Source organism: Garra rufa, chromosome 24 (assembly GCF_049309525.1).
Source record: "Garra rufa chromosome 24, GarRuf1.0, whole genome shotgun sequence".
Classification (NCBI taxonomy): Eukaryota; Metazoa; Chordata; class Actinopteri; order Cypriniformes; family Cyprinidae; genus Garra; species Garra rufa.
Window position 1 is genome coordinate 19,027,271 of NC_133384.1, and position 72,089 is coordinate 19,099,359.

The window sequence follows — 72,089 nt, forward strand, 5'->3', positions numbered from 1 at the left end:
TACTGGTTTGGAACAACATGAGGGTGAGTAATTGATGACAGAATTTTCATTTTTGGTGTAACCTATTCCTTTAACCTAAAGTGTCCATAATCACATACTCCCATAGCATTCCAAACCCTAATCAATGTAACTGCTGTATAATCTCATAAACACGCTAAAGGATTCTGTTCAAAAATAGGGGGGGGGGGGTCAAATGGTATTGTTTCTCATTAGGTTGAGGCAGAATTATGATTAATTCAGCACCTGTCAGAGGCCGAATGAGCTACTGCTACTGAAAGATGATGCATTATTTACAAAGGCCAGTAATGAAACAAAGTGTCTGGTAAAAGATCTAAGTGACGATGGACTTTGATCCAAAAACCTGATCTTTTATATTAAATGTCCAATCTCGTTTTAATGCACTGCACAGCCACAATGTAAAAACCTGTGAAAAAATAGAAAAGATACTGCTAATTTTCTGCCAGGACATATTCCATTAATTTTCCATAAACATATTGCCTTCATTTTTGATTAAATCCAAGAGCTTTCTAACCCTGGATAGACAGTAACGCTAAGGCTGCACGATTTGGAGAAAAAATCTAATTGCGATTTTTCTGATCAAAATTGCGATTTGCGATTTAAAATGCGATTTACTACTATTTCATAAAAGAGCTACAGGTTTGATTGGTGGTTTTAACAGCACCAAAGAAAGACCAAGCATAATCACAAAGTATGCTACACTGTTCTACTGTTTATTTAAAACCTCTTAAACATTGTTGCCTTTTTTAAAATAAAGTTGTCAGTTATCATGACAAATTAAGAAAATAACTACAGTATCTTATATAAAATAAAATTAACAATTAAAATTATATAATAAAATATTATAAAAATCTTTTATAATAAAAATAAATAAATATATATATATATATATATATATATATATATATATATATATATATATATATATATATATAATTTTAAAATAAAATATAATTAAAATCTTAAACTTTTAGGAATCCAAACACACTGTAAACAATTTTACATCAGTAAAACACTGATGATAACCTACATTAAGAGACACTTTGTTGGGAAGTTGAGCCGCTGCTCCCGCTCATCTTTTCCAAATGGCGTTAACGTTATTTGCTCAGTACAAGCAGTAGAGACCTGCACTCCTACGGGAGTATAGCGGGACCCGAGGCAACCGACTGCGGCGCGGGACAAAACTTGATGGGCGAGTGCGGCTGTTCGGGACGCGGGAAAATAAGATGATTCACGGGACCCCCGCAAAATAGAAATATCTAAAAAGCAAAATATTGTTATTCATCTATTGCACAAAAGCAGCAAGAACAACTAGTATACAACTTACAACTATGATTAGTAAGCACAAGGATAGGCAGTCATCATCAGAGGTGTTTAAGTTAGAATCCACTCACTGCTCAAACATTCTTGCACAGTGCTGAATATTGCGTGCTCGCGAATTAAAACACACGAAGTGTAGACATTGTGAAAGATTCATTGTGCATAATATTCATTGTGTTAGAGCTTTATGAGATCGCGTATGAACTGAGATGTCAACTTTAGCTTTGTCTGCTTGCATTCTGCTATGGATACACACAGTAGCTCATGCTTGCTCTTCTGTTAAGAATAACAGTGGTTTGTGAATGTTGATGCTTAGCCTATATAACAAATATTTTATCAGGAGCGTTTATGCTGGGGTTTTGTGAAATTACGAGATGTTACAAAACTGTTTCATGTAAATTCAATTGATGTACTGAAAAAAAACTATATACGTTACTTTTATGCGGGCAGGAGCGGGACAAAACATGAATGTCGAGGCGGGAACTGAACGAGATAAACATATTTCTGCGGATGCGGGACTGAAAAATCCGTCCCGTGCATGTCTCTACATGCAGTGTTAAAATGCCCCCTATTGGTTAAACTCTGCATCAAACGTAATATAAGCATGAATACGTAATATGCACATGAAGCGACCTGTCAAAAACGACTTAAATGCTTGTTACCACATTTGATAAAAAAATCGAAATAATCGCAGCTCTTGCGATTTGAAAATCGCACCCTTTCAAATCGCGATTTCGGTTTAAAAACGATTAATCGTGCAGCCCTAAGTAACGCAACTGACAAATTCAAGGCCCAGAAAGGTTGTAAGGACCTTGTTAAAATAGTCCATGTGACATTAGTGGTTCAACCATAATGTTATGAAGCTACAAGAATACTTTTTCAGCTCAAAGAAAACAAAAATAACTTTATTCAACAATTTCTTCTGTGCCGTGTCAGACAAGTTCACCAGAGTACCACAACGCATGCACTGTACATTGTGCCCTATTTTTACAGACTTTTCTTAGAGTGCAGGGCTTTGGTGGTAATTCTGGAACAGGTTTTGGGAAATAAGAACGGTCTTCTCTGGCAGGGTCTGCAACCTGTGAGATTGCATCTTAATAACAGAAATGCTCCATCTTTTGATCCTTCCTAGACACCTGCGCAAAGATGCACCCACCATCTTAACAATAAAGCCAAGGCCACAAAATTAAATTCATTCACCTCTTCCACGTGTCCGCAAAGCAACAATCCTCACCAGCACAGCAGGGATAAGCCAAACAGCCACTGCACACGCATTTAATTCCACTTTCTATACATGCAATCATGCGTAGACCACTAATAAGTTCAAAAACTCAGAAAAAACTACATTCCATTTATGTTCTCAGAAGGAACCAAAAATCTGAGGACATTTATAGTGACAAGAAACAGACAGGGGCATTAAAACACATCACATAACCACAAAAACACAGTCTGGTAGTTTTTTCTAATTCTTTACCCTAGTGAGTACTCAGAAAGCAACTCAAAAACCTATGATGTTTGTAAGTTAACTCCATTTTGAGATCTAAATTTAAACTTCCTCATTGTTTTGGGCCATTAAAAAAAAATGATGAACAGCACAGGTGCCAAAAGGACTCGAAACCGCCTGAAGTGTTAGGAGGCGTGAGTAATATACGATCAGTCTGAAAGCTAAATAATAAATGCAGACACCTGATCTTACTGGTTACTCTCAGTTTCTTCACAGGTGTCTTGAAAACAATGTGAGGATATTAATATTAATAGTCCAATGAATCACAATTAGCTTTTTTATGATGTGTTTCTGTGAGATCTGGGCCATTTTACAATGGCATTGTTGTTGTAAAGCCCTTGCTGGAAGCGACAGCCAATAAAGTCAGGACTAAAAAGGAAGTGCTTTTATATCTGTCAGTAGCAAGTGAACTGGGAAACAGTTGATATGTCACAAAAACACTAAGATGTTCTGAAAACTTGCAAAATTTTGTTTAAAATGAATATTTTGGGTCATATGTGGAAAATGCAGATGGAATCGTGGAATCAAGTCCTAAAAACAAAACTTACTGTAACGGAATTTTCCAAATTTTGGATGACTAAATCAAAAGTAGGTCAGTACACTTAAATCAAAACACGATATGGACTAGTGTCTATGAATATTAGGCCACAATATTTAAATATGAATCCTGCATGTTCTGCATGTTTCGTTTACTACGCAGCGTTTTCAGCCAATGCCTCCTTAATATATGAGAACAAACACATACAATCTCTAGAACTGATTTCAGTCACTTCATGAGCATTTCACCTTTTTTTGAGAAGAGCTATCGTCATATTATATACAAACAAAAATTTTAATGTCTTCAACAACAACCCATCAAAATAAAGGTTTAACTTGAAGAAATTGTGACAAATCTACATGATAGTACTACTATTTTTACTACTACAACTACTAATAAGTTATTTCAGCATCACCGGCATTCTTATTTTTATTTTTTTAATGAATAGCCCACCCTAATTTCATTCCAAACCTGTATGCAGTTTTGGGTCCCATTGACTTCTATAGTATTTTTGTCCATACTATGGAAATAAATAAGACCCAAAACAGTTTGCTTATAAACATTATTCAAAATTTCTTTCTTTACATTTCACAGAAGTCAGTCATATAGGTTTAAAACAACATGAGGTTGAGTAAATGATAACAGAATGTACATTTTTTGGTGGACTATCCCTTTCAATATTAATTCATTTTTACCTTTTCCATTTTTATTAAAATTTTAAGTTGAAGTCATAGAAATTGTGTTGTTTTTTTGTCAAATGTTATTAGTTTTTAATATATATATATATATTTTATTTCAGTTAACGTTTATTATATTTTGAGTAACAAAAATATATATTTTTTTAATTTTAGTTAACTGTCAGGCCCCCCCATCCCATTCTTTTTTGTTAGATTGTGTTCCCCCCCCCCCCTTTTTATTATTAAACAAAAAAACATGCCTTAGACACTTTAACAGCAATTTATTCAAAGTTTAATAAATAAAATATCCATATTTTTTTCTCAAATTCAGTTTTATTTTGACCACACTGTGTTTTCCATAAATTTTCTGGATTCCATTTATGGTTTCATTAAATTTTAATAAATTAAAAGCATCTCTAATGGATTGATTTTATAAAAATTCTGTTTTTTCCGTTTTAATTTTTCTTGATTCTGTTTTTTTTTCCTTTTGAATTTTTCGAAATTCTGTTTTATTACTGAACAAAAAGTATGTCTTACACTATTTAACAGCAAATTATTAAAATTTTAAGTTAATTTTTTAAGGCCCTATAAAGTTTTTTTTTTTTTTTTTTTTACAAAATCAGTATTAGTTAGTATTAGTTTTTTTTTTTTAGTTTTGCTTTGTTTGTTTTTTTGTTTAGTGATAGTTGCTCATGATGTTTGTCCTGAATAGTTAAACTGCTGGCTGTTCTTAAGAAAAATCCTTCAGGTCCCACAAATTCTTTTGTTTTCAGCATTTTTGTGCATTTCCAACAATGACTGTATGATTTTGAGATCCATCTTTTCACACTGAGCACAACTGATGGACTATATGCAACTATTACAGAAGGTTCAAATGCTCACTGATGCTTCAGAAGGAAAAAAAAGTCATTGTTGGAAAGGGTTCAAAAACTTTTGACGTCAACTGTATGAAACCGTGAGTCTGCACCATTCATTACCACAGAGACACACAAAACATGCAGGATTCAAAAAACATTTAAATAGTATTTTTTCAGCTTAAAATTCACAGACACTAGTCCATATCATGTTTTGATTTGTGTACTGACCTACTTTTGATTTTTTGCATCCAAAGTTTGGCAAATTCCATGACATTCCGCATTATACAGCAAATTCCATTTTCATGAATAGATTCCGCGATTCCATCTACGTTTTCCACATTGCAGAAATACTATAACAACCCTGACCCAAACAGCTACATTTTTAAAAGACAATAAAATAAAAACATAGAACAAGAGTAAAAAACAAGAACTCTCACATTGCAATTTAAACCATTTAACAACAACAACCATGCAACGTTCCTGGCAACAACAAAAAAAAAGTAAGCCAAGACATTTTATATGCACTGGAGCTTGGCAATTTGTTCATCTGGACCTTGTCAGGAGCTAAAGAGTTTTGGTACCATCTCCATTAGGCTTTAATGAACTCTTTAATGCGACTTGAAAAAATCAGGAGCATCGTGTTTGTGCCACCACATCCATCTAAATATTCAAGACCTGAATACAAGCTAGAGCATTTGCAAGTGGTTCCCTGATAGCTAAACAGTTTGGTTAAGGTCGATGTGCGGTTAGGGGAGGAAAAAAGAAAAAAAGGATCAGACTCAGCCCTGGGGTCCTGTCTATTCAGCCTGAACAGAAGTAGTCTTGCCTGAAAAAGAAAATTATGAACTCGTTTTACCTGCTCCACAAGCACTTATTGTGCTTAAGGGACAAGAAACTCTCCTTACATCTAGGATGTCATTAAGAAAATCCATCTTCACATTCAGATAATATCAACATCCATGTGTTTCAGGAGTTCTTCGGCATTCAAAACAGATATTTAAAGAGACAGTTCACCCAAAAATGAAAATTAGTAGTAGTTAAAGGAGTAGTTTCAAAACGAAAGCATTTCAGGATTTCTCTCAATATAATGGACTTCTATGGTGCCCCCGAGTTTGAACTTCCAAAATGTAGATTCAAATGGCTCTAAACGATCACAGCAGCGGAAAGAAGGGTCTTATCTAGCAAAACGATGGGTTATTTTCTAAAACAAATTACAATTTATGTACTCTTTAACCTCAAATGCTGTCTTGTCTCTGTGTGTACAGATTAAAAAGTATATAAATTGGAAATGTTTTGAGAAAATAACCGATCGTTTTGCTAGATAAGACCCTTCTTCCTTGGCTGGGATCATTTAGAGCCCTTTGAAGCTGCATTGAAACTGCATTTTGGAAGTTCAAACTCGGGGGCACCATAGAAGTCCATTATAAGGAGATAAATCCTGAAATGTTTTCCTCAAAAAACATCATTTCTTTACGACTGAAGAAAGAAAGACATGAACATCTTGGATGACAAGGGGGTGAGTACATTATCTGTAGATTTTTGTTCTGAAAGTGAACTACTCCTTTAATTACTCACCCTCATGTCATTCCAAACCCATAAAACCTTCATTTTCGGAACACAAATTAAGATACTTGGGACGAAATCTGAAAGCTTTCTGATCCTGCATAGACAACAAGGGTCCTTCCACGGTCAAGGCACAGAGATATTGTAAGGACATTGTTAAATTATTCCATGTGATATCAGTGGTTCAACCGTAATTTAATGAAGCTACGAGAATACTTTTTGTGGTAGGGCCTTTGCTGTCTATGCAGGGTCAGAAAGCTCTCGGATTTAATCAAAATGATCTTAATTTGTGTTCTAAATATGAATGAAGGTCTTACAGGTTTGGATCGACATGAGGGCGAGTAATTAATGACAGAATTTTCATTTTACTCACCCACGTGTGCTTCTAAAACGATATGATCCCTTACTGTTGTGGATCATAGAAGAACTGTTGGTAACTAATATGGTCTGGTTACACTGGTTACAACGTTGTTCAAAATATCTTCTTTTGTCTTTCCACAGAAGAAAGAAAGTCAAAGGTTAGGAACATCGTGAGCAAATGATGACAATTTTCATTTTTTGGTGAACTATGCCTTTAAACCATCTTTTATTTTCCCAAAGCACACATTTACTTTCAAAGAAACGTCATACAGCAGACTATTAAATGCTTCAAAACGCTCAGCATGAGAACAGAATGTGTGCTATATTTGCAAAGAATAATATTTCAAACACCTTACTCTCATAGCCTTTTAGTGACCCATTTTTTCAGAGTCGTTCCTGCAACACTTAGACTTTTTTTTTTTAACAGAAATATCAGTTATTTTTCAAGATATACGTAAACGTACTTTCTCAATATATATTCACAATGGAAAGTGAGGGAGTGCTAAAAATTGCACATGAAACCGAGTGCACAGCTTCAAATGAGGAGCGTGACCTCCTCCGGTGCGACAAATGAACTGTAGCTCGACAATTACGACAGGATTTCTCTAAAGTTCACTGACAGATGCTGTCATAACTCGGACATCAAAGCGAAACGCCAAATGCGACCCTAAATATGCAAAAACTGAGCATAAATCCTGTGCGGTTTAGTAGAAAAGCTATATATGTGACCCTGGAGCACAAAACCAAGGGTCAATTTTTTGAAATTGAGATTTCCATTGATGTATGGTTTGTTAGGATAGGATGAATATTTGGCCGAGATTAGGCATGTGCCGGTATCAAATTTTCATGCTGCGATTAATTGATTGAGCTTTTATCACGGTATACGGTATTATCACAATATTTTAATTGCTCAGGAGAAATGGATGGAGTGGTGGGGGAGGGAACAACTTGCATTAAAAAAAACAACTTGCATTACAATAGGTGTAATTGCGATTGTCAAAACATTTGGTAACTAAACAGAATTTTACACAATTTTCATGATTTCAATTCTTGGGATTTGATTTCAATCTTGATTCAATATTGACTCTTTGGATAAAAATTAGGTAGGCTACAGTAGATAGCCTACATATAAATTTTTCTCAAGAAAAAAAATATATATCTCACATAATGCTGTAAACATACAGAGAGCCCTGTTAGCTGGTATTATTAAAGGTTAAAAATTAACAAATTAAATTAAATACAATTTGGTTTTCATTATAATAACAATTATGACAAGTAAAAATATAATACAAATGTAATATAGTGCATATATTTAGCAAAATACTCCTCTCTATAGCTATTTTTTTCTAGTCAACTAAGGTAAATGTAACGTTCTGTGACATAATTGTTCACCTGCAGTTTTATTGACCTCTTTCCGTGGTTGAAAAACACTGATCGAAATTATGTAGGCATATCTTTCAGTAAGTTGTGCTGTATCTTTAAATAAAAAGTAACAGATGATCGGTTTACTTGAACTGAAGCGCTACAGCGATCGGTCACGTCACATTTACAAGCACCAAAACGGTATTTATTGTCTGAATTTCGGAATAAAATGGACAGAAACTGAGAGCTGAGAATTTTTTTAATATCAAAAGTAACCTGCTCTGTTCTAGTAGTATGTCGGTCTCCATGTTCTCTTTGCTCCGTGATTTTTCTCTGTGTGAGAAAATGGATGCGTGGCGCGAGAGTGTGTGAGAAGTGTAAATTGCGTGAGTCTCACGCTGAATGCGTAGAGTTGGCAGCCCTGCTTTTAGAAGGCAGTGTTCCTCTTTCCGCCATGCTTCTTCTCCATGTGAGGACTGTTTACATTAGACTAGAGTGCACACTGCGCCGCATGCACACAGTGCTTCTACATGTGGGGATTGTTTACATTCAGAGTGCGCACGTGTTTCGCGCAGCATATACACCGTGTTTGTTTAAGCGGTTGACGGAAAATAAGCTAATGCGCGTTCTATAAATATAAATTCTGATCTATTATTTTCACGGTATTTTGAAGTGCCCACGATAACAATATCGTGCATATTCATTACCGCGATTTATTGCATTACCGAATACCGGCACATGTCTAGCCGAGATACAACTATTTGAAAATCTGGAATCTGAGGGTGCAAAAAAAATCTAAATAATGTGAAAATCACCTTTAAAGCTGTCCAAATAAACTTCTTAGCAATGCATATTACCAATCAAAAAGTACATTTTGATATATTTATGGTTGAAATCCAAGATGTTCATGTCTTTCTTTCTTCAGTCGTAAGGAAATTATGCTTTTTGAGAAAAACATTTCAGGATTTCTCTCCATATAATGGACTTCTATGGTGCCCCCGAGTTTGAACTTCCAAAATGAAGCTTTAAAGGGCTCTAAATGATCACAGCCAAGGAAAGCAGTGTCTTATCTAGCAAAACGATTGGTTATTTTCTAAAAAAAATTACAATTTATATACTTTTTAACCCTAAATGCTTGTCTTGTCTAGCTCTGTGTAGAGATTAAAAAGCATATAAATTGTAAATGTTTTTAGAAAATAACCGATCGTTTCGCTAGACAAGACCCTTCTTCTGGCTGGGATCATTTAGAGCCCTTTGAAGCTGCGTTTAAACTCCATTTTGGAAGTTCAAACTCAGGGGCACCATAGAAGTCCATTATATGGAGAGAAATCCTGAAATGTTTTCCTCAAAAATCATCATTTATTTACAACTGAAGAAAGAAAGACATGAACATCTTGGATGACAAGGGGGTGAGTACATTATCTGTAACTTTTTGTTCTGAAAGTGAACTACTCCTTTAACATCCTAATGATTTTTGGCATAAAAGAAATATTTTGACCCATACAAATGTATTTTGGGCTATTTGTGGCTTATGAAAATGCCTTTTCATAAGAGATATGAACATAAATAAACAAATGAACCGAGTCGGTTAACTAATAATATTCTTTAACCACTCCATTTATTATCCACATGTCCATTTACAATTTTGCATCAGTCCTTTGTAATCAGAGTAAGCCTGTCTCATCTTTTAAGTAGCCAGAGAGCAGATTTGCCAGGATAAGGCCTGCACTGGGAACTTTAGTGGTGTAAAAAACACAGCTCACTAGATATGATCTAAATTATTCACTAACCAGCACAGAGAGAAAGGGTTGACAGTTGTCTCTATGTTTGCCAAGCGGCATGAAATAGATTAAACTTTCTATCACACTATTTGACTCTGGCTGTCCTTTATGTCTTCATATCTTCTTGTGCGTGAATTGAATCACAGCCTAAATATATAGGAAAGATGCTCCCATGTATTTCAAAGCAACCAAAGTATTCAATTTCTAATAAAATCACAATGTTTCAGTACCTTTAGTGTAAAAATCACATGTTTGCAATGCAGTAAATCAGGCTGAATCAACAACTCTGCATGCACAATGCACAGTGCATGTGATTTCATTTCAGTCAAGAGGCTAGAACTGGAACTGGAAGCCATTGCTTTCTTTCCCCTTTAATAATGCACTGTAATTCAACGTCCACCGTGCATGCATTATTGACCACTGATAATGAGAAATGCATGACCGAGGTAGAGACATTCACCTTATCCAAACAAGCCCTTACAAACTAGCACAGCCTCTATCCTGCACACAACACTTCCGTTACGCCCATCGCAAACTAGTCTGAATCATTTGATTCTTTCGATCTGTGTTCTAGGGAGTCGATTCACTAACTCGTTTTGACTAGTCACTAATAATTATGCACTAATTTTACATAATTAATCACAAAATATAGCTGTTTGTCCATTAAGCTTAAAGAATAAGCGTACAGCAAAGTGATTTCAACGCTTTCTAAATCGGTTCAGGTGAATCGTTTAAAGGAGCCGTTTGGAATGAACAATTCGACGGAGCCTGTGACTGCAAGGCACGATAAATGCCTATCGTTTCTAGACATTTTTATAAAGTTTAATTAGTGTAGCCATATATACTCGTTTTATCTAAAGACAATTAATAATTCTGCGACAACCCAATGCAAATAAGCACCCCGCCTGCGTTTCTCCCCATCTTGCCCAGTCATTGTTGTTACTGAGGGAAATAATGATAATGATAATAGTGCAAAGAGATTTCCGCGAATTAAAACGACATGACAGTTTGTTTGGGAAGCTGTATTCTAGTGTAAAACGCTTAATTACGTAACGTAAGATTTAAATGCCATTGTTATTGTAATATGACAGGTGGGGTCTAACATTTAACGATGGAAAAACATGGTCGGTGACAGGCGAATGAACCAAAAGCAATCACTTTGAACGCTTTTAAAGGGTGTAAAATGATTCTGTACGTTAATTGAACATGAATAGTTTATTCTGTGCACAGCCCGTGTGATGAAGCGGCTCCTGTCAAAGAGGACAAACTCGCCCTGTCAGTTCCTGCTTTCCTTTACCTGTTTCCTCATTCGTACGTGCACTACATATGATTTATAAAAGCCCAGAACGCATAATTATCGACATTTCATGCTAAAGAAGCAGGTACAGGTTTAGATCGAATCGTTTTTCAGGTAGAATGAGAATAACTTCCGCAATGCTGCTGGATTCATGCAGCTGATCTGGAGCTCCGTTTAATTACCGGTAGGTTTAAAGCCACACATGCAGATCTTAAACATCTAAAACAGCACGATCGTCGTATCGAAATCATACTGACCTAGTGCCACCTCACAAGCTTTGCGCAGCTGCGAGTGATGAGCCTTTTTCACCTCCTTGTCGGCCAAGATCTTTTCCAAAGCTCTGGTTAAAAACATGTTTTTCGTCTTTTTGCCTTCATACATGACGCGCTGCGACGGGGCGAGGAGAACCTGTCCCAATGGAGGCTGGATCCGCGATTTTTAGATATTCCCGTATGTTTGAGTTTTTCTCCGGCGGATGGTGCCCTCAATAGAGAAACATAAATAAAGCCAGAAGGTGGGGTAAATCCCTCAGTTTTCCATCAGCGACCTGCTGCCTGCGCCATGTTGGAAGGAAATGACGTCACGCACGTAAAAACGGCCGCAGTGAGGCAGAGTCAGAAGTGAGAGAGACGGTATTTATAATATAGTAAAGTATAACTAATAAACATTAATGTACATAGGTTAGATATAAATACACAACGAAATTAATACAATGCATAAATAAAAGAGTAAAAATATATATATTAATAAACTGCGGTTTAACACGTCAGACCAGTAAACTCACTTCCTTGTGGTAGTTGAGGTTATAGATATAGTCATAGATATCTGTGGTTATGTTGCTTATAAGTTATATAGCAATTTGTTAGCAATTTGTTTTTGAATAAAAGTGAAAAGGGAAGAAAAAATGTAACAACATTTACTTCTAATTAAAAGACATATAAAAGACATATAAAAGTCTTTTTTTAGACTCATATGTTGGAGAAGAGCAAATATCAAGTGGGTAAAAATGTTTTTGTTCAGTGAAAAAATTTCAGGTCTAAAGGGGTTAAATGTTTTGGTAATAAGGAGTAAACTGTATATATATATATGAGTATATTAATATGTTGTGATACTATTTATTTATTATTAATTATTTTGAAATTTCTTGTGGACCATGTGGGGTTGTTGCTGCCATGATTCAGCTATTAGAAAGTCATTAGAAAATAAAATAATAATATACATATTTTACTAAAACATTTACTAAATGACTACTAAAATACATTTCTAACTGAAAACAGTTCTTGCATACACTAACAGTCAAAAGTGTTTGAACAGTAAGGTTTTTAACGTGTTTTAAGTGTTTTTGCTCATAAAGTCTGCATTTATTTGATCCAAGGTACAGCAAAAACAGTACATTTTTGAACTATTTTTACTATTTAAAACAACTGTTTCTATTTGAATATATTTTAAAATGTAATTCATTTCTTTGATTTCAAAGCTGATCATTACTTTAGTCACAAGATCCTTCAGAAATCATTTTAATATTCTGATTAGCTGTTAAAAAACATTTATTATTATTATTACTATGTTGAAAACAGGTGAATAGAATTCATTCAGCTTTTTTTTGAAGAATAGAAAGTTCAGAAGCACAGCATGTATTTGATCCAAAGTACAGTAAAAACTGTAATATTTTTACTATTTAAAGAAAAACTGTTTTGTTTTATGATATTTTAAAATGTAATTTATTTCTTTGATTTCAAAGCTGATTTTTTTAGCCTCATTAATCCAGTCACAAGATCCTCCAGAAACCATTCTAATATTCTGATTAGCTGTTAAAAAACATTTATTGTTATTATTATGTTGAAAATAGGTGACTAGAATTTATTCAGCTTTCTTTGAAAAATAGAAAGTCAGAAGAACAGCATTTATTTGATCCAAAGTACCGTAAAAACGAATATTTCACTATTTAAAAAAACTGTTTTGTTTTATTATATTTTAAAATGTAATTTATTTCTTTGGTTTCAAAGCTGATTTTTAGCCTCATTACTCCAGTAACACGATCCTTCAAAAATCATTCTAATATGCTAATTTGCTGCTCAAAAATACATTTATTATTATTATTATGTTAAAAACAGCTGAATAGAATTTATTCAGCTTTCTTTGAAGAATAGAAAGTTCAGAAGAACAGCATTTATTTGAATAGAAATAGAAATCATTATACATGCCTTTATCATCACTTTTGAACAATTTAAAGCGTCCTTGCAAAATAAAACTATTAATTTCTATATTTTTTTCACCACAAAAATTCAGACTCCAAAGCTTTTGAATGGTATAGTGTATAATGTTACAAAAAAAAAAAAAAAAAAAAAAAATTTCAGATAAATGCTGATCTTTGGATATTTCTATTCATCAAATAATCCTAAAAAAAGTACTAAACTGTTTTAAATATTGATAATAATATTAATTATTAATGTTTCTTGGACAGCAAATCAGCATATTAGAATGATTTCTGAAGGATCATGTGACACTGAAGACTGGAGTAAATATTCAAATAAATAGGTATTTTAAAAAGTAAAAATATCTCACAATATTACTGCTTTTGCTGTATTTTAGATCAAATAAATGCAGGCTTGGTGAGCAGAAGAGACTTCTTAAAAAACATTAAAAATTTTACTGTTTAAAAACTTTTGACTCGTAGTGTGTGTGTGTGTGTGTGTGTGTGTGTGTGTGTGTGTGTGTGTGTGTTACCATAGTTTGTTAGATCCTGCTTGCTGGGCCTCAGAAAAATAACTGACCTACATATCCTTTGACAACAAATTAATTTTTTGACACTAAAGCCATTTGAATGAAGAACTCTTCATCTCTTAAGACTTATTATTTATGATTTTCTTTTCTACTCTGCTTTTATGTTTTATAGGAGATTAATGAGTCAGCCCTCTCTGTAACGACAAACACTGCTCTTCATCAAGCGAAGCCACAGTTTGTTTTTGGCACTCCAGGATGAGTAGTTCTCAGGTTGTATTCACAAGATGCCTGAAATGCTATTGCACTATACACAAAGAAAGAAGCTGACATCAAATGCGGAGGATGAGTCAAGGCCACACGATTTCAAGCTGTCTCTTCCCTACGATTGTATATCAAAAGTCAGACCATACAATATATGAATATACTCAACCACTTATTTGAGGGGTCATTTATAAAGAGGGTAAAAGCCATATACAGCTGAGGTCAAAAGTTTACATTCACCTTTGAGAATCATTAAAAATGTTTATTCTTTTACCAAAATTAGAGGAATCATACAAAATGCATGTACTGACCTGAATGAGATATTTCATGTAAAAGATGTTTACATATAGACCACAATGTAAATAATAGTTGAACTTATAAAAATGACCCTGTTCAAAAGTTTACATACACTTGATTCTTAATACTGTTTTGTTACCTGAATGGTCCACTACTGTTTTTTTTTTTGGTTTAATGATAGTTGTGGATGAGTCCCTTGTTTGTCCTGAACAGTTAAACTGCCTGGTGTTCTTCAGAAAAATCCTTTAGATCCCACAAAATCTTTGGTTTTCCAGCATTTTTGTGTATTTGAACCCTTTCCAACAATGACTGTATGCTTTTGAGATCTATCTTTTCACACTGAGGACAACTGAGAAACTCATATGCAACTATTACACAAGGTTCAAATGCTCACTGATGCTCCAGAAGGAAGAAACATGCATTAAGAGCCGGGGGTGAAAACTTTTGAACCGAATGGAGATGTGTACATTTTTCTTATTTAGCCCAAATATCAGATTTTTTTCATTTAGTACTGCCCTTCAGAGGCTACAGAAAATAGTTACATGTTTCCCAGAAGACAAAATAAGTTCAATTTACCCTGATATTCAAATTCCAAAAGCTCTTAATGCATCGTGTTTTCTTCTGGAGCATCATGTTTTTTCTGTGGTTTAGACAGCATAAATTATCAGGGCCTTGACATTTGTTTTTTCAGATTCACAAACTTTCAAGGATTTCAAGGAACCATGTATTTAAAAAGATAGTTCATCCAAAAATGAAAATTCTGTCATTATTACTCACCCTCATGTTGTTCTGAACATCTTTAGAACACAAATTAAGATATTTTTTGATGAAATCCGAGAGCTTTCTGACCCTGCATAGACAGCAAAGCAACTATGTTCAGGGCCCAGAAAGGTAGTAAGGAACTTTATTTTTTCATATTTGCAAAGTATTTTTTTAATTATTTGGATAGTAGGGCTTATATCTTCCATTTTCAACAAATAAGAATCCATTTTTGGATGATCGATGCAGCCTGTGGGCGATTGTGTTATATTTTTATATATGCTTTTACAGCATTCTAATCTAAATCAAATACAAATCATAATCGGAAACAAATCTTAAATGCAAACTTGCAAGACACTTTATATATACCAAAGTATTGTATGTTTTCATTGAAATAAATACTGACGTCTTACAAATTAAACTCCACAACTTGATAGTACGTGAGAGTACAAATGTAAACATTGCCCTTGCGAGTACAATTATTATACAAGGTAAAGTTACTTTGATTTTGAAGCTTTTCTTCAAAACAAAACAAAACAAAAACAGCAATGTTATGTATTCCTGTCTGGCTCATTTTAGAGGTTGAGTTCCCAGGTGACCTTTTCCGTTTCATTTCAAAACTAAATCAAAGCTGTCTGTTAGCTCCACACAGCATCTATACTAAAACAAAACCCATCTTAAGCTAACAGTATTCATTATTTACATTCTTTGGGCATTACTGTTCGTTTGAAGCTTTTGAAGCTCACTCTATATTTGCCTCATAAGAAAAATCCACTAAAATCAAGTGCTTCCATTTCTTCACCGTTTACATTTATACCATTTTGTTTTATGTATCGCTTCCTTAAAGTAGTTTAAAATAAAATAAATAAATCTTAGTTACTAACTTAATTATAAAAATATAAAACGCAGGCACATTTGTACATATAGTCAAGCCCGAAATTATTCATACGCCTGGCAGTTCTGACTTAAAGTTTCTTTTATTCAACCAGCAAGTTTTTTTTTGACCAGAAATCACACAGGCTTCTCCCAAAAGAGTATAAGACGATGTACAAAAGGCATCATTGTGGAAAAAAATATTTCCCATCTTTTATTTACATTTGAACAAAAAGTGGCATGTCCAAAATTATTCATACCCTTCTCAATAATCAATAGAAAAGCCTTTATTGGCTATTACAGCAATCAAATGCTTTCTATAATTGCTGACCAGCTACAGATCTGGCCATTAAAAATGCGTCTATTTTCACGCGGCAGCCTGCAATTCGGCACGCGTGGGCACGCGTCCTGCCGCAGCGGCTTTTTTAGATTTTTTTACAACGTTGTTGCACTTCATATAATATCCACCAGGTGGCGCAAGGAACAACATTCTGTAGCCAAACACCATGGCCAGCTCTAGGGGGCGTTGGTCACAAATACCAGTACAATAGTTCAATGATTCCTCTTTCCTGAAATTATGGTTCAAACCAATAGCAAAAAGATAGCCTATTCATAAGCAGGTGCAGTTGTATTGTTATTTTGTTTTATTTCTTTGTTTTCCTGACGAACATTTATTAGACTGCATCGGAAACAGAAATGTTAATTTCGGTTATTTTATTTCACCAACCGACAACTGACGTAAACCGCTAAATTCGTTTTCAGGGATTAATTATACACAAGCAAGAAGCAGCATAAACATCAGAACCTCACGTGCAGAGTTTATGCACAGAGAAAAACCCAATAAACCTATATATAATAATAAATAAAATAGGCCCACATAAGAAATATATGTTTTTCTTTTCTGAATGAATAATAATTTAACAAATTAATAAGTAGCAAGCCTATATGCAGAATTTTAGGAAATTTCTGTGATGCGCCCTTAAACCAGCATCTTGTTTCCATTTTTTTTTTTTTTTTTACAAATAGCCTACGCGTTTTTTTAAAGTTTTTTTTTATTTTTATTGTGATTGTACACAAATAACAGAAATATGTAAAATATCATAGTTTTAAGCAATGCCGTACTCTTGAACGAGTATTGTAAGCTGTATCCACTTTATTAAGGGGGCAAAAATCAAGTGATCCTGACGGCGCCGCGGGCAGTTAAATTACTCGACAACTTTCACCTTCAGAATAAAATACATTAGGCTATATATTTCAGCGTTTTAAAGCAACATCAAATTAAGATATGCATGTTTAAGAGGTAGTTCGTCTTTTTCTTTTTCTAAGATACACAATTTTAGATACACTGACAATTAATTTGAGTATAGACAGATAGAAATGGGAAGGATAAATATAAACTACAGTATTTTTGCGATTTTGGTGCTTAGAAATTTATTCTAAGCGGCCCGCGGGCGAATAATATAGTTAATATAGCGCGGAGCGGGTGGATGCGGAATAAAACCTCGTGGAAGCGGGACTGGAAAAGCACTTTGTTATATCCTATAGAATAGACTATTTAGATACTTCATCATCAAGCAAAAATTTATTCATAAGCAGGAGCAGTTTTATTATTATTTTCTTTCATTGTTTTCCTGTTGAACTTTTATTAGACTGCATTGAAAATAGAAATGTTAATTTCTGTTTTTTTTTTCCAAACGACAACCGACGCGTTTAGTTATTATTAACGACAAGATTGTGTTAAATTACATTTAAATTGAAACGTGGCTGTTACACATTAATAACAGTTAAATTCGTTTTGAGGGGTTAATTGTACACAAGCAAAAAGCAGCATAAACATCAGAACATCACGCGCAGATCTTATGCACAGAGAAAACCCAAAAAAGCTGTATGTAAAATAAATAAAAATGCCCATATGCGAAATATAAATTTCTTAATGAATAATAATTTAACAAAACGAAATAAAATAAAATTAATAAGTAGCAAGCCTATATGCAGAATTGTAGGCAATTTCTGTGACGCGCCCTTGAACCAGCATCTTGTTTACATTTTTTTTTTTTTTTTTACAAATAGCATACACATCTGTTTTTTCATTGTGATTGTACACAAGTAACAGAAATATGTAAAATAGCATAGTTTTGAGCAATCCCTTACTCTTGAACGAGTATTGTAAGCTGTATCCACTTAATTAAAGGGGGAAAAAAGGTGATCCTGACGGCGCCGCAGGCAGTTACATAACTGGATCACTTTCACCTTCAGAATAAAATACATTATATATTTCAGCGTTTTAAAGCAAAATCAAATTAAGATATGCATGTTTAAGAGGTAGTTCCTCTTTTTCTTTTTCTAAGATACACAATTTTAGATACACTGACAATTAATTTGAGTAGAGAGGAATAGAAATGGAGAGGTTAAATATAAACTACTGTTTAGAGTTAAAAATTAATTAATTTATTTATTAGTATTATTACTATTATTATTTTGATTTGTTTTTGCGATTTTGGTGCTTAGAAATTTATTCTAAGCGGGCAGCGGGCGAATAATATAGTTAATATAGCGGGAGCGGGTGGATGCGGAATAAAACCTTGTGGAATCGAGATTGGAAAAGCACTTTATTGTTATATCCTATGTAGACTATACTTCATCATCAAGCATGGGCGTCGGAAGCAAAATAAATGTGGGTGGGTCCTCCCCCAGAAAAATAAATACTTTAGTATATGCCATTTTCTGTAGCCTGGTGCCTTTTATTTAATGTTTTACACAATGCAAATACTCCATATTTACAAATATTACAAAAGACGGCTGTTCTGCAACATTTTCAGTGGCGTAAGTGATAATACGAGTAACATATCGTTTTTGACGCGGGAGAGCCGAGTTCGCATCCGCCTTATGGTGAAATCATTTTCGAAATCGTCTCCCTTTTCACTTATATCACATCGGAAAGGCATTTGTTTATTTGTTAATTAATGAAATAATTGAAAAGTTGAAATAAAGTATCAACTAGGGTTAGGTCACCTACCGTTAGTGTATCTGAGCACTATACTGTACTTTTAGGAGTGTTAATAATTAATTTTATTATTATTATTATTATTATTGTCTTTAGATTTGTTCTTACATTTTGATGCCGTACATTATTATGACGCACTGTCCATGCAGTTTTTTTTTTTTTTTTTTCTTAAAAACTAACTGAAGTGAAAGGGAAGAAACCCATGTAGATTTGGCCTAATGTCCATAAATACTATAGCCTAGTATTATATCCTAATATAGAAAATAATTTAGACAAATAAACAGAAGGCTCACTTTTGAAAACAATAAAGCTTAGCCATATGGCTGACAACGAATACAACAATTGTTAAGTATCAAAAGTGCTCCAGTGAGTTATGCAATTTTTTTCCACCTTTTTTTCTTTTTCTTTTTTTTTAAAGTGGAAAAGTAGTTCTTCTATTTCGGAGAAGTTCATTAAGTCTGTCTCTTAACAGCTTCCAGTCACGAACTGCGGGTTGAATCTCCGACCAACGATCAGTAAAAGTTTTTTTTTATTTTTTTTATTTTTTTTATTCATCTTTAAACAGCTCCGATTTACATCATTTTAGCCTGGAACTAGGCTTAAGTCTGTTCTGGGAAACCAAAGGGAAGTGTATTTTTTTATCAGTTTTCTGAAAAGTAGCCGTTAATGAGGCATCAGAGTTAAGCGGCATGCAGTAAAAGAGCGAAATGTTTATGAATGGCAGAGTGGGGGTGGGGTGGGGTGTTGAATGCTGTCTGTTGCCTTGTTGTAATCAACATTTGGAGACTTGGGGGTGCTGGGGGCGGATTCCGACTGCATTCAGTTGCATTTCGAATTCAGCATTCAAATGCATGCCAGGGAGAAGGGGAAAGCTTTCCTAACACGCTCCACTTTTTTCAAAACATTAGTGTCCAACCTTACACGCGGGTCAGTGGATATAAACAACCCGAACCCGACCGTTTTCAAATAACCCACCCGCAACTCGGACCGCAGAATAAAAAAAATAAATATTGTACCCGACCCGCCTCCTGACCCGTATGTTTAATACTAAAGTGATTAAGCTGTGGAGATGCAGTCTGAAATATCCCGACATCAGAAATCCATTGGTGTACAAGCTAAAAAATAAAATTAAAATAAAACAATGTGTCCTGTTGTAAAGTCGTTGCCGTATTGTTGTGTATGAAGTTCAGATGTTATTATTTTAAGAAATAGATATGTTTTAGGATTCTCCTTATTTTTGTTTTAGACATCCATCAATTACGGTGAATAAAAAAAATTCCGCGCTGGTGGAAACAAGACTTTCGCTTCTACTTTTGAGACCGGTGTTCTGACGTTTTTCTAAAAAAAATAAATAAATAAGAATTCAAAATTCAAAATTTATTGTCATAAAAACAGAAGGTGAATATAATTCAAAAATGTTAAGTATTTGCTGATTAAAGAAAACATGAAGGATGCCGCTTAATATTTGGCTTTTACGTGAACTTTAAAGCATATCCCTCATTCCATTTGTTTTCATTGTTTTGTAATCTTTATATTATTTTCGTGAAATGTATTTTTGCTCAACATGCATTTCTCGTGGCCACGAGTTTAATGAATAAACCAACCTGCGTGACATTAGTAACGCAGAATTATTTGAGATATTTCGTTTTGAGTTAAGAAATTGTTTGCCTATATTAATTGTTATAGAAATTAATACAATATTAAATAATTATACAGGCGATGCTGTATATGCTAATGCTGTCTGTGCGCAATGTAGACAGCTTTCACAAGTGTTTACATGTATTACATGTTGGCCTACTTCAAATTAAATAGCCCTGCAAGAAACATTTCATGTATCCCACAATCTTGTCCATTGACTGACCTTCTTTTTTTCCCATTATATTTGTATTATTCGTTTGTATTCGTTATTTTTTCCTTCATTTTGATCTCGTTACATAACATTCTGAATGTAAATGATACTGTAAAGGTGCTATGACTGGGGTTTTAACTGGAATGCAGTTTAAAGGTTAAATTTAACATATATTGTATTTTATTTAGTCTAACTAATAGACAAATAACTGAAGAGTGAATCATTCACATAGTTTCATTTGGAAATAATTTATCGTCACACAGTAAAATAGGCCTACATTCCTTCTCTTAACTAAAGAATTGAACATATAAAATATGAATTGAACATTTTATTTTGTTTAGTCCAATTAACAGACTAGACTATATAAATATTAAACTGTTTTACTGAGAAATGAATCATTCACGTAGTTTCATTTGTAAATGAAAACATCATGTATCGTCACACAAGGGGATAAATACAATCAAAAAGTCAAAACGTAATTGGCATAATTGTCAGGCGTTAAAAATAAATAGCCCTAACCAGGTATTGAAATAATAATAACCTATAATAAGAATAAATAATAAGTGATTTAGAGCTATCTACTTTTTTCTTTATTGTGAATCGCTTAACCTAAATAACTTTATATATGCTATTTGGCATATATTTAGCAAATATTGTGAACTACAATTATGCCAATAAAGTTTTGACTTTATGATTGTATTAATGCCCGTGTGTGACCATACGATTTACAAATGGAACGTGAATGATTCACTCGACAATGAAACACTATATAGGTTATAATTAGACTAAAAATGAATATATGCCATATAGTATAATCAAAGCTTTCATGGCATGTCAGCATTTATCATTTAGATTCGGAATGTTAAGAGATCGAAATTAAGGGGGACATACTGAATATAAACGAATAATACATTTATTACAGAAAAAAAGGATCAATTAATGGATAAGACTTAAGGATGCATAAAATGTTTCTTGCAGGGCTATTTAATTTGAAGTACTTGTATGTAATAAATTCTTGATAAACTTTTGAATGCTGTCTACATCGCGCACAGACATTCGCATATACAGCATTGCCTATTGTTAATATATAACTTAATATTGCATTAATTTCTATAACAATTAATAAAAACATTTCTTAACTCAAAATAAAAAATATTAATAAACCTATCTCTGATAATCCTGGGTTATGGTTACGCAGGTTTATTTATGCATTAAACATAAGGATGTCGTTACCTCGACAAAATAATCTTGTGGCCACGACATAATATGACATTCCCAGGAATTAATATCTCGTGGCAATGACAAAAAGTAATATGACGTTCCTACGAATTCATTTGTGTGGCCACGACAAACATAAGTGAACCGAAGGTGTCCCCTCCAGGTTACCGTACCTTTTAGTTTGCAGCAATGTTTTCAGCCTGCTCCAGTCCAGTGCGTTACATGACTGCCCCCTACTGATCATGTCTTTCCTATGTCATTGTATTTTCCGTGTTCCTTTGGAATACACCGGCGTCACGCGAGACCACTTTACTTCCCGCGCGCATTTTAAATGGCCAGATCTGTATTTGCACATCTCCACTGGTATTTTTGCCCATTCATCTTTAGCCATGAGCTCCAACTCTTTCAGGTTGGAGGGTCTCCTTGCCATCACCCTGATCTTTAGCTCCCTCCACAGATTCTCAATTGAATTTAAGTCAGGACTCTGGCTGGACCACTGCAAAACGTTGATGTTTTTGTCTGCTAACCATTTCTTCACCACTTTTGCTGTGTGTTTTGGATTGTTGTTGTGCTGAAATGTCCACTGGTCCGTGGAACCCAGCGGTGTGCAGTGTCCGTTGGACTGTCTGCCTTGAGATGTTGCCACCAGCAGAGCCCAGATTCATCAGGATGGCCTTGGTGGTGATCCTTGGATTCTGTTTTACCTCTCTCACTGTCCTCCTGGCCAGCACAGGTGTCACTTTTGGCTTCCGACCACGTCCTCTGAGATTTTTCCCAGTGTGGAACATCTTTTACATTTTAATAATACTTTGCACTGTAGCCACTGGAACTTCAAATCATTTAGATATGGTCTTATAGCCCTTTCCTGACTTGTGAGCAGCCACAATGAACAGCCGCAGGTGCTCAGTGAGCTCCTTTGTTAGCCATGACTGTCCACAAACCAACAGCAGAACGCTTTTGTATTCTCCTGTTGAGTTAATTAAAACAGCTGTTCCCAATGAATCAGGGTAATTAGGATGCTTTAGAACACCTTGGACTATTTGGAATGGTATAGAACTTTGGATTTTCCCATAGAGTGTGACAGTTTGCAAAGGGTAAGAATTATTTTGGACATGCCACTTTTTTTTTCAAATGTAAATAAAAGTTGAGAAATATTTTGCCACAATGATGCCTCTTGTACATCGTCGTATTATCTTTTGGGAGAAGCCTGTGTCATTTCCGGTCAAAAAAACTTGCTGGTTGAATAAAAGTAACTTTAAGTCAGAATTTGCCAGGGGTATGAATAATTTCGGGCTTGACTGTAGCTAGTGGACATTGCTATGGCTTATGGGTTGAGGGAAGACCGAGAAGGAAAAGTTTCATTTGGTACATTTCTTTAGCAGGCCTGAAGCGATGGTCTTTACTGCTCTCATGGTCTCTGTGCAAGTTGGATTAATCAGGGCTTCTGGCAACAGGAAGCCGAAGTAGCCCGTATCACGCAGCTCGAAGGCAAAGGCATATGGGATCCCGTTCTTGTAGGCCCAGTCTATTGAGCTTCCAGAACTCACATCTGCAATTGAAAGTAACACATTACATCACATCTGAACATCTCACTTTTGTTGATATAAAGGAAAGGAAAGGAGGTGACATGAGTGGTATTGAGGGTGAGGAGAGTGCTGGTAATTCACTCCCCCCACCTACAATCCCTGCCGGACCTGAGACTCGAACCTGCAACCTTTGGGTCACAAGTCCAACTCTCTAACCATTAGGCCACGGCTGCCCATATATAGAAGTAGTCATGACTCATGAGTCAGACTGAGAGGGCATACAGAGAGCTGATGACTCATACATGCAGTAGCTATATGTCATTGATTGAAGAAAAGGCAGAATGCCTGACTTACAAAGAGTGGTGGAGGCAGGGCCGTATCTGTATCTCACTCCATAAGCTGAGTACAGAGCGCTCACTGCATTCTGGGCTGCTGATTCCTGAGGGGGAAGAGCAGAGGTTCAAATCTGCTTCAAGTATTGGTCCAGTAGATCATTAAAGAAGCTCAGAGATAAGTGTAGTCAAAAGATTGTGCGCGCTAACAGCCATCCAGTCGATATATGAGGAAGCTGCACTGAGGCAAGCCTGAAAAATCACATGTCAGCCATTCCATAATCTTAATGAGGAGTTTAATGTTTTGCCCTCTGGTAAATGATATTGAGTTCTATATTTTTAAAGACCGAATCACTTTAGAATCTCCAGGGTGCAAATTATGGTTTTGCAGTGTTTACTACAGGATCATATATAAAGGAATGTGAAGATATTATACTAAATATAGTATTTGTGTATTTTATATGGACTCTCGTCTATGGAAGCCAATTTCCGCCATGTAAGAAAAAAAAATCATGCCTTACAAAAAAAAAATCGAAATAATTATGAGATAAAAAGACAAAATGATTTGCTAAATAAAAATGACTTCAAAAAGTCATAATTATGAGATAAAATTCAAAATTATGATCTTAATTTAGACTTTTTATCTCATAACTTCTACTTTTTAAGTCATAATTTTGACTTTTTTTTATCTTGTAATTATGACTTAAGTCATAATTTCAACTTTTTAATGTTTAAGTCATGATTATGACATTTTATCTCATAATTTTAACTTAAGTCATGATTTAAATTTTTTGTGTTATAATTTTCCATTTTTTAAGTCATGATTTCAACTTTTTATCTCATAGTTGTGACTTAAGTAAGCCATGATTTTGACTTTTTATCTCATAATTTTGACTTTTTGTCATAATTTCAACTTTTTATCTCATAATTTAAACTTACTTCATGATTTCAACTTTTTAACTCATAATTAATGACTTAAGTCATAACTTTTATCTCATAGTTGTGACTTAAGTAAGTCATGATTTTGACTTTTTATCTCATAATTTAAATTTATGTCATGATTTCAACTTATCTCATTATTTTAACCTTTTAAGTCATAATTTCTACTTTTTAACTCATAATTTTAATTTAAGTCATGGTTTGTAATTAAGTCATAATTTTGACTTTTTAAGTCATGATTTCAACATTTTATCTCATAATTTCGACTTTTTAAGTCATGATTTCAACGTTTTATCTCATAATTTTGACTTTTTATCTCATAATTGTGGCTTAAAGGAGTAGTTCACTTTCAGAACAACAATTTACAGATAATTTACTGACCCCCTTGTCATCCAAGATATTTATGTCTTTTTTTCTTCAGTCATCAAGAAATTATATTTTTTTAGATAAACATATCTGGAAATTTCTCCATATAATGGACTTAAATGGTGCCCCGATTTTTCAATGTTCAAAATGCTGTTTAAATGCAGTTTAAATGTGGCTTCAAATGGCTGTAAACAATCCCAGCCGACGAAGGGTCTTGTCTACCGAAACGTTCGGTCATTTTCTTAGAAAATATATTTTTATATACCTTTTACGCACTGAAACTCGTCCAGCACAAGGGCTTGTAGTGCGCGTTCCCGACTCCACGTACTCACGTCGAAAGGTCACGCGTGACGTAAGCGAAACTACAGACCCAGTGTTTACAAAGCGAACTTGACTTGAGAAGAGAGAAGTGCAACGCAATCAAATACTCTTTAGCAACAAGGTACAACATAAAGTACAACGATGTCGGACGACTTTGAAGCTGGAGGAGCACATGAGATGGAGTTTTTCACCGTTTCCTACCTTTTTGAGCCGGAATACACAGATGATGAACTCTGTCAGAGAAAGAATACTACAGTGGCGGCGGCGGCGGCGACACAAGCCTCGGGCAGACCGCGTTCAAACAAGACGAGATGGTGGTGCAAGTGTGGAAAATGCCAGCCATTTCCAACAGAGCAGGAATCTCAGTGCTGTCACGACTGGACCACATCTGTTCCACTGTTACAAACAATCGACGAGTCAGGTGATGGGACTGCTTCAAGCATTCACTGCGTTATGGAGCACAGTGGACGTAGTAACTTACGTGGAGTCGAGAACGCGCACTAGAAGCCCTAGTGCTGGACGAGTTTCAGTGCTTAAAAGGTATGTAAAAATATATTTTTATAAACGTATGAGGTGCTTGTAATTATATTTCAGTACATCACAGAAACAACTGAAACAAAGATCTAAAAGCAGTTGAGCAGCAAACTTTGTGAAAACTAATATTTGTGTCATTCTCATGTTTTGTTTTGTTTTTAAGGGGGGGTGGGGGTGGGGGCGCCGGGAGGGAGTCTCGCCCGGGGAGCAATTCAATGTAGAACCGCCACTGATTTCGCTAAACAAGATCCTTATTTCTGAGCTGGGGTCATATAGAGCCCATGGAAGCTGCATTGAAACTGCAATTTGGACCTTCAACCCATTGATCCTCATTGAAGTCCACTATATGGAAAAAAAATCCTGGAATGTTTTCCTCAAAAACCTTAATTTCTTTTCAAATGAAGAAAGAAAGACACTTCCTGGACGACATAGGGGTGAGTAAAGTATCAGAAAATTTTGATTCAGGACTGAACTAATCCTATAAATAATTACAGAATGATCCCCACCCAAATGAACTATCTGAGGCATAAAACACTCACCACACAGTTGAAATTTGGTATAGTGGCGTATTTGTAGGAATACGGATAGAGGAGCATCTGAGCATAGGCGTGAATAGAGATGTAGGCTTTGACCCGTTTCCTGTGTTTGCGTAGAAACTTGGCAACAGCTTTAACCTCAGGCTCTGACTCAGGGAAGGGACCGCAGTATGTGTCGTCACAGGGGTGCAGGGATGCTCCCTCATCTAGCAGAGACAGCAAAAACAGGAGGTGTAAAAAATACTTTATAGGTTTCATTGTAATCATTTCATCTTTGCCTTTTCTGCTCCAAGTCTGTGGCTGGAGACGACTAATGCTTTCCTCCCTTGGCATTTTGCTGACTCATGGCCATTCTATATGTATTTTCTATCACAGTGTCAGGTATTATCTACCAGAGCATTAAGAGTGAACATTTTTAGAAAGGCATTATTCCAGTGTCCTTCAGAAGCATAAAAGAACTAGACTCTACATCCTTAAAGTTTGAGAAAAATAAATCAAGTAATTTTCTTCATAAGCAAACCCAACCCTGCTGAACTCATACCACTTTGGAAGCTGGTTAGTTCTAGTAAAGATATGCTGTTTGACAGCAAATCTTTGAATATTTGGTTGATTTACTCACCCTCAAGCCATCCTAGGTGCATATGACTTTCTTTTTTCAGACAAATTCAATCAGAGTTATGTTACTTTTTTTTTTTTTTTTGCTCTTTCAAGCTTTATAATGGCAGTGAATGGGTGTTTAGATTTTGAAGCCCAAAAAAGTGCATCCATCCATCATAAAAAGTACTCCACACAGCTCTGGAGAGCTAATAAAGGCCTTCTGAAGTGAAGCGATGTGTTTGTGTAAGAAAAATATCCATATTTAAAACTTTTTTACTTTTATGATGATGGATGCACTTTTTTGGACTTCAAAATCTCGACCCCCATTCATTGCCATTGCGAAAGAATAAAATAATTTGAAAGATGAAAGTCAGATACACCTAGGATGGCTTGAGGGTGAGTAAATCATAGGGTAATTTATATTTTTGGGTGATCCCATTAATATTTGATTTTAATATCTGGTTTTAATATTTTCGATGCCATTAGATAAACTTTGATGTCATATTAGAGTGAAATTGACAAAAGCGAATGAATATAACATAATTTAAGGGATGTTTTGTACCATATTAATAAATGCATTTAACCACAGCTTTAGAGTTTATCTGCAATGCGAGAGGCCCATCGTTAAAAATTTAGCTATGCACACAAACATAAATTCTAACATCTTAATTACCTTATGTATTACATAAGCAAATTCAAATACAAGATTGTGCTTGTAAATATTTCATTCTGTTGATTAATTTTTAATCTGTGTCAGGCATCTTCATTGGCTTGTTGGTTGTTTATGTTCTACAGTATATGAACACCAGAGCTCTTCATTTTGAAAGAGGAGCTATTTGATGTTTCTGAATCACAACTTACCGCACCATTTGACTTTCCAATTTCGGTTGGCATCCACTCCCCGACAATGATACTTTGGAATCTTTGACCGAGTTTTCCGCCAAAAGCGATCCTAGGTGAGAGAGATACCTCAGATATTTTCCTTCATTATGCCTGGCGGCCTTATATACCTTACAGAAAGGCAAGATATACTGCGTGTTTAGCAGCACAGAGCTGCAAACAATTAAATTCAGTGAGCTCTAGGCATGTGATAAACAGATAGAAGTTACCGTCTTCCAGCTGTAATGGTAACCATCCACATTGAAGACAGGCATAATGTAGAAATCGAGCTGATTCATCAGTCGCCTCATGCTGGAGTCGTGTTGATAGGAGTTCAGCGCCTGCATTCACAACGAACAAAATTGTGACAGGCTTCAAGAGATGCAGGAAATGTGTGTCTCGTTTTCCCCAAAGATAAACTTCAATAGCGCAAAAACACTCTACAAGGGCACAACAGTGTGTGTTCAGTTCCTCTAATCAACTAAGAATAAATAGGCAATTTTCTATTAAATAGATACAAAAGTGTACCTACACTTTGCAGAATCTGCATAATGTTAATTATTTTACCAAAATAAGAGAGATTATACTGACCTGAATAAGATATTTCACATAAAAGATGTTTACATATAGTCCACAAGAGAAAATAATAGTTGAATTTATAAAAATTACCCCGTTCAAAAGTTTACACACACTTGATTCAAATTACTGTGTTGTTACACGAATGATCCACAGCTGTTTTTTGTTTAGTGATAGTTGTTCATGAGTCCCTTGATTGTCCTAAACCGTTAAACTGACCGTTTTCCTTCTGAAAAATCTATCAGGTCCCACAAATTCTTTGCTTTTACGGCATTTTTGTGTATTTGAACCCTTTCCAACAATGATTGTATGATCTTTTCACACTGAGGACAACTGAGGGACTCATGTGCAACTATTACAGAAGGTTCATGATGCTTCAGAAGGAAATTGATGCATTAAGGGGTGCAAACTTTTGAACAGAATGAACAATATTTTTTCATTTAGTACTGCCCTTCAGAAGCTACAGAAGGTGCTTACATGTTTCCCAAAAGACAAATTAGTTAAATTTACCCTGATCTTCAAATTCCAAAAGTTTACCCCCCGGCACTTAATGCAGCGTTTTTTTCTTCTGGAGCATCAGTGAGCTTTTGAACCTTCTATAATAGTTGCATATAAGTCCCTCAGTTGTCATCAGTGTGAAAAGATGGATCTCAAAATCATACAGTCATTGTTGGAAAGGGTTCAAATAATCAAAAATGCTGAAAAAACAAAGAATTTGTGGGACCTGAAGGATTTTTCTGAAGAACAGCGGGCAGTTTAACTGTTCAGGACAAACAAGGGATTCATGAATAACTATCACTAAACAAACAAACAGCTGTGGATCATTCAGGCAACAACAGAGTAATAAGAATCAAGTGTATGTAAACTTTTGAACGGGGTGATTTTTATCAATTCATCTTTTATTTTCACTTGTGGACTATATGTGAGCGTATTTTATGTGAAATATTTTATTCAGGTCAGTATTAAATAAAAAAATAACATGCATTTTGTATGATTCCTCTTATTTTGGTAAAATAATGAACATTTTAGCAGATTCTGCAAGGTGTATGTAAACTTTTGACCTCAACTGCATACACACACACACATAAGAAAGATGCAGGGTTACTGCATGTAATGTCTAATTGATTACAGCAGAAAGCAAAAACATCCTGAGTGATGGTGGTTTGAGGGTAATAATAGAGCTGTAAAAGCGTTCATGGCAAGGTCAGTCTTCTTTATGTCTGTGTCATACTGTATGTCTGCCTCATAGTGGTGCGCTGAAAGTATTGCAACAGACCTGGTACTTAAGTATCTCTCTCCTTTGATCTCTATCTAATTCTATATTTGTCTCACTCAGCTGCTGATCTGAGAGCAGTTCATTTGTGTTTTGAAAACTACACCCAGATGAGCAAAAAGTATGTCACTTAACTAAAGGCACTCTTTGATATTTTTTTATGAGCTGATGTATTATTCAGATTACTTTTGGAGGAATTTAGAGACTCGCTGTGTGAAACAGTCCTAGAATACATTGGTTTACTAACAAAAAAACACAACACTAAAATATTAAATGTTATAAAAAATGTTGAATGTTATGAGACTGTTGTCTTTTATCAAGATAAATTATTTAAAATGATAATATTAAGAATGATCTGATTCTTGTTCAAAAGTCTGAGACCATACTGAAAATTTGGGATTCAAAATTAAATCTAAACCTGAAAGAGAGATTTTCTCTCTTTTGTTGTTTGATTAAAATGAAAGAACAAAAATTTACAGATAATGTGTAGGGTAAGTTATTTAACATACCCTAACTATCTTGAACTGGAAAAAGGTTCAGGTAGTTCAGGCAGAGAATGAGCTGAGGTTAAAAAGTATATAAATTGTATTTTTTTTTTAAATAACCGATCGTTTCGCTAGATAAGACCCTTTTTACTCGGCTGGGATCGTTTACAACCACATTTGGGATCGTTTGAAGCCGCATTTAAACTGCATTTTAGAAGTTCAAACTTCCATAGAGGTCCACTATATGGAGAAAAATCCTGAAATGTTTTCCTCAAAAAACATAATTTCTTTACAACTGAAGAAAGAAAGACATTAACATCTTGAATCGTACATAATCTGTAAATTTTTGCTTCGGAAGTGAACTTCTCCTTTAATGACAGACAACAGGAATATTAGACTGCTGTCACTTTAAGACCTGCCCAAATCCTATATACTGTTACATGTTTGTTTTCTTTCTCAGCTGTTTGCTTTCACTTAAGACCTGAATGTATCTGTTTTTACAAGGATACTTGCAAAGACAGGCATTTTGACACATACAAGTGTGTGTATTTAACTGTTCAAGGCCTATTAAGTGGCAAAAATAACCTGCTGCGCTCTACAAACTCTGTCTTTATGTGCACACATTTCTCAGACAGCGCATGCATATAGCGAAGTGAGTTCTCTTTTACTGCTTATTGCGCTTCAATGGCTTAAAATCACTTTTTTTAAACTGGACTGCTTAAAAATTCATGCAAACGATAAGTTTTTATCATATAGCACAGCAACGTCTTGTGACCGTGTAACCGAGATAGAGATGATAGTCTCTAATAATAATATGTGACCCTGGACCACAAAATTTAAGTCTTAAGTCGCTGGGGTATATTTGTAGCAATAGCCAAAATTACATGGTATGGGTCAAAATTATTGATTTTTCTTTTATGTCAAAAATCATTTAGAAATTAAGTAAAGATCATGTTCCATGAAGATTTTTTGTAAAATTCCTACTATAAATATATCAAAATGTAATTTTTGATTAGTAATATGCAGTGTTAAGAACTTAATTTGGAAAACTTTAAAGGTGATTTTCTCAGTATTTAGATTTTTTTGCAACCTCAGATTCCAGATTTTCAAATAGATGTATCTCGGCCAAATATTGTCCTATCCTAACAAACCATATATCAATAAAAAGCTTACTTATTTATAGCTTTCATATTATGTATACATCTCAGTTTTGTAAAATTTAACCTTATGACTGGTTTTGTGGTCCAGGGTCACATATAATAATAACACAGCACATACCTCCTTCACAAACCATTGGCAGAAAGCTGGACCAATCCATTCTCTTGCATGCACTCCACAGTCTATCCACACTGCCTTCTTAAAGGGACGTGTTCTCTTTCCTAACTGACAGGAGAGGGGAAAGAACACCGTCTGGTAAGTCCATATGTGTGAGTGTTTGTGTTCTCATAAATTTAGCCATTTCTTCCATCAGCCTTTACCTGGAGCACATAAAGGGGCCGTCCTTCATAGGACTGACCAATAGAAAACAGGTCCACCAGGTGTGGGTGTGTCCGGTTCATCTCAAACATCCAACTCTGGATCTGTGGATAAGGATGAAAAAATGTTCATCCACATTCTTATTAACATGCAGCTTGTATTTATTAAAACTTTGTAGCAGACAGTCAAAAATCAATTTTCATACACATTTAATTTTGCAGGTCTGGCCTACTTTTGACCACAACTGTATGTGCACAAAACTTGTAGTATCAGAGTTTTTCTTTTAGAGAATGTTTGACTTGTCTTAATATGTTAAAGCTAAGCTCAAGATATGAAATATTAATTGGTGCATGCTTTATAGATGTTTTCTTTACAAGAGTACTAGAGGAATTACATCCATAAAACTGAATGTAATCCAGCCCTCGTCTACTTGGAAGGTTTTCCCATTTATCATCTTGTCATGGAACTAAATCACAGAGCTGGAGTATATCTGCTCGTTCATTTGAAGTTGGCACTCTGTCTGAGGGAGAAGACCTGTGAGTAAAGGTTTAATGATGGGTTCGGGCTGCACTGACGAAAACCTCCCGAGGATCTGTTTTTCTTGTGTTCACGAACCACAACTGAATGCAAATGCATTTCTCAATCAAAGGCTGATAGTTAGCCTGCGAAAAACCAAGCTTCTTTTGAAAAAGATGGCAGACAGAGAGAAAAAAAACTATTTGATCTCTGTCTTCTTCATTAATTTTCATCCATGCATTCACCTCTTCCAAAGGATGGTACACTTCATAGTCATACTGGAATTCTGATCTGCGCTTCCTGGAGGACCGGTAGCCGATCTGTCTTTCAATTTCAGTTTGGAGATTGGAAATGAGCACCCTGTGGAGACAGTCAAGGAAGGAATGTTGAAAGCATATGCACTGTGTATCTAACCATTTAATGGCAATTTTCAGGGTTACTCAGATGCATGCATATATATATCAGGGGCGTTTCCTCAGAGGAGGCAAGGGAGGCAGTGTCTCATCAAAATATTAGATGAGAAAAAAGTGTGTAGTGCAAAAAAACAACAACACTAATATTAGTGTATAAATCAATCGTTTTTTTTTCTAAATAAACATTGTCCAACAGTGACACCAGCAGGTAAGAGAAGTCAACGCCTACATTGTGATTTGATTGGATATGACTGTGATTGGTTCATGCGATAAATCCTGCCTCTTGTGTTCATGCAAATTCTGCGTTCGTGAATCAGTCTGATTGAACAATATAATGGCGTTAAAGCAAAGACTCATTTTAAAAAGTAAGTAAAGAACTCACACACTTAGACAAAACCACTTTGTTACTTAAAAATAAGAACTAAATGGCATGAAAACATCATATGTGGTAGTCATAGTTTTTATTGAGTAATCAAAGTAAATCTTTTCGTCTGTGTGTGTTACCAAGCTTTGATGACTGTTGATCTGAAAAATTCAAAAATAGTTAAAAGTTAGCTATTAAAAAGAATAGATGACATAAGTTCACAAATAAAATATATTGTTAGTGGCCAAGCACCGAAGGCTATGTATCTGTTTGCATTCTTATTTTTATTCTTCTTCCTTTCTTTTGAGTCTCCAACTCTTTAGCACCACCACTTGTCAAGTTTCACGCATGTTTATGCTAATGACTTTTAAACCATAAGGTCTAGAAGGAAAATTCTAGACCTTACCTTTAGTTTTTCCTTCGAATCCTTGGCTAATGCAGAGTCGAAAGAACACCAAAATTGAAAATAATTATCAATTTTCTTTTTCGCAATTTTTAATAGTTTGAAAAACCTACTTTTTCAAACTTGGCCTAGATGGTTTATCTGATTTTCAACTAAATTTGCTCAGATTATCTTTAGACCATGCTGGCAAAAACATTTTGGAATTCAAGTTGATTAGTCAAACCGTTATTGAATAATGCGCAAACGAATTTTGACGAAGAGCACGCAAAAATGGATGTGAGGCTATACCTCCACAATGGTTTGGCGTACTGAGATCAAACTTGGTGTGTGTTATAACAATTGGTGTGTGCTTATAACTTCTGAATGGTTTGCCCAAAAATCAAAAATTAGATTCGGTGCAGCATGCTGAGGCAAACCATACCCATTTTTCCCATGTAAGCCATTTTGGGTGTCAGCCATTTTGAATTTTGCCATAAAATGCTAGATTTTACCAACGCATTGGCATGTTGTTACGAAAACATATGTCGAAAACATAGATATCAATTTTGCCATACTCACTTGAACTTCCTTTTATTTATGTTGAAATAAAACCTTTTTAAGCTCCTCCTAGACAGTTTGTCCAATTTTCACCAAATTTTGCTTGCAAAAGTTATGGATTTTGTGTTGATATACAAAATGGTTATCGTTGATGGTTAACGAATCTTTGAATTTGCTGGAATGATGCCAAACTGCATCTGAGACTGCATCTCTGCAAAGCTTTGACATATTGACACGAAACTTTGTATGTGCCATTATCACCTCACACTGACCACACCACATCGATTTGGTAACAGTGCCATCTATTGGTCAAAACTGATAAACCATTCATTAACCATTAGTAATGAAGTTTTCAAAAATGCTTTTTAACTTTTCAATACATTAGCCTATTTGTTACACAACATTCCTTGGGTCAAGCCGAAAACATAGATACCAATTTTGCTATTGTTGTCTGCATTTCCTGTCGGCAATTTTGATTTGTTGCAAACTTACTTTTTCGTACTCCTCCTAGACCATTGGTCCGATTTTCACCAAACTGGACTCAACCATGCTGCCAAAATGTTGGACCGCTTTTGTGTAGCGCCGCTACAGATTTGAGGCGTAATGCCAAAATGACTATGAGGCTGTATCTCTGCAAAGCTTTTACATATTGACACCAAATTTTGTGTGTCATTGTCACCTCACACGGAAGACACCACATAGATTTGATAATAGCCACCTATTGGTCAAAAGTGATAAGCCAATAAATCATATTATTAGTGGTTGTATTTGTGATTTTTCAGCCATTTTGACCAAAATCATCTTAAAATGGTTTTAATTACTTATTGCTACAGTTGGTCTGATGCTCTGTGTAATGCACAACTCCTAATTTAGTCTCTGTTGTGTTTGGCCCTTTAATTGCAGCTGTATTATAAATTGTTACTGCCTTGAGTTTTGAGGACTTTGCCTCCTCATTTCAGAACACTAGAGAAAAATGTAAGGATTTTAATTAAGGTTAAAAGGCAGACCCAATATCACCAACATTAATAATCGAATCACACACTTAATTAAACCTCAATTTTGCTTGTTGTTGTTTTTGCTAAGAGTTTGGAGGAAGCAATGATAATGCCACAATTTATCTATCTGACCTGTCAAAACTAAAGCAAACAAAGATGGAACGTTTTAAACTATAGTAAACAGAGCACTAGATCCATTCATTTCTCTCTCTCTCAACCTATCCCATTACCCAGAATCCTCTGAGGTATCACTTCTGCGTGTAAATATGCTCAAATACATCAGCCATGAGAAGGAGAGGAGATATAGAAGAAAAAGCCTCCTTGGGGAAAGGAATGACAATGAAAGTGCTTCTGGCTGCAGCGCGTGAGATAAGCTTCATTGTTGCTGTTGATCTGGATGATTGATGGAGCGAGTGGTGGAAAGACTACTCTGAATCGAGCTTTCATTTCTGGGTCCTTCGGCACATGCAAATCAAAGTCAGACGAATCCGAGTAGATAATTCAAATGCGTGTCCCTCAGAAACCGATATTTCTCCCAGAGGAGTATGAGAGAGGAGTTTGCTTTAATATGAGTCCTAGAGAAGGAAGAGAAGACTTACTCATAGTGGATGTGCACTAGGTGAAGATGTCTTCTCAGCCATTGCGTCTTGTTCCGTCCCACATGAACATCTACAGGGCTTTTCTCTTGAATCATAGATGCACTGTTGGGCTGCCAAAGGTCTACCTGCAGAACATCATAGAAGTCAATCAAGCAGAAATGTTCCTAATTGCTAATTATATATATATATTAGGGCTGTCAAATGATTAAAATTTTTAATCAGATTAATCAGACTTTTCAGTGGATTAATCATGATTAATCACTATTTGCAAGGACACCTGAATCCTAACCATTTTTTTTTCTGAAATGCATACCAAAATATAAATAACAGGACACAGATACATAATTTTCACATTTTCATATTATGCCAGGGCCCGCATCGGGCCTGTTTTAGGCTACTCCTTATTTTTTATATTTTAGACATCCATCAATTATGTCGCGCTGGTGGAAACAACACGAGACTTTCGCTTTTACTTTCGACAACGGCTCGGATGGCGCAACTGGAAGAGATCCGCGTTCAATCGCACGCAGTAGGCTGAAACTTGACACAAAATACCGCCAAAAATAAATAATAAATGTGTCGGGGAAAGAGTAAAGGCATATCTGAATTATTTATTAATAAAGTGTATGTGAGTCAATGTGAGTCAATGTCGCAAAGATCCTGCAATCTCATTTTTGGACGCGCCTTGAGAGAGAAATTTATCGTTAAGGATTACATATTAAGCAAGTTTTTGTTTTCGATTTGTTTTATTTCGTTAAGTAATAATTTAAAACTTTCTATAGATATGTTTATCATGTCTGTGAGGCATGCATTTAGCTTTATTTTTGTTAAGCACTCCTGTTCAAGAACGAGACGACAGAAAGCGCATCATTTTTGTTTTCTTTATTTTATAAAAACACTGCAACGTTTTTTGGTGTATTACTTTTTCCTTTGTGAGCAAAAATGACGGATAATTTCAAATTGCTTCCACTGAAAAAATGCAAATGATTGAGCTGGTGCCTCGATGACCTGCAAAGCGGCTTCATATCTCTTCCACTCTCCACTCTGTCACTGTGTCAGTCACCGCTCTTTCGAGAATGAACCCAGCATAACTATGCAGATTTAATTCCCAAAACATAAGAAAAACGAAAGTTTCATACAAATTCTGAATGGATTATGGCATGGAAAGTGCAAAGCGCGCTCCCTTTATTATCACTAAAAGCGTCACAAATCTTAGTTCATAGAGATCTCACAACGTTCCGTTATAATCAATAAAGCTTTCTAAACTACACAATGAATCTTTTATTTACATCGCGTCTACACTTAGTCAGGAGATGAACAACGCTGGATTGTTTGCCAGATCTTCAATTGGTTTGCTTTCGTTTGAGGGTATATAGCACCGTCTACCCCAGTAGAACCGGGCCTAAGCTTGGCTAACCACTCCAGTTGCAGAGGGGCTGTCGCCCAGGCTTGTACTTGTTAACTGTACCATCATCATTCTTTTTATATTTGAATCCGTCCATAGGCTCACCTTGCTCCATCTCGCCTCTAGCTCCCCAACCACTTTCCTGACAAATAATTCGTCACTCTGCGCATGAGTGAAATGCGTTAAAAAATTTGACGTAATTAACAACAACAAAATAATTAACGCCGTTAACGCATTATTTTTGACAGCCCTAATATATATATATATATATATATATATATATATATATATAAGTCTGAGAAGAATTAAAGAAAAGGGGAAATGTCTCGGGTTATGTATGTAACCATGGTTGGCACTGGCATCAAATAACAAATTAAATCCAAAAACAACGAGAAATTAACAAATAAAGCAATCTTTGCAAAGAAATCAGGTCATTGAAATTCAAGCAGTTTATCACACACTGTAAGATCTATGAACCAGAGAGGAGATTACAGATAAAGCTTTTCCCAGTGCTGTGTGATCTGTAGATCAGAGACCTGCTGACTCAGCCCATTCACAGAGAGTTTGAACCAGAGCTGTCATGATCACAGCGCTTGACTGAAATTATCTATTTCTGTGTGTGGATCCACAAAACCACTTTAGATTGCCAGCATATGCCGGAGCCTTTGTAGCAGCCCAGATACCAGTCCCTGAAGCATAACCTCAGATTTGCATCATCAGCCTCCTCTGTATGCCTGCCAAGTCACTATGCTGTTGACTTTGGCTACAACAACAGGCCCATTTAATAAGACGACAAAGAGTAGAGCTATTCAAAATGGCCCATCTTAACACCAGCAACAGAGTAGATCAGGGGCTAGATTTATTTCTAGACATGAAATGGTGCACTGCATTATATATATACATATATTTGTATTTGCATTTAAAATTATATGCCTTGTGTTAAATACAACCCTTCAATTTGTGAGTCTTGGTTAAAAGCAGGGATAACAGTCATGCAATCTGTCCACTCTGCATGCAGAAAAATCACTGCATTCCTAACAGATGCTCACAAACCTGGCAGCTGAAACAGATTTGACATGTTTGTGTTGATGGTGTGTGACTGGTGTGTTCTTGGAACAGATTTTGCATGCACAAGAAAAAACATGAGATTGAGATGATGAACATGTCTTCTACATAAAGCAGGTGATTATAAAAGAAAACACCCGACTATATAAGCGTTAGAAATGTTAGTGATAGTGATTGTCAGGCAGTTTCTGTTCTGTAATTTGAGGGGAAAATCAGTGGAAAAGATTAAATATGGTAAAATGTTTTAAATGAAGCTAAGAGTACTGCTCATCAGGGATAGGAACTTAAATGATGGGCATTTAAATTCTGAGGATGCAGATATATATATTTTCATTTAAGACCCATTCATGCTGTGAAAACAGTACTGTATAAATGTATGATATTATTACTAAATCGGGTTTGTACATTCACGTATATCTGCACTGTATATCAGAGAAACCTTTGTGCTCTTTCAATGTATATGAACATATTGCATTTATTAGCAATGTTGGGGAAAGTTACTTTTCAGAATGCATTACAATATTACATTACTCCATAAAAAAGTAACTTATTGTGTTAATAGTTACTTTTTATGAAAAGTAATGCATTCATTTTGCGTTACCTTTTTTTACCTAAGCTGGGCTTGCATACTATTTTTTAATAACAAAACCCCCAAAATTATACTGTAATTATACTGTAAAGGCACTTTCACACCAAAAGTGAAATTAAAAAGCCTCAGGCTGAAGGAAGTGCCTCTGAATCTCACTCCCAGTTTCTCTCAACACAGGAACAGAAGAGGTGTCAGTGAATAAATAAATACATTTAAAAAGTTAATTTAAAAGTAATTTGTTACTTTTCAAGTTACTTTAAAAAGTAATCTGATTACGTTACTTGCGTTACTTGTAATGCATTACCCCAATACTGTTTATAAGGCCACCCAGCCTATTTTTTGTGCTTTATGTGTAAGTGTGGTTTCAGTTGTTGTAAATTTAAAATACATTTTAGTATTAACATTTTTGGTGAATCATTATTTCGTTGTACACAGATTTTATGCACAAATTTGGGTGTACATGGTTTGCGAATGAGACCCATTGGGTTTTATATTGTTCTTGTACTGAAGCCAAAGCAAATATAGTGAAAAAAAAAAATCTCTTAGATTTTCTGCTTTGGAAGACAGTTTCCACTAAACAGAAAATAAAAAAAAGGTTATTGTGACTTTTTATCTTACAATTCTTAATTTATTCTCAGAATTGCGTAATATAAATGCGCAATTGCGAGTTATAAATTCAGAATTGCAAGATATAAACTCACAATTGCGATTATAAGATCAGAATTGTGTGATTTAAACTTGCAATTGCAAGTTATAGTCTTAATTGCGTGATATAAACTAAATTGCGAGTTATAAAGTCAAAATTGTGAGATATAAACTTGCAATTCTGAGTGATAAAGTCAGAATTGCGAGATATAAACTCAATTGCTAGTTATAAAGTCAAAATTGCAGGATATAAACTCACAATTGCAAGTTATAAAGTCAATATTGCGAGATATAAACTGACTTTTTTTCTCAGAATTGCGTGATACAAACTCGCAATTGCAAGTAATAAAAAATCTGAATTAACTCACATTAACTCACAGATAAAAACTCATAATTGTGAAATATAAACATACAATTGCGGGTCATAAAGTCAAAATTGCAGGATATAAACTCATAATTCTAAAAAAAAGTCAGAATTGTGAGATATAAACTCATAATTCTAAAAAAAAGTCAGAATTGTGAGATATAAATGCACAATTCCGACTTTTTTGTTGCAATCGCATAATAGAAACTCGCAATTGCAATTTATAAAGTCAGAATTGCGAGATATAAACTCATCATTCTGGAAAAAAAAAGTCAGAATTATGAGTTTATATCTTACAGTTCTGACTTTTTTCTCAGAATTGCGTGATACAAACTCACAATTGCAAGTACTAATAAAAAGTCAGAATTAACTATTTATTTTAACTATATATTTTTAATTACAAAATATAAACTTACAATTGTGGGTTATAAAGTCAAAATTGTGAGATATAAACTTGCGTGAGATATAAACTCACAATTGCGAGTTATAAATTCAATATTGTGAGATATAAACTCATCATTCTGGAAAAAAAAGTCAGAATTATGAGTTTATATCTTACAGTTCTGACTTTTTTCTCAGAATTGCGTGATACAAACTCAAAATTGCAAGTAATAAAAAGTCAGAATTAACTCACAGATTAAAAACTCACAATTGCAATTTATAAAGTCAGAATTGCGAGATATAAACTCACAATTGCTAATTATAAAGTCAAAATTGTGAGATATAAACTTACAATTGCGAGTTATAAATTCAATATTGCGAGATATAAACTCATAATTCTGAAAAAAGTCAGAATGAGTTTATATCTTCTGACTTTCTGACTTTTTTTCTCAGAATTGCATGATACAAACTCGCAATTGCAAGTTATAAAGCCAGAATTAACGAATTAACTCACATTAACTCAAAGATAAAACTCACAATTGTGAAATATGAACTTACAATTGCGGGTTATAAAGTTAAAAATGTGAGACATTAACTCGCAATTCTGAAAAATAAAGTCAGAATTGTGAGATGTAATCTTGCAATTGTGAGAAAAAAAGTCAAAATTGTGAGATAAAAAGTCGCAATTGCTTTTTATTTTCTTTTATTTAGCAGCAGAAATGGGCTTACATAGACTCCACCTGTGAGTCCCTAGATACCGTTTGAGGTTTGTATTTCAGCCAAGAGAAAATCTGGCCAAGTGGCACACTTGCTTATCAATGACTAAAAAGATATAATAGTTTGCAGATGGTTATGTGTGAGCACAGACCTGAAACCTTCTCTCTGTTAGTGCAGTGGCCCCAATTTCTTGGGTTCTCCACATCAAGCATTGTAAAAATCAACATTATATTCTGAGATCATTTTATACACACCATTGTCTATACATTTCATCAGTATTTTCCAAATCCCTTTATAGTTCCTCAAAGATTAAGTCATATTTGATTTGGGCTAAATGTGATACTGTGTTTTGTCTAAATAGTCATGTAGAGCTTATAAACCAATTTTCAGTATATCTTGTTTTTGATCTTCTAAAGTGCATGTGTTTGTACTTAAACGCCTATTTTGTCTGTTTCTGATTCGTTTTGTCTGTGAACCGGGATGACGTCACTTTGAGAAAATACAGCAGAAACAACCAAATGACCCAAGACTCCTCAAGTCTTTCACTAGAGACTCTCTTCAGAGTGGTGACATCAAAGGCAGCAGACAGAGAAACAATGCCATTTCATGCTTGTACCCTTTAAAAACACCTACTGTAATATGATGAAATACAGGTCCATCTCAATAAATTAGAATGTCATGGACAAGGAAGTTCATTTATTTCAGTAATTCAACTCAATTTGTGAAACTCGTATATTAAATAAATTCAATGCACACAGACTGAAGTAGTTTAAGTCTTTGGTTCTTTTAATTGTGATGATTTGGCTCACATTTAACAAAAACCCACCAATTCACCATCTTAACCAATTGGAATACTTCATAAGGCCAATAAAAAAAACTTTTTAGTGAATTGTTGGCCTTTTGGAAAGTATGTTCATTTACTGTATATGTATATGTATATGTTACTGCCTCAATTCGGCGTGGCATGGAGGTGATCAGTCTGTGGGGTTCAGGTCTGGTAAGTTTGTTGGCCAGTCAAGCACACCAACGCCATGGTCATTTAACCAACTTTTGGTGCTTTTGGCAGTGTGGGCAGGTGCCAGATCCTGCTGGAAAATGGAATCAGCATCTTTAAAAAGCTGGTCAGCAGAAGGAAGCATGAAGTGCTCTAAAATTTCTTGGTAAACAGGTGCAGTGACTTGGGTTTTCAAAAAACACAGTGGGCTAACACCAGCAGATGACATTGCACCCCATATCATCACAGACTTCAAGCAACTTCTCCACCAACTTCTTCCTCCAGACTCTAGGATCTTGGTTTCCAAATGAAATAGAAAACTTGCTCTCATCTGAAAAGAGGACTTTGGACCACTGCAGTCGATTTCTTCTTCTCCTTAACCCAGGTAAGACACCTATGACGTTGTCTGTGGTTCAGGATTAGATTAACAAGAGGAATACACCAGCTGTAGCGAAATTCCTTAAAACGTCTGTGTGTGGTGGCTCTTGATGCCTTGACCCCAGCCTCAGTCCATTCCTTGGGAAGTTCACCCAAATTCTTGAATCGATTTTGCTTGACAAGCCTCTCAAGGCTGCGGTTCTGTCAGTTTGTTGTGCATCTTTTTCTTCCACACTCTTTCCTTCCACTTAACTTTCTGTTAACATGCTTGGATACAGCACTCTGTGAACAGCCGGCTTCTTTGGCAATGAATGTTTGTGGCTTACCCTCCTTGTAAAGGGTGTCAATGATTGTCTTGTGGACAACTGTCAGATCAGCAGTCTTCCCCATGATTGTGTAGCCCAGTGAACCAAACTGAGAGACCATTTTGAAGGCTCAGGAAACCTTTGCAGGTGTTTTGAGTTGATTAGCTGATTGGCATGTCACCATATTCTAATTTGTCGAGATAGTGAATTGGTGGGTTTTTGTTAAATGTGAGCCAAGTCATCACAATGACATTCTAATTTATTGAGAAAGATAAAATAGTCCATGTGTGTCCATGAATACTCTGCGTGCGCAAAAAAAACTAAAATAATTTTCGTAGTGCGTTCACAATAGTGCCATAACATATATCTGAGAACCGAAAAATATGGTAAGTGTTCACTGATGATTTGTTGTATAGACAGCCCAGTTCAGAAGCATACTTCTGGAGAAAATAGTGGTTTACGGTGTTGAGGAACTCACTTGCCAGACTCTTAAAGGAAGCTGAAGATGTTCATGCATCACTGGTGCTGAGAATGACACAGTGATGGTGCAAAAAAGATAAAGGCCATTGCACTGTGATAAACTAAAAATAGTTTAGTTTGGTAGAAAAAAAATGAAGAAATGGAGGAGAAAAGGATTTGATAGAAATGACTGGTCGTTCAGATAAGACAAATCCTCTTTAAAGCAGTAACATCAGTTTCTATGTGGTTTGATTTTGTTTCTTATGATTTCTTTCACATTTTTAATGTTGAATGAGTTTTGTAGGGGAAAAGAAGGTGCTCACCGTCAGGTTTTGGAAGAGCTGTTTGACTGCTTGAACCTCTGTGTCGCTGCTGGGGATTATTCTGAACACTTGATCACTGTCGAAATAAAGCATTGCAGTTACTGTAAATTACACTCTGGCACAGGAATCAGATTTTACAGGAACCAAGTTTTGATCATGAATGTGCGTGGTGTTTTTTTTTTTTTGTATGTTTATACACTATACTTTTCAAAAGTTGGGGTGAGTTTTTTTTTTTTTTTAACTGATACTTATTCAGCAAGGATGAATAAAATTGATAAACATTGACAGTACAATCATTTATAATGTTATTTCTATTTCAAATGAATGCTGTTTATTTGAACTTTTTATTCGTCAAAGAATAATGAAAAACATATTAAGCAACACAACTGTTTCCAACATTTAAAATAATAATCATAAATGATTCTTCAGCTGCAAACCAGCATATTAGACTGATTTCTTAAGGATCATGTGAAACTGAAGACTGAAGTAATGCCTTATAAATTACATTTAAAAAAAATATTAAAATAGAAAACCTATGGAAGCCTGTTTTCGCCACTGAATACAAAATAAAAAAGGTTAGGGTTAGGGTTAGGGTTCTTTTACAATTCTGACCTTTTTGCAGAATTGTGAGATATAAACTCGCATTTGTGCATTCTTTTTTCACATAATTTTCAGAATTCCGAGATAAAAACCAATTCTGAATTTTCTCGCAACTGTGAGTTTATATCTCACCATACTGACTTTTTTTTACCTAATTTTTCCTCAAAATTGTGACATAAACTCATATGAAGTCAGAATTGCCAGATAAAAATGTGCAATTCTGACTTTTTCCTCACAAATGCGAGTATGTATCTCACAATTCTGACTTCCTCCTTGCAATTGTGAGTTTACATCTCGTAACTTAAATTTTTTTTCACATAATTTTGACTTTTTTTCTCAGAATTGCAAGATAAAAATGTGCAACTCTGACTTTTTCCTCACAAATGTGAGTCTATATCTCAATTCTGACTTTTTTCACATAATTATGACTTTTTTTGCTCAGAATTGCAAGATAAAATGTGCATTTCAAATTTTTTCCTCACAAACGCGAGATTATATCACAATTCTGACCTTTTTCGTTTAAATCTGAATTTTTTCTCAGAATTGCGAGATAAAAATGTGCAATTTTGGCTTATTCTCACAAATGTGAGTTTGTATCTCACAACTTTTTTCACAAAATTATGCCTTTTTTCTTAGAATTGTGAGATAGAAATTCGCAATTGCTATTTATAAGGTCCAATTTTGAGGGACAAAAAAAAACTGACGATGTTCTCAGAATTCTGACTTGTTAACTCGCAATTGCAACTCTCAAACGTCACAATTGCAAGATAAAAACAATTCAGAATTGTGTTTATTTTTCACAATTCTGACTCAGAATTGCAACTTTATTTCTCAGAGCTGCGAGTTTATTTCATAACTCGCAATTGCGAGTTTATATCACGCAATTCTGAGAAAAAAAGTCTGAATTGCGAGAAAAAAAGACAGAATTGTAAGATAAAAAGTCACAATTATGTTTTTTTATTCGTGGCTGAAACATAAATTTTTACTGTATTATTTGACCAAATAATGAAACCAAACTGAAGATGGATATATAATATATGGAAAATCTTGTATTCTGAAGAGTCAGTCATTGTGAGTCTTTTTCATCCATTATATTGTCTACCGAGCAAAGTCTCATCGTTCTCAACAGGCAGCATGATTTGAGGTTAAATTCATGTGTGTACCACAAACCTGTCACGCTGAAGTTTAATACCAGAATAAGAAAACAACTCCCCCAACACTAAGTACAAGCTTTAGTACTAGTGATTAATGCTAATATTTCCAAGAGCGGCGGAGCTAGCAGACAGTTTTATTGAGCTGGCTGACATATAAAGGCTTCTCTGAGGGTTGTTTTCTTTGAAACGGTTCAAAACACACCAAAGATGACCTCATTACATCACTAAAAGCAATCTGCTATTTTTAGGCTTTGAGTGACGCTGACGCTCCAGGTTACATTCTCCTTTTTTTGTGGTGTAATTGCGCGAGCAGCTCCATGCCAGCTCTATCATTACACAAGTAAGCCACAAAACTGGTCTCGGTTTGTTCATCATTAAAGACGTCATCTCACGCTAATGGGAAGCGCAGAGGAAATCGTGCTTGACGCCACACCTGTAACGTCTTTGTGTGCGGTATTTTATGTCTTGGATTGCATTTCCCACAGAATCTTTATTGTGTGGTGTCATGCAATATCTGCTTATGCTTTAAATAAATAATAAACCCCTCCTCAGCTGTAGGGTGCAAAGTTCTTCATACTCTCTTTCATTTTCCTTACTATATAGTGGACTTCTTGTGGCATTTTATATAGTTATAGAGTCTCCTGTTGGTTATTGGACTGGAGAAACATACAGGACCTTCTCTATCTGATGTCAGCTGGCGAGTCAGTCACACATAAGGACAAAGTTTGGCGTTTAGGTTAGTGTGTGAATGTGTGAGGGATGATGTTATGCCTCTTGGCTGATCTGGGGCAAATGTACCGGGCTTCACACCCTCACAAACGCGAAGAGGCGTTGGTTGGTGTGTTTTATAGCCCCATGTAAAGCATCCATCTGATGGAATGGAGAAAAACACAATGACTGACCCAATACAGGACAGGAATTTATAGCACCCTACCCTGTAAGATTGCTAACTGATACACTGTAAAGAATGTTGGGTTATGTATTTATCTTTTTTAACACTGTAAAAAATGCTGGGTTATTTTTTTTAACCCAAATGCTGGATTTAGCTGGTTGTGACATTTTATTGGGTTATTTTTAATATTTTTACCCAGGTACTGGATATATTTTCTACACTCTAAAAAATGCTGGGTTATTATTTTCAATCCAAATGCTGGGTTATGTCATTTTATTGGGTTGATTTTTACCCAGGCGCTGGGTAGTTTTTCTGCATTCTAAAAAAATGCATTTTTTTTTTTTTTAACCCAAATGCTGGGTTTAGCATGTTGGGTCATTTTATTGGGTCATTTTGAATATTTTTAGGTGCTGGGTAGTCTTTCTGCACTCTAAAAAATGCTGGGTTATTATTTTCAATCCAAATGCTCGGTTATGTCATTTTATTGGGTTGATTTTTACCCACACTGTAAAAAATTGCTGTAGTTCTGCAGCTGGTTTCCAGTAGATTTTTAATTTATGTTATTTACTGGCAACAGTTTGTTCAAAGTTAAATGAACATTAAACATTAACAAGTCTTTGTCTTTACAGAATAAAACTATAAAATAACAACCTACTGCAAAGCATTCTGGGAACCAGAAACCTTCATCAACCTTTTTCTGTTTTTTTCCTTCAGATTTTGGTTCCCAGAATGCTTTGCATGAGGCTGTTATTTTAGTTTTATTCTGTAAAGATAAAGACTTGTTAATGTTTAATGTTCAATTAACTTTGAACGAACTGTTGCCAGTAAATAGCATAAATTTAAATCTACAGTAAGTTACTGGCAACCAGCTGCCAGTAATACTGTAATTTCTACAGATTTTGTTTACAGTGCAGGGGCTGTGTAGTTTTTCTGCATTCTAAAAAAAATGCTGTTTTTTATTTTATTTTTTACCCAAATGCTGGGTTTAGCATGTTGGGTCATTTTGAATATTTTCTTCATATGCTGAATAGTTTTTCTGCACTCTAAAAAAAACTTTTTTTTTTTTTTTTTTTACCCAAATGCTGGGTTCAGCTTGTTGGGTCATTTTATTGAGATATTTTTAATATTTTTACCAAGGTGCTGGGTAGTTTTTCTGCACTTTAAAAATGCTTGGTTCAGCCTGTTGGATCATTATATTGGTTTGTTTTTAATATTTTTTCACCCAGGACAGGAGCTGGGTAGTTTTCTGTAACTCAGCTGCTGGGTAATTTTTTACTGTCAATACAAATGATGAACCTCCTCACATATTTACCCAGCACTTGGTCAGTGTAACCCAATGTTGGGTAGTCTGTGACAACCCGGTTAAAACATTTGTCAGTGGTCATTTTGTGTTCTGTCCTAAGAGAAAACTGACTAAGTGGAAACTTCCTGAATGAAATTAAGGTTTGTATTACATTGTATTCCTTTCAAATTATGACTGTATGAATAGATAACGATCTGTAGCCTCACATTCTTCCTTTTTTGTGTAACTGTATGTCACAGCTAACGTCTGCTTGGAATGCTAGCCTTCTACGAGCACAGCATTCACCAGATCTACACTCAAAGCGAACAATGCATCGGCGCCACCATGGAAGTTTCTTCACCTCCCGCCAACGAATGCACAACCAGGGATAAAACACAATGTGACTTCGCTGTTATATGTAACAAAGTTACAGTGCACTCCATTCAGGGTTGCCAGGTTTTCACAACAAAACCCATCCAATTCCTATTCAAAACTAGCCCAATCGTGTTTTGGGAATGGTTTCCCAGGTAAAATACACGTTTTTTTTTTTCAGGGATCCTTGGTAAAATTCGCAATCCAGGGGCTAAATATCACCTATTGGGGTCGCTTCCACTCGCAGACATTAAAAACAACCTGCGGCAACAGTGTTAAAGTAGCCCAATTTCACGGTAAACGATCTAGTGTGCCATTGTTGCAGCTGTGGTCGTGCTAGACAAAGATGGCATGAGGTAAAGCTGTTTTTGATGTAATTTTTCAAACATGAATATAAGATAAGTCGTGAATATGAGTAATTTAATAAACCAGAAGGAAACACAATGCCTTAAGAGCCAGGGGTGTAAACTTTTGAACACAAACAAGATGTGTACATTTTTCTTATTTTGCCTAAACATTCCTTTTTTTTCCCATTTAACACTGCCCTTTAGTAGCTTACATGTTTCCCGGAAGACAAAATAAGTCAAATTTACCCTGATATTTAAATTAAATTTAAAAAGTTTTCACCCACTGGCTCTTTATGCATTGTGTTACCTTCTAAGGCATTAGTGAGCATTTGAACCTTCTGTAATAGTTGCATATTAGTCCCTCAGTTGTCCTAAGTGTGAAAATATGGATCTCAAAATCATACAGTCATTGTTGGGTTCAAATACAGAAAAATGCAGAAAAACCAAAGAATTTGTGAACCTTAAGGATTTACTGAAGAACAGCGGGCAGTTTAACTGTTCAGGACAAACAAGGTACTCATGAACAATTATCACACAAAAAAAATAAATAAAAATAAAAAAACAGCTGTGGATCATTCAGGTAACAACAATATTAAGAATCAAGAATATGTAAACTTTTAAACCGGGTCATTTTTATCAATTCAACTATTATTTACTGTTGTGGACTATATGTAAACATCTTTTATGTGAAATATCTTATTCAGGTCAGTACTAAATAAAAAACAACATGCATTTTGTATGATCCCTCTTTTGTTTTGGTAAAATAATTAACATTTTTGCAGGTTCTGCAAGGTGTAGGTAAACTTTCGACTTCAACTTTTTTACTATTTCAGATAAAAAACCTTCGAAAGGTTGAGTTGACCTGTCAAAAAAACCTGTTCTGTCCAATATTTACCCAGCGCTGGGTTGCCAAATAACCCAGAAAGTGTTTTTAACCCAGCATTTTTAGCGTTTTAAACATTGATAACAATAAGAAATGTTTCTTGAGCAGCAAATCAGCATATTAGAATGATTTCTTAAGGATCGTGTGACACGGAAGACTGGAGTAAAACATGTTAAAATGGAAAACAGATATTATAAATTGTAATAATATTTCACAATATTACTTCTTTTAATCAAATAGCGACTTTCAAGCTGAAGAGACCACGTCCAACCACATCCTAATAAATCTTCAGAGAGAATGAGGTTTATTATGAGCCATAAATAACTTGGATGTTTCAAAGCCATTCTTATGATAAGCAGCAACATTCCTAATCTCACATCATTGGACATTTTTCACTGGACTTAATGAAGTGTCAGGCAACATCCGCCTCAAAAATATCAGTGAAGCCAAAACAACACATCATAGAATGCACTGTGTTGTTAACATCGTTCAGATTGTGGTATCTGTGATATCTCAGAAGACCGCAGGGAGGAAGTGTCCTTTTCATTACACCCTTTCTCTTTATGTTCTGACAGGCCTGTGTTTCCCCAGTTCTCACTCTGACTGAGTTAGCATTTATATTGCACCCTGACAAGTAGAAAACAAGTGTTTTCACCTCTTTGTGAATTGTTTTGCTCTTTTAAGCCTCTGTGCCCTGAATAATTCATAAACAGGGCTTTGTATGGAAGTACAAATACCGCCGAAAATTGATATATACCAATTTATTTACGAAATTAGGTCTCTGTCTAGAGACAAACTATATTAGGCATCTTTTAACTCTCATTTTAGGCCTTACTAAGTTTACATAAGGAAAAAAAACAGCTGTTGTGATGGCAGCAGAACCCCAAAATCTTAAAAGTGAATCACAAAGATTCGCCAAGATGAATAATTCATTCATAACTGACTCATTCTCACATCATTTCAAATTCGAATGACTTACTTTCTTCGACAGAACACAGAAGAGATGTTAGGTAGAATGGCAATTCCATTCACAATTCACTTTTACATGTGAAAACAGAATGAAAGTGAATGCTGACTGAGGCTTTTTTTTAGCCTCAAGCATAAATGGCTAGAAATATGAAAGAATTTTTGTAAAGTATTCACTGAACAAGTGCAATTTCTAGTTCAGCCAATGGTAGTTCACAAAATGTAATATTCACTAAAAGTGTCCTTAACTTTTTGTATGACTTTGCATAAATGTGCCTCAGAATAGAGTGCAGGTTGTGAATCCGATCTCCAGATTTCCACAATGAAACTCCTAAAAAAAACGCCATATTTTTTATGAGAGATCCATAAGCTTGGAGTACAGCCAGGAAATTCAGTTTGAACATCTGATCTCTGTCATTATCATTAAACCAACTGACAATCTTTCAAAAACTAAATAAACAAAAGATCACACTTGTAATGTTTGGCAAGGTGTCAGTCAGCGTCCATTATGATCTTCAAGTCCTTTGAACTTCGTGCTTATACCTGTCGAGACCAACTGCATATTTTAAGATGTCACCAAGGAGTGCTTTTCAGCCTTAGCAAAGGAAAAAATCTTGGCCCAGAGAAACTGCTTTGTTTTATAAAGCCGGTGTTGACATAAGAAGAGACAGACTGATCTCTAGTCTTGATCTGCGAAGGCGCAGAGTGCACTTCAATGCTTCAAAACTATTTTACAAACTCCCTCTGGGATTGTCGCTTGAATCACTTTAGCGAATCGATTCATTCAAACGGTTCTTTTTGAAGCAACCGACTCAACCCATTCACCGTTACCGCGTACACGTTATATATATTTTTTGATGCAAGCACATAAATGTTTAGTTAAAAGCTATAATATATCGCTATAACTTAACTAATGTTATGTACAGTGTATGTGTACAAATTCAATAACGTTGTTCAACCAAACGATTCGATCGAGAGTCACTCAGACGTCCCTCAGCGCTCACTACTACAGCTCTAGTTTAAAAACTTTGAATGAATGAAACACTCACCCGAAGTAGCGGTTGTTGTAGAGGTAAGAGTCGACAGGATAGAGCACGGTGGTGAAAATGAAAACACATCCTAGAAAAACAGTTCTGGACAAGTCTGTGATTCTCAATGCCATATTAAGTTTGTGTATTAATAAAACCGGAGAAATTAATCAGAGGCTGCACTGTGCCTATGGATGCTGAATGGAAATCATCCCAGTGGAAGGAACTGTGAGACTTTTCTGTTCCTGGGTGTCCGCTCCTGGGACGATTTCTTGAGGTAGAGGTGTGAAATCATTCATGTGGGAATTCTGGTGCTATCCCGAGTCTTTTAAAGTGTTTTTGGAAGTGTGGTCACGTGATGCGGGGTGTCAGAGGGGTTGGGAACCGAATCCCTGTTTGGAGTGAGATCAGTGGAAGTGCTCAAGTTTATTAAGCGCGGAATTCCGCCTCGTCACGGCTGCCTGCAGCGTTAGTTTGATGCCATGGATGTTGCGGTTTTAATTGGCATTTTCTAAATATTTAGATACACACTACAAAATATAACTCGTATTATTAACATTTATAAACTGTAATAGCAATGAAATTTATTATGCAGCTGAATTTTACACATATGTTCTGAAAGCATGCTTAGAGGGATTTCACGACGCCTCATCAATCGGCTGTATTGGCGGCAATGTCACCAAACGAAACTCGCATATTTTGCTGATTATTGCTGCTGAAAATGATCAATTATTGTCATATTTGGGCTGTATTATTCACTTAGACCAGGAAAATATTTGGAGTACTATAGACTGCCAAACAAATCAAGAAGAATGCCAAAAAAAACTGAGGTAAAGGTGTTTGTGGTTGGCCAAACTGAACCAGGATTTCCAGGGCTAGAATCTTGACAACATTCTTGTTTACTCTTAACATTTCTGGTCAGGTAGGTGAAATATTAGGCTAATATCTTAATTAATACTGCTCGTATGTATCTTTACCACCCTTTTAACTTTATTGCACCCTTTCGTGCTTAAGTCCTATGATTTAGCAGATTTCACATGTTTTTACCGTGGTTTTGACAGCGTAAATTAGCAGAACAACATATTTAGTAGTATATTAACCGTGCAATCAATGCTTTTGTTTACAGCCGGGTATCGCCAGTATATGCAACCCTCTATTTGGGTCGATGTTAAAGCGTTAGGTAAATGCAAAGATGATAATTTTAATTTTTTTGTCAGGTGAAAGAAAGAAAGAACATTGACTAAGAGGCTATACATAATAAACTGTACAACTAAATGTTTAATTGTTTTGAAAACGCACACATTTAAGTGTTCTGTATCGTTTTAGCTTGTTTCTATGCAAATTGCTATGATGTTTAGGGTCATTGATAGCGCGTTGCTAGAAAGTTGCTATACCCACCTGACAGGGAACGTTCTGAAAACTTTAGCTAATGATCTGGCAAGGTTTTTTCAAAAGTTATGAACAAACATTCTCTCAGTAATTGTCATTCAGAGTTATCTGGTCTTAAATATGTTCTCAAAACATTAGCACAACAAATTTTTTAGGTGGACGTTTTTTAAAATGTTACTTGTTTTAGTACTTTCAGAGAACATGCCAAGCAACGTTTCCATAATGTTTTAAAATTATAAAATGGAATGTTCGCTTAAAGAAATAGTTCACCGAAATATGAAAATTCTGTCGTTAATTACTCACCCACATGTTGTGAGTAAAATATTTTAATTTGTGTTCTGAATATGAACGAAGGTCTTACGGCTTTGGAATGCCATGAGGGTGAGTAATTAATGACAGAATTGTCATTTTTGGGTGAACTATCCCTTTAAAGTGTGCATACAAAAATCTTAACATTTACAAAACTGGGTGATTTGAACGTTCAGAGAACATTCAGAAGTAACGTTTTCATAACATAATGGCAACTTTAGTAAAATGTTCTTAGCATATATTTGGTTAGCTGGGTAGGTGATTGCAAAGAGCCCACATCTGTATCGCTCAGGTCAGTCCTTCAGTGAAAGTCTGTGGGTTTTTCTCCCCCAAATCTGCCAGACTAAACAAATACATATTTTCCCAATTTTTTGTAATATGTGGTATAGATGAAAATAGTGAAAACTCTCTCTACCAACCAAGGAGTCTGAAGGCTGAATGATATTAGTACAAGTCTGACCAATTATGTTTCATTTCATTCTTTTTTTCTTCAGTTATCCTATCATCCCGAGATGGCTTTTAAGAGGTAGCAACTGGCGTTTGTTTGGAGTATCACCCTCAAGCTCTTGGTGACTCTTGTAAATTGTAGCTACAGCATTCCTCCGTTTGATTCTGTATTTATCAGTCTGTAGTGCGGTTAAAGGTCTTGAACCAGCAGGGCTTTGTAATTGCATGGCAGCAGCACATTTTTCAAATGCTTCCCCCTGTGTCAACACTCCGCCACCTGTTTTACACCCAATTACTGCGCAACAAATTACCCTCACAGACAGGCACTGACAGGAAAGCTGATCCTGGAAAAGCTCCTCCAATGTGGAAAACGAAGACCTCGGAGGAAAATTCCTTGGCCAAAATATTTAAAGAAACTTAAAATTAATATCCTATTATTCTCGCGCTGCACATTAGCTTATTATAGCCATGGCATCTTCTAACTAAGTTCAAGGAAGCAATTAGCACTTGCCTTTCACACTTGCCTTTCACTTACTTGCTGATGTCCACCATAATTTTTGTCCTCAATATAGCTTGAATACAATTAGCCACCACATCGAAAAGAATCCTGAAACCCCTGCGTTCAGCAATAACAAAAATAGCCGTTTACCAGCTTCCCACATGGGTTGCCCAACAGAATCATATTTCTGACCAGCGGTTTGGTTTTGCACTCAAGAAAAACAGCTCTGACGTGTTTTTGAGGAACATGGACAGGTTGAGATACAGTAGCATATTCATGAGTTGGTTCCCAACGAAAGCAGATCGTGTTCATGGTTTGTGGGGGACCAAAGGAGTCTAAATAAATAAATAAATAGGGCTGGTGGTTATAGACTGAAGGTGGTTTGTTGAAGGCTCTGATTGCAGAGATGCTGTTAGGGACCATTTGAAACCCCCTTATAGCTTTGTGGTAGTAAAAACCAGCCTAAGTAGGCTATACAAGTCCTTCAAACCTGGAGGTTTGGAAGTAGTACTTGATTATTAACAACATGGTGCCAGTGTTTGTTCCAAAGTATATACTTGCAGAGAGTTCATACAGCTTTATGTGGCCAGTTTGAGAATGCATTTAATAAAAAGAACCGTCTCAAAAGAGTAATTTATTTAGGAGTGGGACTACACTGGTTGCGCTGTGATTTTGATTCACTAAAAAGAACCGCTCATGAGAGGCATTCATTTAGGAGTTGGACTACACTGGATGTGCTGTATTTTGGGAATTACTAAAAAGAACAGACTCGAAAGAGTCAATCGTTCAGGAATTGGACTACACTGGTTGTGCTGTATTTTTGAGTCACTAAAACGAACTGGCTCATAAGTTTGTTTGTGAGTCAGACTAAAATCCCTACAAATGTTTTTAAATAATTTGTTCAGGAATCATACTACACTGATTGCGATGTTTACTACACTGATTGTATAGTTACTACAATTTTACTATACAGTACATGGTTAATCTTCATAGGTAAGTTGTGCTGGTCCCTTTACTCTGCGGCACACACATGTTCCACAGACATTTATTTGGTGAGACCTTAAATCTATTTATTCTTTTAATGCTGGCCATATATTTCAGTCAGAGTGAAGCTCGTGTGAAGTCATTATGTAATAGAAACCAGCAAGTGAATCCCTGGTGCTAAAAATGCTAAAAGGTCACTGTCTCCACAAAATCTGAAAGCCACGGGCGAGAATCAAATGAAAACACATTTGTATCATCTTCAAACAGCCACAATAGGGTGATATCATAGTTGTGAGCAACAGAGTTGTCATCCCAGGCTGCTGATTTATGGGAGATTGGGCTTTGTTGTAGAGCTGCACATTTCTCACTCAAGATCTGTGTCCCATTAAGCTCGAGAGAGAGCTAGTTTGAGAAGAAAATGGATCAGGAAGACAAAACCAGCAGAAAATTACCTGTGGAGGGCAAAGACAATTTACTTTCTAGAGAACCGTCCCTCCCACTCCTCCTACTGATCTTCCCGCTCTAGTGGAGACAGATCTTCTGTCATTATCTGCTGCTGAACCTCAGAAGATGAAAGCAGAGAAAAAAACTGAGTTAAAAAAGAAAAAAACACCACATGATTTCACAATAATTCCTTAGGCTCTATATCGGAATGTTACACATTTGGACCCTCTGTATAACATAATGTATTCCCATCCTGATTTATATCTCGGCCGGTGTTTCAGAGAATGATATATGCACCTCACTAACCATTTTGTTTGCCTGTGTGATTATATTCCATATTGTTGTTGCAAATTCTGTTGCTGCTTATTTGTCACCAGGATAATGGAAAAATGACTTACAGGGATAATTCACCCAAAAAGAAAATTACCCCATGATTTACTCACCCTCAAGCCATTCTAGCTGTACATTACTTTTTTTATTTTAGACAAATACAATCAGAGTAATATTAAAAAATGTCCTGGCTCTGTCAAGATTTATAATGGCAGTGAATGGGTGTTGAGATTTTGATGTCCAATAAAGTGCATCCATCCATCGTAAATGCTTCACACGGCTCTGGGGGGTTAATAAAGGCCTTCTGAAGTAAAACAATGCATTTGTGAAAAAAAAAATCCATATTCAAATATTCATTAAAAAACCGTAATCCTAGCTTCAGCCAACTGTTGTAGTTGTAGCCAACTGTCTCACAAGGACCAAATTTTGTTTACAGCAAAGAAAAAAACAGTCTCCTCTTGGCTTTTATTGAAAATCATCCAACGTTTTTCTTTACAAATCTTCGCTTTGTACTTTGTACTTTCATTGGATTTGTCTGCATGGTTTTTTTTTTACTTTCAAAGATTTGGTGCTCATTCACTGCCATTATATGACTGACAGACTGCAACAGTTTGAGTTAAAAGTCTTTGTTTGTGTTCTACTGAAGAAACAAAGTCACCTACATCTTGGATGCCTAGGGGTTAAGCAGATCAACATCAAATGTTCACTTTTGGGTGAACTATACCTTTAATATGTCATCATAATGAGCCTTTGAAGCGATCTGGAAAGAAGTGTATAAAGTTCAAAGTTGATGTTTTGTGGATCAGCGGTTGATGATGTACCTGTTCTCCTCATGGGATTACTGACGCGTTTCTCGGTTGTAACTACTTCACCTGCTGACCAGCACGAGTTTGCACCCAGCTTCATGTGCATGCCCCTTGTACTATGTAAAAGCACGTAAGTCGGTATAGTTGCGCTGGGCTGTCGTGGTCTGTAGGTGTACAGGTGGGGCAGTTAAAGTGTGTGGTTGACAACTAACCAGTTGAACTTTTATGGTTTATAGCAAGATTCTTCTGTTGTTGTTGTCTTGATGTAAACATTTCAAACTTATTAAAATCCAGCAAGATGTGATGCAGCATCTAATAACTCAGTGCATGTTACATAAACTTGAAAATATAGACAGAATACAAAAACAAATAAATCTTCCATGGACTGGACTGCTGTGGACTGTAGGCCAAGCATGTTCAATGAAATGGAAATCAGTGGCACAGCAAGTCGAGCTATATTTGTTCAAGACCTGGCTTTCCTGCTGTTGTTTTTGGCCTCCAAGTGAATCCATACTGGTGCATGAAAATATTCATAGAGGCAGGGTGTGAAAAGGTGTTTACGTGTGTGAATGTGATCATATTTGTTATGACCTGCAGGAACTATAGTAACCGTGTGTTGTTTTATCTCAGACACCTGTACTGGATTTTGAGGGTGTATGCCTGAGAAACTTCAAAGATTCAACTTGTAGGTATGTATAAACTAAGTAGAAAAGATCACACTTCACACTTCTCTTTCTCAGGCAGGGAGGGAGATTTACTGAGCTCATGTTAAAGAAGTGTCATCAGTCTTGTGTGACTGAAGATGTTTAGTGTGTTATGCTTGCCCTCAGACTACTGGAAGAAGATGTGAGGTGAAGTGAACTGAGACAGAGAAATATGAATTTGAAGAAACATGCCCATATTTATAAAGCACTTTATCTGTCACAGCCCTGAAAATGTTTTTCTTCACAGTCATGGGTCAGATAAATTCCACTTCAGATCTTTGCAGATGTTGGAGATGGGGTTGTGGTAAATGTAAAACAAGGGCTGTTTTTCAAAGGAAAATGTGATATAATAAAATTGTAAATATATATACACACTTTGTAGAATCTGCAAAATGTTAATTATTTTACCAAAATAAGAGAGATCATACAAAATGCATGTTATTTTTAATTTAGTATTGACCTGAATAAGATATTTGACATAGGAGATGTTTACATATAGTCCACAAGAGAAAATACTTGAATTTATAAAAATGACCCTGTTCAAAAGTTTACATACACTTGATTCTTAATACTGTGTTCTTACCTGAATGATCCACAGCAGTTTTTTTTATTGTTGTTGTTTAGTGATATTTGTTCATGACTGTTGTTCTTCAGAAAAATCCTTAAGGTCCCACAAAATCTTTAGTTTTACAGCATTTTTGTGTATTTGAACCCTTTCTAACAATGACTGTGTAATTTTGAGATCCATCTTTTCACACTAAGGACAACTGAGGGACTCATATGGAACTATTACAGAAGGTTCAAACGCTCACCGATGCTACAGAAGGAAAAACCATGGGTTAAGAGCCAGGGGTGTAAACCTTTGAACAGAATGAAGTGTATATTTTTCTTATTTTGCCTAAATATCTTTTTTTTTTTCATTTAGTACTGCCATTTAGAAGCCACAGTAGATACTTACATGTTTCCTAGAAGACAAAACAAGTGAAATTTACCCCAAATGCATTGTGTTTCCTTCTGGAGCATCAGTGAGAGTTTGAACCTTCTGTAATAGTTGCATATGAGTCCCTCAGCTGTCCTCAAGATGGATCACAGTCATTGTTGGAAATGGTTCAAATACACAAAAATGCTTAAAAAAATAATAATTTGTGGACCCTGTATACATCTTTGACAAGAATTATTTTTTGTCAGATTTAACGCTTTTTATGAAATTAAGTAGAAAATATATGTTTTAATGTTTCTGACCGCCTGAACACACACAAATTTGTTTTTCTGTTTTGGTGGGGGCTCTCTATTGACTTCTGTTGTTTTTATACAGAGCTAATGAGATTTTCCATCCATTAGCCATCAATAAATCCCTTCCTTTTCATTTAGACATTATTTAGTAGTAGCATGTCATTATTTGTGGGGATTGTTTGCTTGTTGCATCAATGCTTGTGAGTGCAGTTCACTGAAAGCTGTTTTATAAGGGTTTGATGTTCTCTCAATTCCTCCTGCCACTCTTCATCCTACAGGAGTGACAAAGCTGCCATCTGGTGGTCAGGACTGATTATGAGCGTAGAATTACAGTATTTACAGGTTTCCAATGTATTTAGACACTTTAAAGTATTTGAATTTAATTTCATTAAGTGGCATCTAGCAGATCTAACCTAACTTTTTAAGTTAAGTCACTGTTTAGTCCTATTTGAAGTTATCCTAACAGGAGTAAAAGGAAAGTTTTTTAAAGCATTTTTCATAATTGTATGCTGAGATATGTGACCCTGGACCACAAAACCAGTAGCACAGGTATATTTGTAGCAATAGCCAAAAATACATTATGGGTCAAAATTATCGATTTTTCTTTTATGCCAAAAGTCGTTAGGATATTAAGAAAAGTTCCATGAAGATATTTAGTAAACGTCCTACCGTAAATATATTAAACCCTTAATTTTTGATTAGTAATATGCATTGCTAAGAACTTAATTTGGACAACTTTAAAGGCGATTTTCTCAATATCTTGATTTTTGAGTTGTATCTTGGCCAAATATCCTAACGAACTATTCATCAATGTAAAAGCTTATCAGCTTTCAGATGGAGTATAAATCTCAATTTTAAAAAAATGACTGGTTTTGTGGTCCAGGGATACATATTTGACAAAGAAATTAGAGAACACTTACAGATACCTCCAAGTTAATGGTGTTAATCTGGCACCTGGTGCTAATTTCCCTAATTATATGACAAACCCTATTTTCCTCCAATTTTCACTTAGATTTCAAGATGGTGGGCCGATCTAAGGTGACTGAAACCCTGTGGCAGGAGGTTGTCCAGATGAAGACCAAAGGAAAGGATGACCCTTTCAGCCAGTGCAAGAGAATTTGGTCATTCCAAATCTGTGATTTCTCAAATATTACATGTTTACAATGACAATAATTCATTCAAGTCCCCCAAAAAGACTCCAAGAAAGGCAAATGCACAAGACAAGATAATGTAGAAACTCTCAGTGGGGAATGGGTTCAACACTGCAGCTGGAATTGCTTGCCAATTCAGTGCTGAACAGCATAAGAATCTGTCTCGGCATGTTTAAGAGAAGTCGGGCTAAAAGTGCACATGTTGTGCGGAGAGAGGAGAACTTATCCAAAGAGAGCAAGTTTAATCTATTTGGGTCTGATGGGAAGCATTTTGTTTGGCATCAAACTGGGGAAAGAACAAAGTCCAAGTGCGTAAAGAAGTCAGGGAAAGTTGAAGGAGGAAGTGTCATGGTTGGAGGATGTTTTCTACAGCAGAAGTTGGGTAGCATCTCCCAATCAGCTAAGACGATGTCCCCTTCACACTACCAAACAGATAAGGCAGTTCCTTGAAGCTAAGAACACGGAAATAATGAAAAGGTCAGGCCAGGGTCCTGATCTAAGCTCGATTGGAAATCCATGGCGACAAAGTTATAGCTAAGAAACCCAGAACAGCAGAAGTTGGGTCTTCTATGCAAACACATGGCAGGAGAATGCAAATGTTCATCAGAACTTCCTTCAGCGACATGCAGTTCCTACCCTGCTAGCATCTCCCAATCAGCCAAGACGATGTCCCCTTCACACTACCAAACAGATAAGGCAGTTCCTTGAAGCTAAGAACACGGAAATAATGAAAAGGTCAGGCCAGGGTCCTGATCTAAGCTCGATTGAAAATCCATGGCGACAAAGTTATAGCTAAGAAACCCAGAACAGTTACCAAACTATGGAAGAGAGTGGAAGAAGAGTGGACCAAGATCACATCAATGCAGTGTGAGAATCTAGTGATGTCCTGCAGCCACAGATGTGCTGAAGTCATTCAAAACAAGGGCCTCTACATTTCCTACCAACCTCGGACAGCTGTAACCCTCCAAAATTTTGTTGAAATCTTCTTTCGACCTTCAGGGGTTACTGTTCTCTAATTTTGATCACTGTGTTTTCCACAAAATTAAGGTTTTGTTAAAATCACTGCTGAAAAAACAGCTATAACCAGGCTGGTCTTAGCTGGAAGTAGCTGGTTTTAGCTGGTCTCCCAGCCTGGCCAGGCTGTTTAGAGTGGTTTTAGCTGGTGGTCTCCCAGCCAGACCAGCTAAGACCAGCCTGACCAGCCTGGCAAAGTGGCCAAAACCCCTCTAAAACCAGCCTGCTGACCAGCTATGACCAGCTAAAACCAGCCAACCAGCCTATGCTGGTTTTAGCTGTTTTTTTTTTTCAGCAGCCGGTGCGGTCAGAATTTTCCTGGTGGATTTTAGTGCCCCACTCCGCCCCTGGCTGAGCTCCACTGCATATTAAGACCAAGGGCACTTGAATACAAGTCCTTGTCTTTTAGATGTTACTGTCTAACACTAGAGGGCAGTGTCTGATAGCAATACAGAAGTGTCACGTCTTCTCCCTCCCTCAGCTCTGAGGCTTCTGTCTTCACCTCTTCCCAAACTAAACATGTCTCGGTTCACGTCATAACATTTTAACCCAGGCTTGTATAGATGCTCTCTGATTTGGCCACGGCAGAGCTCCTCCAGAGGATACTGTGCTCAGTAAGTCAATAACTGGGCGATATTAAATATTTGGCTCGGCTGATCAAATTTTATTGAGCTATTTCAATTTGGCAGACACTGCACAGGGCAAACACTCGGTCCACAGAGGGAAGTAAGCAGACCGGTGCTGAGAATACAAGAGCACAGGCCACATTTTCAAAGACCTCCTTGACTGAGAGTCAAATATCTTCCTACAGAGCTGAGCAGAAAGGGCACAGCTAGGAGAAATAGAATCAAATGTTTGGCAGGGAAACTCTATCTTAAAAATAATGTCTGGAGTTTAGGTCATTTGTAACTGAATATTAGCATAATTGATGCATGATTACTATCTTCCTTAAATACCCTCTAATTATAAAATAACTTATAAACGAAATGTCTTAGCTAATATACACTACCAGTCAAAAGTTTTTGAACAGTAAGATTTTTTTTTTAATTATTGTCTTTTGCTCACCAAGCCTGCATTTATTTGTTCCAAAATACAGCAAAAGCAGTAAAATTGTTAAATATTTTTTACTAATTAAAATAACTGTTTCTATTTTAATATATTTTAAAATGTAATTTATTCCTGTGATCAAAGCTTAATTTTCAGCATCATTACTCCAGTCTTTAGTGTGACATGATCCTTCAGAAATCATTCTAATATGCTGATTTGCTGTTCAAGAAATATTTATTATTATTATATTATTAATATCAATATTTAAAACAGTTGGGTACATCAGAATTTAGAGATTAGAGATCAGAATTTATCTGGAATAAAAAGCTTTTCTAACATTATGATGATTATGAAATTAATATTTCTATTTAGCAAGGATGCTTTAAATTGATCAAAACCGAAAAACCGATGATAAAGGCATTTATAATGTAAAAAAAAAATCTATTTCAGATAAATGCTGTTTTTCTGAACTTTCTTAAAGAAAGCTGAAAAAAATCTACTCAGCTGTTTTCAAGTTCAATATAATAAAAATAATACTTTTTTGAGTAGCAAATCATAATATTGCAGTGATTTGGAGTAATGATGCTAAAATTCAGCTTTGAGATCACAGGAATAAATGTCATTTTAAATAGCAAAAATATATTTCAAAATTTGACTGTTTTACTGCATTAAATCAAATAAATGCAGGCTTGGTGAGCTGAAGAGACTTACAAATGTAAAAACAAATTTTAGTGGTAGTGTTTTAGGACTACATGTTATGTTTCTGTTCAAAACAATCTTTTCAAATCTTTAATAATCTGTGAAGCATTTGAAAGCTTTCCTCCCCATGTCATTACATCATTACATGTTGTTACATAACTAACACAACTCTTCTCTTTAATGCCATTCAGCTTTTCAAAGTAATGTAACTAATATAGGAGTCTGGGAAAGGCTTGCATTGTAATTACCCCCAATGTCATCAACATTTCCCCACTGTGCTGGCACGAATTCCCAGCCATTTTATTTCCTGTCCTTTTCATGCTGGAGGGAGGCTGGATTTAGGATGAAGGTCTTGGGAGTCACATGGAGCAAAGTTTTTGATTGATGTCCAAAAGCCATTACTACACTTTTCTCAGGCGTGTAGAGTAGTGCTGAACTTTAATGCTGCTGCTCTTGAATGCAGCCGATTCCTAGATTGTTTCTAAATTGCGTTTAGTCGTTCTGGTGATTTTGTCCGCTGCTTTTCCATCATGTTTCAAACCTCCAGCCGGCGTCAATTCGTTTAAACTTTCCTCTTGCAACTCTTGAAGACTCTCGAGAAGACCACCGAAATGACTGAGGAGAGCAAAGCCGAACACAGAGCCGAAAGTGGGAAAGATTTAGAGAAACAGCTTCGTTTGCGAGTTTGTGTTTTGAACGAACTTCTGAAGACCGAACGGGATTATGTTGGGACGCTGGAGTTTCTCTCGGTAAGTGAGACTTGTGTAATTGTTTCATTGAACAGGTCTAGTCAGCAGTCCAAATTTCCCGTCTCATCAATAGACGCGTTTATATTTTGTTGTCGCGTCGTTCGCTTGCAGACACGATCTGCTCTGGACGCGTCTGTTTAGTATGCTTGAAGTGAATGAGCAGCATCAGAGGTCTTGCGGTGAGCCTCAAAACCCAGACCGTTCCATGTCTGTCAATCCTGCTGATAGTTTTGGTTTGTTTCTCTAAGATGAAAAAGCATAGAGTAATTTGTCTCAATTTCATTTGTGCTTCTTGTTTGTTTCTGCATTGGAGCTTGTCCATTCCTGTTGACCCTAAGAACGAAGTCAATGTTTAGAGTCATTGCTCTCAGAGTTTTATAGCTCAGGAGACTATCATCATCAGTTTTTCCTCAGATGTTTCGACACAAATGTTGACATACAGTAAGCATATTTGTTGATAACACTGAGTTCTCTGAGTTTGTTCGCAGGTATCTTGGCGAATCTGAGATATTGAGAAGTCTTTCTGAGTTGTTTTCTCAGGAGAAACATCTCAGATGTTGAAAACTCTATTGAGCAGATGAAAATTACAATACAATTTAGAGTTTTCTTAAACTGAAAATGATTTAAACATATGCATAATTGTAATCTTCATACTGGATGTCTCTAGCAGGGATGCATGCATCTGTCCATGATTTGCTCAGGCTCAGTGAGCAGAATAGGTAAATGCTTTTGAGTCTGAGCCAAGAACTGAGGCAAAGCAGGTGGACTAAAAGTGAAAACCTCAGACTGGCACACTGTGGGACTGTACCAACTAATATCATTTCTGCCTCTGCTGGAGGAACGGAATACAGTAAGCCCTTTGGTCCAATAGGGGAATTGAAGACTGGAAGGAAAGGAAATGGAAAGGAAATTATTATTTTTTTGTTTGTGTAATGCATAATTGTTCAGGCACATAAGCGAAAGATTATTTAAATAAGGAAATGTTTCAAGTTTGAAGCTAGAAGAAAGCAAAGAGCATGAAATTGACTTTTATAAAGTTTGAAATTACTCTAGTCTTGTGATCTTGTGATTGATATCCATGTTGTGATTGATATGCTGCGATGACCCGTGTTTCCCGCCTTTCATCCACATTCACAAGCTCACATTCCCCATCTGGAGAGACTATCACATGTGGTTCTCAAACTGATTAAAACTAAAGGAAATCACTCTATTCAGGCCATTTTGATTCAGTTAAATAAATCATTAGCCTGTGGAGATCTTATTTGGGAGACAGACCTCTAGAATTATGACTATTTTATAAACCAGGCCAGATTGCTCTGACCACATTTGGATGTAGTCACTCATCTGTCAATCAACCTTTGCGCTAAAAGAAGAGTTTTGTCATCGTGTCCATTATTTTTAGTGACTAATTTTCATTTGGAATAGAATCTAAAGAAACTACAGTTGAGGTCAAAAGTTTACACACCTTGCAGAATCTGAGGACAACTTTTTACGCTGAGGGCAACTGAGGGACTCATATGCAACTATTACAGACGGTTTTAATGCTCACTGATGCTTGAAAAGGAAAAACAATGGATTTAAAGCTGGGGATGAAAACTTTTGAACAGAAAGAAGATGTGTACATTTTTCTTATTTTGCCTAAATATCATGTTTGTTTTTATTAAGCACTGCCATTTAGAAGCTACAAAAGATACTTACATGTTTCCCAGAAGACAAAATAAGTTACATTTACCCAGATCTTCAAATTCAAAAAGTTTTTACCCCCTCTCTCTCTTAATGTATATTGTGTTTCCTTCGTTTGAACCTTCTGTAATAGTTGCATATAAGTCCTAAGTTGTCCTCAGTGTTAAAAGATGGATCTCAAAATAATACAGTCATTGTTGGAAAGGGTTCAAATACACAAAAATGCTGAAAAACCAAAGAATTTGTTGGACTCTGAAGGTTTTTTCTTTCACAGCTGTGGATCATTCAGGTAACAACACAGTATTAAGAATCAAGTGTATGTAAACTTTTGAATGGGGCAATTTTTATAAATTCAACTAGTGGACTGTATGTCAACATATTTATGTGAAATATTCAGGTTAATACTAAATAAAAAATAACATGCATTTTGTATGATCCCTCTTATTTTGCTGATTCCGCAAGGTGTATGTAACTTTTGACCTCAACTGTACGTTCTGAGAATTTTAAACTCATTTGCAACCTCAGGCACCTCAATTTAACACTGCCAGTTTACTAGATTATTCCCAATTGGTTTGCTGTTCCAGCCAAACATTTAAGTTAGTTTTATTCCCAGCACTAAACATGATTTCTTCATTCTAACAGAGGTGAAAAAGTACTTCCTTTGATGATAAAAGCTTGCTTTTGTACCCCTGAGTGTGATTAGGAGGTCAAGAAGGGAACTTTATCAATCCAAGTCACTGGTAAATATCACCCACATGCTCTCAAGGATCAAAGACTCCACGGGTGCCACTGCAGGTCTGTGACTGATCGCTTTCAACCGATCATCCTGCGTAGAAATGCCCACTAGAATTCCTCAATGTCTAGACCAAAAAAAGGGCAGTGTCAAAGGAAGCCTGTGCAGAATTGAAGTTAGACGATAACAACAGACCATGGTAGAGGACAATGGCTATTGGGGGGTGGTGTTTCATGGCCCGGAGGGCCCAGAGGACCAGTGCCATGCTGAACAGAGGGCATTCTGTGTTTGTTAGAATTAGATGAAGGGGGTCGCTTCTAGACAATATGGCTCCCCGGTGGAACCGGCCTGTAGGTGTTGCCAGGAGAGGGACTGTGACGTGAGAGCCCGGGCTCTTTGCCCTCTGTTGTAAAGTACATTTCCTGGTGGAGGAATTCCGGAGAGGTTAGAAGAAATTAGGAAACAATGGCGGATAAGTTGCCTTGTTGGAATCCAGGGGAGAGTTGGCTACATCGGATTAGTGGTTAGTTTGTTCTTGGAGAGGAATTGTTCTTAAAGGGAAAATTCTGTCATTAATTACTCAACCTCATGTTGTTTTAAACCCGTAAGACCTTTGTTCATCTTCGGAAACACAAATTAAGATATTTGAGGAAGTCTTGAGAGCTTTCTGAACCTGCATAGTCAGCAACGCCCGCAACTGACATGTTCAAGGCCCAGAAAGGTAGTAAAGACATCCTTAAAAATAGTCCATGTGACATGCGTCGTGATACTGTCATGAACGTGAAGTTATTTTTGCACAAAAATATTCTTGTAGCTTCATAACATTACGGTTGAACCACTAATGTCACATGGACTATATTAACAATGTCCTTACTACCTTTCTGGGCCTTGAAAATGTCTTTGCAGGGTTAGAAAGCTCTCAAATTTATTAAAAAATATTTCAATTTGTGTTCTGAATATGATAATTAATGACAGAATTTTTATTTTTGGATGAACTTTCCTTTTAAAAGTTGCTGTTGAGTTGGTATTTAGTGTAAAAATACCAGCTGCACTAACTGACAGTTACTTGGCATGCTGCGCAATTGTGTCTGCCTAGCAGATGAGCCAAGAACAGTGTCTGGCAATTCACATGAGACGGAGGAAGTCTCTTAAAAGATCTTTTCTGAGATATCCCTAGAATGGCTTATGTAACAGCTCGATATAGATCTGATAGTGGGAGGTTTCGGATAATCGTGTTTATATTTGTTAACTGAAGACTAAGAATGACGATCCTCTGTAAGAAGTGCTACACTGAGCTTGTTTCTATGCTCTTTTACTGCATATACCTTTGAGTTTATGATAAATGTCACTCAATCAAATGAGAAGTAGTAGTAATCATCAGTACTTGGGGAGTGGACCGAACAGGAGGGAAGCTTTCATGTCCTACTTTAGTAGAAAAACAGCCATGTTGGTGCATAATGTGTTCTCTAGAGTCTTAGCTCTGGATTAAGTGGTCCCTCTGCAGCGTTTTTCTTTCGCAATCCCCTTCGGGTTTAGAGGAATTGACCACCCAATGTACTTTTTTAATGCTTAATAATAAAACTTCAAAAAGGGATTTTGCACCACAAACTGCAATTACTTTTATTTTGCTTTTGGGGTAAACACAAGTTTTAAAAAGTCCCCGTAGACATTTCTTGGTCTATTTAGAAATTTGTTTGAAGATGATGTGGTACAGTTTTCAAAGTTACTTGACAATGTAGGATTCCTGCTGTTTGACTCATTAGAACAAAAATAGCAGGGCAGCTTACCCACAAACACATATGTGACCCTGGACCACAAAACCAGTCTTAAGTCGCTGGGGTATGTTTGTAGCAATAGCCAAAAATACATTGCATGGGTCAAAATTATTGATTTTTCCTTTATGCCAAAAATCATTAGGAAATTAAGTAAAGATCATGTTCCATGAAGATTTTTTGTAAAATTCCTACTGTAAATGTATCAAAATGTAATTTTTGATTAGTAATATGCATTGTTAAGAACCTAATTTGGACAACTTTAAAGGTGATTTTCTCAGGATTTTGATATTTTTGCACCCTCAGATTCCAGATTTTCAAATAGCTGTATCTCGGCCAAATATTGTCCTATCCTAACAAACCACACATCAATAGAAAGCTTATTTACTGAGCTTTCATATTCTATATACATCTCAGTTTTGTAAAATTTAACCTTATGACTGGTTTTGTGGTCTAGGGTCACATATTAATCACAGGGCTGGCTTAAATAATTAAACCAATGCCTGTTTGAGTATTTACAATTAGTTCTTTCCTTGTCTGAAAACTAAAAGGGCATGTGACCAAGTATAAATGGCTTGTAAAACACATTTCAGATGCATTCGATCTCTAAGAAGGTGGTGTAAGAATATTCTATTATTAACCTTTGGTTCACATACATTTTGAGTTTGCATTAGCATGTTGTTTTTGGTGTGCTTAAATTGCTCTGTTGTCCTTTTTATCTTGTTCTGTTTATTTATTGTCAGTCTGAGGCCTGTTGATTTGTTGGTGTCACATGACCAGCACTGAATTGGGGAGGGGAGGGGTGGAGGGGGGGTTATATCTTTTCCTAGCCAGGCAGTGAACCCTGCAACCCCATCCCTTGGGGTCACAGTTCTACATCCTCAAGTTCTTCCTCTTGGTATCCTGCATGGTTTATCCATCTGTTGCTCTGGAAACATGGGGTGTTGATCATCATGCCCTTTTTTTAATCCATTTCTCACGGGCAAACATATTTGCAAACAAAACCGCCATTAGTTAAACTTTTCTCAGAATGTGACTTTTTTTTGTTTGAATTTGTTTGATTTTGTTTTAGACTTAAACTTTTTGCTCTGTTTGTTGACTTTCAAAAAGTTTTGATCTCAAAACTTTGTTTTATTTTGTCACTTAAGTCTCAAAACTTTTTGCTCCTAAAACTTTGTTTGACACTTTTATCTGAGTCTCAGAATGTTTTTGACTTTTTTTTTGTTTGAATTTGTTTGACTTTGTTTTAGTCTCAACCTTTTTGCTCTGTTTGTTGACTTTCAAAAAGTTTTGATCTCAAAATTTCATTTTGTTTTGTCACTTAAGACTCAAAACGTTTTGCTCCTGAAACTTTGTTTGACACTTTTATCTCAGAAAAGTCTCTCAGAACTTTTTTGCTCTTTGAAAATGTGTTTTGTTTGCAAAACATGTTGCAAACACATAAAAGTGTGCTTGCAAGTCAATTTTTGTAATAATAATAAAAAACTAGCTCAAAGGGTGTGATCAGTGATCACTGCTGAATGAAAGAATCAAAGATGCTTTTTATATTGGTCTGTTTCTACTGGAATGGCATTAGCTTGTGCATTCCAACTGTGTGTGAGTTATTAAGGTGGCAAAAAGATAAGGGATGTAAGAGGATAAAACACTTAATCCTTATTTAAGTATTTAAAACATTAGGTAGGCTTTTGGAACTCAACCAAAAGGAAAAGTGGCAATTATTTATGAAAATGTTTTGGATCCACAATAAAGGCACAAAAAGTTACTCCATACTAGGCCTGTCAAAATATCAGATTTTTCACTATGCAATTATCGTGGCCTCAGAAATTCAAGATAATGATATAGTGTAATATCTATTCTCCTTATTCCTCAACATGGAAGTAAGTTTACAGTCGTGGCCAAAAGTTTTGAGAATTACATAAATATTGGAAATTGGAAAAGTTGTTGCTTAAGTTTTTATAATAGCAATTTGCATATACTCCAGAATGTTATGAAGAGTGATCAGATGAATTGCATAGTCCTTCTTTGCCATGAAAATTAACTTAATCCCGAAAAAAACTTTCCACTGCATTTCATTGCTGTCATTAAAGGACCTGCTGAGATCATTTCAGTAATCGTCTTGTTAACTCAGGTGAGAATGTTGACGAGCACAAGGCTGGAGATCATTATGTCAGGCTGATTGGGTTAGAATGGCAGACTTGACATGTTAAAAGGAGGGTGATGCTTGAAATCATTGTTCTTCCATTGTTAACCATGGTGACCTGCAAAGAAACGCGTGCAGCCGTCATTGCGTTGCATAAAAATGGCTTCACAGGCAAGGATATTGTGGCTACTAAGATTGCACCTAAATCAACAATTTATAGGATCATCAAGAACTTCAAGGAAAGAGGTTCAATTCTTGTTAAGAAGGCTTCAGGGCGTCCAAGAAAGTCCAGCAAGCGCCAGGATCGTCTCCTAAAGAGGATTCAGCTGCGGGATCGGAGTGCCACCAGTGCAGAGCTTGCTCAGGAATGACAGCAGGCAGGTGTGAGCGCATCTGCACGCACAGTGAGGCCAAGACTTTTGGAAGATGGCCTGGTGTCAAGAAGGGCAGCAAAGAAGCCACTTCTCTCCAAAAAAAAAACATCAGGGACAGATTGATCTTCTGCAAAAAATATGGTGAATGGACTGCTGAGGACAAAGTCATATTCTCCAATGAAGCCTCTTTCCAATTGTTTGGGGCATCTGGAAAAAGGCTTGTCCGGAGAAGAAAAGGTGAGTGCTACCCATCAGACCTGTGTCATGCCAACAGTAAAGCATCCTGAGACCATTCATGTGTGGGGTTGCTTCTCATCCAAGGGAGTGGGCTCACTCACAATTTTGCCCAAAAACACAGCCATGAATAAAAAATGGTACCAAAACACCCTCCAACAGCAACTTCTTCCAACAATCCAACAACAGTTTGGTGAAGAACAATGCACTTTCCAGCACGATTTGAGCACCGTGCCATAAGGCAAAAGTGATAACTAAGTGGCTCGGGGACCAAAACGTTGAAATTTTGGGTCCATGGCCTGGAAACTCCCCAGATCTTAATCCCATTGAGAACTTGTGGTCAATCCTCAAGAGGCGGGTGGACAAACAAAAACCCACTAATTCTGTCAAACTCCAAGAAGTGATTGTGAAAGAATGGGTTGCTATCAGTCAGGATTTGGCCCAGAAGTTGATTGAGAGCATGCCCAGTCGAATTGCAGAGGTCCTGAAAAAGAAGGGCCAGCACTGCAAATACTGACTCTTTGCATAAATGTCATGTAATTGTCGATAAAAGCCTTATCGTATGAAGTGCTTGTAATTATATTTCAGTACATCACAGAAACAACTGAAACAAAGATCTAAAAGCAGTTTAGCAGCAAACTTTGTGAAAGCTAATATTTGTTTCATTCTCAAAACTTTTGGCCACGACTGTATATGGGTGAGACTTCTGGTTCATTAGCCGCTATAGGGAAATGGCGAGAACAACAATGCGCAGTAAACAGTAAAACGGTTTGCATTACAAACCAGTATGCTCATAATTAAGATAATAGATTAAAATAATATAGTAAGACACACCAATTTGCAATATCAATCTGCAAAATGATTTGTTTTGTACAGCTACAAATAGCTGAGGGTAGATGATAATTGGAGTTCCGACATGGTTGACTCAGCCATCTTTGTCAGCCAATCAGAAGCTAGCATTGCTTTCTTTCACAATTTAACACTCTTTTTGTCCCTGTCTCTTGCCAATCTTTACAGCCTTCACCTCCTGCATATGTTCCATCCATTATGTCCCAATACTTTGTTTACACAGAGTTGCGTTTTCCCCTTGCTACATGGAAGATCATTAAGATTTCAATCTTACTAATGAGTTTGGCTTTCTTTTTCCACTGTAAGGTCATAGGAGTTCTCATGCGCCACAGACAGATGTTATAACCAGCGGCGGCCTTCCTTTATCTTATCCTGAGCAGTGTTTAAGCAGTATGCTTAACTAGCTCCCCGAGGCTCAGGGCAGGTCGCCTCATTCCAAATGCACAGCGTGAGCGCAAAATGTGTCAGCCATTTTTCTATTCTAGTGACAGTCCAATTCATGGAAGAGAACAGAGTCTTTTTTATGCCCCCGAGGGAATTTAGAGGTGAGGTTCAGCGTTCAGTCTGAATTTACATGGTGACGGTGCTTCAGAACAAGGAAGTTGTCGTTGGTGGGGAGAAATTGTGACCTTCCTGCTGTTGGGGTCTCGATCGAGGTTGTTTGTTTCCGTGATAAAGCTGGAAGCGTCTAATCACCTGTGATTGCAGTCAAATCTACATTGGTTGGGAAAAAAGTCTGACGTGATTTTGTTTATGGCCCTCCGGGATTTTCTCTTAACTCCCATCATCCAAAAATTGGTTTATCGCATTGTTTTGCTTCTGGGAAGCAATTGGTTTGGTCCCCTTGGGGCCACCATAGTGACAAACTGAATATAAAGTGAACTTCATACATGTTTTACAATGAGCTTTTGTGTGTTTCTGAAATTGTTTTACACTTGCAGCCATCCGTGTCCCGTTACGTTGGTGTGCAGTCTTGTGTGTCATGTTTGTGAGTGCACAGGGGGCTACGAGGGACTCTGGCCGGTGAGTTCCTTCAGCTTTTGTGTCAGCGTGAGCAGGATTTCCTTCCTTCCTGCCCCTCCTCTCCTTTTACATTGTGCTCTGCTTCCCCTGCACAGAGCTGGCTGCGGAGGCACACGGGCCGCTCCACACGACTAGAGTCTATGCCAGGGCATCTGTCTCAGATCAGGCTCTGGAAGACAGCAGCTGAATAAGAAACCATTTGTCAGATGTTTTCTGGTCAGTTTTTGGGAATAAAGCATGGGTCATCATGACCTTTCTAGGCGATATTTTGTCTCCTATGAGTTTTTAATGTGGGCTGCTAATTAGGAGATGAATTAAGCATTTATGCTTGGACAGTTGGCCTGTCAATTGAGCATGTGTCGGCAAGTGTCAGCATCCACTGGGCATCCATGGGCTTG

General features: G+C 36.1%; 3 protein-coding genes across 5 annotated transcripts in view; 1 reads left to right on the forward strand and 2 right to left on the reverse strand.

The window, feature by feature from the left end:
- Positions 1-11,828, reverse strand: part of arfgef1 (ADP-ribosylation factor guanine nucleotide-exchange factor 1 (brefeldin A-inhibited)) — a 110,956-nt gene extending 99,128 nt beyond the window's left edge. For all 3 annotated transcript variants that reach the window (XM_073830425.1, XM_073830424.1, XM_073830423.1), the window contains exon 1: positions 11,535-11,828. In XM_073830425.1, coding sequence (XP_073686526.1) covers positions 11,535-11,658 — 124 coding nt within the window. In that variant the 5' untranslated portion in view covers positions 11,659-11,828. The remainder of the gene's footprint in view (positions 1-11,534) is intronic.
- An 11,792-nt stretch (positions 11,829-23,620) lies between these two features.
- On the reverse strand, positions 23,621-51,212 carry cpa6 (carboxypeptidase A6). Its single transcript, XM_073830560.1, has 11 exons — positions 51,100-51,212; positions 43,555-43,630; positions 35,930-36,054; positions 32,864-32,978; positions 32,105-32,206; positions 31,905-32,009; positions 28,523-28,633; positions 28,275-28,365; positions 26,820-27,022; positions 24,143-24,227; positions 23,621-23,811 (listed from the first exon to the last, which is right to left on the reverse strand). The coding sequence occupies exons 1-11, from the start codon at positions 51,210-51,212 to the stop codon at positions 23,621-23,623; spliced, it is 1,317 nt and encodes a 438-aa protein (XP_073686661.1).
- Positions 51,213-62,465: 11,253 nt separating this feature from the next.
- prex2 (phosphatidylinositol-3,4,5-trisphosphate-dependent Rac exchange factor 2) overlaps positions 62,466-72,089 on the forward strand; it is a 157,154-nt gene continuing 147,530 nt past the window's right edge. Inside the window, 1 exon segment of the mRNA XM_073830561.1 lies at positions 62,466-62,883. Within this exon segment, the coding sequence (XP_073686662.1) occupies positions 62,746-62,883 (138 nt within the window). The 5' untranslated portion in view covers positions 62,466-62,745.

Bases quoted from the DNA above. Each gene is read 5' to 3' on its own strand.
- cpa6 (XM_073830560.1), bottom strand. From the start codon at position 51,212: ATGGCATTGAGAATCACAGACTTGTCCAGAACTGTTTTTCTAGGATGT. The intron at 36,055-43,554 runs GTGAGCACCTTC...GATGTTCTGCAG, and splicing joins AGCTCTTCCAAAACCTGACG to GTAGACCTTTGGCAGCCCAA. The intron at 28,634-31,904 runs GTATGTGCTGTG...TTGTGAATGCAG, and splicing joins GCCAATGGTTTGTGAAGGAG to GCGCTGAACTCCTATCAACA.